Source organism: Pelobates fuscus, chromosome 13 (assembly GCF_036172605.1).
Source record: "Pelobates fuscus isolate aPelFus1 chromosome 13, aPelFus1.pri, whole genome shotgun sequence".
Taxonomy (NCBI): Eukaryota; Metazoa; Chordata; class Amphibia; order Anura; family Pelobatidae; genus Pelobates; species Pelobates fuscus.
Window position 1 is genome coordinate 86961779 of NC_086329.1, and position 72089 is coordinate 87033867.

General features: G+C 47.0%; 1 protein-coding gene across 3 annotated transcripts; it reads left to right on the top strand.

The window, feature by feature from the left end:
* Nucleotides 1-907: 907 nt before the first annotated feature.
* ZNF687 (zinc finger protein 687) lies at nt 908-48421 on the top strand. 3 transcript variants are annotated; one of them, XM_063439923.1, is made up of 9 exons: nt 908-1099; nt 29084-31359; nt 32259-32437; nt 32782-32958; nt 33091-33268; nt 34336-34671; nt 35710-35822; nt 39474-39612; nt 46597-48421. In XM_063439923.1, exons 2-9 carry the CDS (start codon nt 29104-29106, stop codon nt 47032-47034), a joined length of 3816 nt encoding a protein of 1271 aa, XP_063295993.1. In that variant the 5' UTR covers nt 908-1099; nt 29084-29103; the 3' UTR covers nt 47035-48421. The 3 variants fall into 3 exon arrangements, with proteins under 3 accessions (XP_063295993.1, XP_063295992.1, XP_063295994.1); XM_063439922.1 differs by lacking the exon at nt 908-1099 and adding an exon at nt 24816-25530; XM_063439924.1 differs by lacking the exon at nt 908-1099 and adding an exon at nt 28658-28820.
* The last annotated feature ends 23668 nt before the right edge of the window (nt 48422-72089 follow it).

Here is a 72089-nt window from a genome sequence, read left to right on the forward strand (position 1 = left end):
AATGGAGGTAATTTAGTTACTCCAATGGCCATTGGAGGGAATGCCCGCCTGCCAACGTCAAGGCAGACCCCCCTAAGCGGGTCCTACACTGACCCTTCACCTTGCTTCCTTGAGCTTCAGGCAAAGATATCTTGGAGTAACTAAATGACCTCCATTTGTCTAAATATACATAGGGATTAAAGAGAGAGCGCAGGTAACTTTTTTTCCTAAGGTTATTTTTAACCCTTCATTCGATGTATAAGACGACCCCCAATTTTAGACATTTTTTAAAGAAAAAAAACATTGTCTTATACACGGAACGGTATGTGCATACATATATATATATATATAGAGAGAGAGAGAGATATAGATTGGTGTCACATGGGGCATGCTGCATTGCAATATGTAGAATGTATTTATTCCAGGTAGAATGAATGTGATGTTTTACAGGGCAGCACTCTTCATGCACTGCACAGCAGCCAGAATCAGCTCTATATATCCAGATGGATCTTAGCAGCTTTGCTGTGCAGACACTGTAATGTAAACATGGGACCAAGCCATGACTACACACAGCTTAATTGGTAGCACTGTGTCTCCGCCGTAATCACCATGGAAACTCCATGGCTAAACTAGGCAACCTCTAATTACGTCATATTTGTTTTTGTGAGATTATTAATAAAGCTTGACCTATTCAAGATCACGTGATCAACGTGCAGAACCAATCAGAGTCCAGGAAAGGCGATTGACGCGACCAACGTCCTTTCTCGGTTGGTAAGACTAGCTTTACCAATGCGCTGCAAGAGAGGGCGGGTCTGAGGCAGACCGACGTGGCTGAGAACCAATGAGAAGATGGAAAGCAGAAGCTGGCGGTGGGACTAGTCTGGATTGACGGCAAGGGCAGCCAATCAGCACTCCGCGCCGCCTGAGGCGGGGCCCGGGAAAACAGCGGTTGCTGAGTCGGGTTTGGGAAAGCAGGAAGCCGCTTTTGGAGCCCGGCGGTGGCCTGCGAACGGGGCGCGGTGCTCGCCGGGTTCACTCGAACACACGGAACGGAGCGAGAACGGGAAACGTTCTCTGCCATCCTGGGAGATCGGAGCCAATCACTGGCGGGAAAGCGGAGGTAAGGGCGGGGCCAGAGCCCCGCGGGGGTGGGGTTTCCGGTGGGCGTGGCTGCAGTATGTGACCGGCTGTACCAGAGGGGAGGAGTCTATATAGCTGGAGTTATTTCAAGGGCGTGGCCCACAGGGATGGGAGTAACCGGGGGAGGAGCCTGCTGGGCTGGGAGTGATAAGGGGGAGGGTCTCCTGGGCTTGTAGTAATAATGAGAGGTGCTACTGGGCTGGCAGTAATAAGGGGGAGGGTCTCCTGGGCTGCCAGTAATAATGAGAGGTGCTCCTGGGCTGGCAGTAATAAGGGGGAGGGTCTCCTGGGCTTGTAGTAATAATGAGAGGTGCTCCTGGGCTGGCAGTAATAATGAGAGGTGCTCCTGGGCTGGGAGTAATAAGGGGGAGGGTCTCCTGGGCTGGCAGTAATAATGAGAGGTGCTCCTGGGCTGGCAGTAATAAGGGGGAGGGTCTCCTGGGCTGGCAGTAATAATGAGAGGTGCTCCTGGGCTGGTACTGTTAAACTGAGAAGCTTCCTGGGCTGGGAGTAACAGGGTGGAGGAGGCAGCAGGATGGGCAGTAAAAAGAGAAATGACTTTCTGGAAGTTGTTATGGTGCGAGGAGATTCCCAGGTGCCAACTTACCTCATTAGGTTAAACGGTTAAATATCTGGTGCCCGTCAGCTCTTCCCACGAGTATCCATTGTAGACTGAGGCTTGAATCATAACTACAGTATATATTTCTCTGACTCCATTTTGCAAGTGGGGAACTACTTATACTCTCAGCCTAGCAGCGTCTCTCAGTCCGAGGCTTCGTGATTGAAGCCTTTGACTACAATGTGAGTTCGTGGGATGAGGTAAAGGTGCTGGATTCAAGACTTTGGGGTTTAACTGTTAACTAATGATTTAACCTCTTGAAGTAAGCAGGCACCTGGAAACCTCCTCGCACCAACACAACGTCATACCAATTAAGTTGCTATGGTGCCCAAAGTGTCCCTTTTATCCCCTCTCCTCTATATGTCAGAGCTTCTTTTAAAACATTTTTATTTCTAAGTTTTAAGTGAAGATGGAATCTTAAAAACTCACATATATTGTTTGGGATTTTCACTGAAGTTCTAATGCAGTTAAAAGAAATACATTTTTATGTGTTAGATAATTAAGTGCCGTATATTTTATCAGCTGGCGCTTTCCGATTTAGTCATGACCTGTTAGTGTATGGCACCTTAGCATGAACGCAAAGAATGTATGAATGTAGAATCCTACCCACTTGCTGGCTGTAAATGAAACAATTCTGTACAGCGCTCACCACTTTAAGGGGAAAAAAGGTAATTTTTAAAGGCACCAGTAGTATTCAAAACAGATGGGTATGCAACAATTTATATACCACACTATATACAAAATTTCATTCAAATATACATATATAGATGTCTTCTATCTGTTTACATTTCTACTACTCCTTTCCCTTAAAGGGACACTAAAGTCACCAGAACAACTACGACTTGTTGTTTTTGTTCTGGTGAGTAAAATCATTCTCTTCAAGCTTTTTGCAGTAAACACTGTTTTTTTCATAGAAAAGGCAGTGTTTATATTACCGCTTAGTGATGACTCCACTGGCCACTCCTCAGATGGCTTTTAGAGGCGCTTCCTGGGGCAGTGCTGTACACTGTGTAGCACTGTCATTCATTGTCTCCACCCTCTGCATGGAGACACTGAACTTTATTCATAGAGATGCATTGATTCAATGCATCTCTATGAGGATATGCTGATTGACCAGGGCTTTGTTTGGCTTGTGCTGGCTATGCCCCTGATCTACCTACATTACAAGCTCAGACAATTGCCCATTCTATGGGAAAGTATTCTGATTTGCTCAAATCAACACTTCTAATAATGTCAGCCAAGCAGGCAGATCAGGGACAGAGCCAGCAGCAGCAGACTACAAGAAAAGTAAGGTTTTACCATATTTAGGGGAGCACGGGAGGGAGGAGGGGGGGAGGGGATAGATGGTGTTTTTAACACTATAGGGTTAGGAATGCATGCTTGTGTTCCTGACCCTATAGTGTTCCTTTTCAAAAACCAAAACCTTTAAAATACAATTAAACTTAGCATCATACCAGTGCTGACGAAAACTCCTTAAAGGACCACTATAGTGCCAGGAAAACATACTTGTTTTCCTGGCACTATAGTGCCCTGAGGGTGCCCCCACCCTCAGGGTCCCCCTCCCGCCCGGCTCTGGAAAGGGGAAATGGGGTAAAACTTACCTTTTTCCAGCGCTGGGCGGGGAGCTCTCTGCCTCTGATCCTCCTCCGTTCCGCCCCGTCGGCTGAATGCGCACGCGCGACAAGAGCTGCGCGCGCATTCAGCCGGTCGCATAGGAAAGCATTTACAATGCTTTCCTATGGACGCTTGCGTGCTCTCACTGTGATTTTCACAGTGAGAATCACGCAAGCGCCTCTAGCGGCTGTCAATGAGATAGCCACTAGAGGATTTGGGGGAAGGCTTAACCCATTTATAAACATAGCAGTTTCTTTGAAACTGCTATGTTTATAAAAAAAATGGGTTAACCCTTGCTGGACCTGGCACCCAGACCACTTCATTAAGCTGAAGTGGTCTGGGTGCCTAGAGTGGTCCTTTAATGGAGACCAAGCTACTGTATGAGATCATTATTTATCATATTATTTATTTTGTCAATCTATTTTGGAGCATGTCAAAAACTGACATCAGCGATTGGCAGAGTGTTCTAAGATAATCTGCCTCCAGCTCCATTTTCTACTAATTATGTCCAGGTAACCTGAGGGAAAGCCGTATTTCTTTGTCCAAAGGGTTTGACAAAAGACATGGTATAGCACAGTAACCTGTACCATGAGCTGTAGGAGTTATAATATGTTTGTATTGGCTGACTGCCATTAGTATCTTTCAAGGACAGGAAAATGTAGGATGGCATTAATCATCTGTTAATTCATCCGTTAATATGTCTGATAATGTGACTATTGCCAAGGCCTCCCATATATGTAATTTCCAAGAGGTTTGACATTTACATTTGTTGATGGGGGAGTGTTTGGTTTGCTGGCACTCATTAATATGTACATAGTATAACATATAAACTAGTACATCTTTTTATTTTTTTTTTAAATAGAAAAAACCTCACTCCTCTCAAATAACAATCCAGGGTGCTCAAACAGGACCTGAGTCTGGCAAAACTTTAACATACAAATAAATAGACAAAGATCATCCAGGCATTCAACTGGCTGATTTAATGAAGACTAAAAAAAAAAAACGGCAATGTTTCGACCTCCAAATGAGGTCTTTATCAAGCAAGTACATAGACAGTAAACAGCCGGGGGAAAGCTGTACAATGATTGTCACCATTATTCTTATTATTATTTGTGGTATATAGCTCCAACTTACTCCATAGCACGTTACAATATTGACAGTAAAGAAATAGAAAGTGATGCCAAGCTCTTTATCTGCTGACACTGTATCATACAGTATGTGGGGGTGACATTTGGGATGTTAATGGATATAAACAAAAGAGTCTATATATCCAGTTGTGTGTGAAGACACCAGTTTGTTGAATGTATGACACCACCCGCAGCATAGAGCAGGGTTTGACCAATTTTCTTTAGGAATCAGCTACAAATGTTAGGAGCCAGGTTGTTTTTTAATGTGAACAGTGCCGTTTCAGAGAATAAGGCCGTAACAGTGTGTGAAAAAAGTGAGTAAATACACCTGTCCCGTGCAATCATTTAGGAGCCGGTCACCCACACAGACACAGAAGCACACACACTCACTGACAGACTGATATACAGACACACACACTTAGACACTTACATAATCACTAAAAGACACACACTCTCACTGAAAGACAGACAGACAGACACATACACATTCTCTCACACACTCACACATTATTATACATTTTTATAATAATTTAAATCCCCTCAGCCTCCCTACCTTTGGGAGAGCTGGAGTAAATCCTTTCCCTGGGATTTAAATCCTTTCCCAGTGTGGCTGCTGACATTTTCAAACTATTCTTGCTCTGCACTCTCACGCGCTGTTTAATTATGCCAGGGTTGGAGTGATGCCATATCCGGCATCACTGCAGGGCACGCAAGGGAGCAGAGCAAGAGGAGCCGTAAGATTTTAGCACCCTCGCCGCCGGCTCCACTCCTGCCCAGCACTGAACAGGCTGAGAAATCCCGGGCACCAGGACAGAATTCCTAGTCGCCATGGTGACCTGGGATTTGTCGAGCCCTGACATAGAGCTGTGGTAGCAGCAAGACTGGGCTAATTGGAAGGCATCAGAAGTAGAAATGATAGATATATAGTCTAACTTACCTGGAAGAAATGGGGTAAAAGTGAAACTCCAGGCTGAAGATGACACCCCTGTTTTTTCCATACACTATAAAAATAATTTATTACATTTTAAAAAAACAAAGATCACTTTCTGTAGACTATGCAGAAATCAGAAAGTTGTCAAGAACCCTTGTCACTCTATAGTTTGAGTGCTGTGCATATCCTAAAAAATCCATAAAAGTGACATATTTGTCTGTAAATGAAGCCACTTGTGGTTACTGTACCCCAACTATCTTAGAAAGCTCTGAAAATACATAGGGTTTGAATGGTTGTACATGCCATACATGCACCCAAGGTTTAACTTCCTTTTAAAGGGTCACGCCAACCACCATCACCACTTCTGCTTTTAGAAGTGAACATGTGGTAGGAGTCTGTATGTGCAGTGTGTCTGTTTGAAACACTCGACATACAGAGATAATTGCACTTTTTTGCAGGGGGCTAGTTATACCACTGGCACACGTGACTTTGGCAGGCATATGCCAATTCTGTGCATTGTATACATCTGTTGTCAGCAAGCACTGCACGCTGGCAGCGGACGTAATTAGCTTCTGTGCTTCTCTTCTGGATGTAACCACTCTCCCTTCTCGACTGCAGTGCTCCCTGACTACCTATAAGCTAGGTTGTTTTGTTTCTTTAATTCATTTTCCCATGTCCCTCCCTCCTTCTCTGGCTCCCTTTCCCCTCCCCTTGCGGCTCAGAGCACATAAGTGCTCTGAGCCAGCTAAATGGTCCAATCAAAGACTTCTCTATGAGAAGCCTTTGATTGGATCTCGTGCGGCTGCCGTAACATCAGGAGGGGCGTGGAAAGCAACAATTTTAGGTAAGTAATACCTTTATTTTATACTTATTTCCGCTTTTATAATTCTTTATTTTTCCGTGCATGGATCAATTGAACAAGCATTCACGTCCTGCCCCAACAGCAGTAACATGCATAGAAATTGTATAACAGTATGACAGTTGTGGCATAGAAAATTGATGCACATTTTTGTATGAGGGTTATCAAGAACTGTACTAGGCTAGCAAACAGGAAGCAAATCAGTAAGTATAAAACAAAGCCTATGCAGCAAAGTTACGTGAGGTCATGTAGGTTAGTTCAGTAGTTAAACATTTAGTTAAACATATAGTTAAAATGCGTAGCCCCGAACCCGGACAAATTAGCTAGGTACTTTGCTGCTCGAGGTGAAGCTAGATCATTAACATTATTAAATGCGCATCCCCGCTTTCCTGACATTTAGCCCGTTAAAACGGTTGATATGCTAAACACCCCTTACATGCTGAAAGTCACAATATTTATATGCTGTAACATCAAGTGATAATATGGTGGGCCTACAGAAGGCAAGATTGTCCTGCCCCGAGTGTGGAAAGAGGCTTTGGGATATGAATGTTTGGGCAGGTTATGTTTAGCAGGGTAAAATGAAAAAATGCATGGCAACTGGCCTGGCGTGCTTGATAAACAGGCAATGTATATGTCGGTTTAATGTTAATTAAATGTGAGTGCCGTCAGGTAGGGTGCGGGGGAGTGTCATCTGGCCCAGCATCCTCTAGGGTATTAAGAGTCTTGGGTGACGATACGGGAGACTGGTGATGGACGTAGCTTGGATTGATATCCTGGTCACAGGAACTAAGTGCCGTGTTGTGGCTATGTATTGTAGGGTGGGACGTAGAGGGTCCTAAAGTTGTGGTCTTTTAGGTTGGTTCATTGCCAGGCTTGTCCGCCCTTCATTGAGTATCGTGTCCCTGTCCTAGGGGTGGGTAGGGAGGGCTGGGGGGGTGAGGTAAGTGGTGGAGGGGGGGGGGTGATGTTCCACCTGGTATGGCATGGTAGGGTATCTAAGCGTGGGCAGTACCCTGTACCAGTCATTGCTCCTGATTGTGGTATTTAAGCCGGCGGAGCAACTGGGTGGTCTGAGTTAAACTTGTGCTTCACTAAGTGAAAGATAACATAACATTAACAAAAAATAAAAATATGAAGGCATAACATGTTAAACACATATGATGAAGGTATCCCAACGGGTGTAATGGTCACTTATTGACAATATGGATCACAACTGTAGATAACTGAAATTGTTTATTAAATTGTTATAATTGAAATAAAGTAAAATTTAAGTTGAGCTGTCTCTTTAATTCCTTGTCAGAAAATTAAGCAGCAGCAGGATTTGCAGAGAAGATTAGGTTGAGGCAATTATTAGTCTGAACAGAGATGAGATTCCAATGTAGAATTGTTAAATGGCAGCAGAACAATTAGTTAGGTTGAAGCAAAAGAAGGTAAGCAGAGATGCAGGATAACAATACTCCTGTTTAGGCAGATGAGTTCTACTTAGCTTTGTAGGGGTGGTAATCCGGTTTGATGAGAGATGTTTCTCAGAGAGGATTAAAGTTGCTGCAGACAAAAGAGTATCCAAAGGCAAGTCCGTGGTCGAGGAGAGGAGAAGGCAGGAAAACGATAAACAGTCCGGGTCCGATACACAGTAGAGGTAATCACAGATACACTTAGCTTTGAAGTTTTCGCGGGAGGCTTTCAAATTGATCCAGCACTGATGTGTTGCCGCGGTCTCCCTTTGTATCCTGGGAGTGACCGCGTCAGAGGAGGGGGAGTGGCCGCGCTCCGTCTACCCGGAAGTCCCCGGAGTACGGATGCCGGAAGGTCTGACAACGGGTCTTCCCTCAACCGCTGTGCAGAGCTACACTCTGTGGTCCAGCTTGGTAGTATGAGTCCTGTTTGGGCTCCGGGTCGTCAAGTCCCTTGCGTGTCGGTGCCTCTCGGTACAAAGTATTCTATGTTATCTAGATCCCAGGATCTGCCAGGACCTTCGGTGACGTCCGCGGGTGTTCCTGCAGCAGGTAATGGCAGTCCCATCGCTTCCAGAAATGCTGTTGTGTCAACAGGCGTGCAGAGTGTACAGTTGCAAGAAAAAGTATGTGAACCCTTTGGAATGATATGTATTTCTGCACAAATTGGTCATAAAATTTGATCTGATCATCATCTAAGTCACAACAATAGACAATCACAGTCTGCTTAAACTAATAACACACAAAGAATGAAATGTTGCCATGTTTTTATTGAACACACCATGCAAACCTTCACAGTGCAGGTGGAAAAAGTATGTGAACCCCTAGATTAATGACCTCTCCAAGAGCTAATTGGAGTGAGATGTCAGCCAATTGGAGTCCAATCAATGAAATGAGATTGGAGGTGTTGGTTACAACTGCCCTGCCCTATAAAAACACACACCAGTTCTGGGTTTGCTTTTCACAAGAAGCATTGCCTGATGTGAATGATGCCTCGCACAAAAGAGCTCTCAGAAGACCTACGATTAAGAATTGTTGACTTGCATAAAGCTGTAAAGGGTTATAAAAGTATCTCCAAAAGCCTTGCTGTTCATCAGTCCACGGTAAGACAAATTGTCTATAAATGGAGAAAGTTCAGCACTGCTGCTACTCTCCCTAGTAGTGGCCGTCCTGTAAAGATGACTGCAAGAGCACAGCACAGACTGCTCAATGAGGTGAAGAAGAATCTTAGAGTGTCAGCTAAAGGCTTACAAAAGTCACTGGCAAATGCTAACATCCCTGTTAGCGAATCTACAATACGTAAAACACTAAACAAGAATGGATTTCATGGGAGGGTACCACAGAGGAAGCCATTGCTGTCCAAACAAAACATTGCTGCACATTTACAGTTTGCACAAGAGCACCTGGATGTTCCACAGCAGTACTGGCAAAATATTCTGTGGACAGATGAAACCAAAGTTGAGTTGTTTGGAAGAAACACACAACACTATGTGTGGCGAAAAAGAGGCACAGCACACCAACATCAAAACCTCATCCCAACTGTGAAGTATGGTGGTGGGGGCATCATGGTTTGGGGCTGCTTTGCTGCGTCAGGGCCTGGACGGATTGCTATCATCGAAAGAAAAATGAATTCCCAAGTTTATCAAGACATTTTGCAGGATAACTTAAGGCCATCTGTCTACCAGCTGAAGCTCAACAGAAGATGGGTGTTGCAACAGGACAATGACCCAAAGCATAGAAGTAAATCAACAACAGAATGGCTTAAACAAAAGAAAATACGCCTTCTGAAGTGGCCCAGTCAGAGTCCTGACCTCAACCCGATTGAGATGCAAACCAGACATCCCAAGAATATTGCTGAACTGAAACAGTTCTGTAAAGAGGAATGGTCAAGATTTACTCCTGACCGTTGTGTATGTCTGATCTGCAACTACAGGAAAGGTTTGGTTGAAGTTATTGCTGCCAAAGGAGGTTCAACCAGTTATTAAATCCAATGGTTCACATACTTTTTCCACCTGCACTGTGAATGTTTACATGGTGTGTTCAATAAAAACATGGCAACATTTCATTCTTTGTGTGTTATTAGTTTAAGCAGACTGTGATTGTCTATTGTTGTGACTTAGATGATGATCAGATCACATTTTATGACCAATTTGTGCAGAAATCCATATCATTCAAAAGGGTTCACATACTTTTTCTTGCAACTGTATGTGTAGCTCCATTACGTTTTGCCACTAGGGAGCCCGCCGGACCCCAGCGATATTGCACACCCGAGGACCGGAGGTGAGTGGTTACTGTCCCCAGCGATCTACGCCACTGAAGTGTTGCCTTGGAGAGGTCTTGGAAGAAGTGTAGCTGTGAGTCCTCAAACCGTATCGGCGTCTTTCCTCTAATTGCCGCCATGATGTGGGCTTTGTCGGTGGCTGAGGTGCAGCGGACTATAACACCCCGTGGTGTTGTGGTAGTTCTGGAGCCGGGGATGCGGTATATCCCCTCTATGGTGAGTCTTTTGTTCACCGCGGGCAGTATGATGGTGGCTAGCAGCCTCTGGGTATATTGAGGCAGCTCCTCCGCTGATATCACAGCAGGGACACCCCTTATCTTAATATTGTTGCGGCATTGTTGATCTTCCAGGTTAGTCAACGGTTGTGAGAGGTTGCACTGTTGGGTGTGTAGCTGCTGTATCCCGCCGTTCAGGCTTGACACTGCAGTTTGGGTGCTCTGGAGGTCTTCCTCCCTGGCCTTAATGTGGTCTGTGTTGGCCTGTATTTCTGTCTGGAGGAGTGCTCGGTCCGCCGCCATCATTTGGTGCAGGTCAGAGAGGAGCGCTTTGAGATCTCCTTTGGTCGTCGGGGCTGAGCTATCGGTAAGGTGAAGGCTCATCGGGTGCTCCGGTATGTGTGCGGGTGGTGTGTCCCGTTCAGCACTCCGTGGCGTTTCAGGCTGCGGGGTCTCCTTTGGCATGTTCTTAGGTGCCATTGGCCGTTGGAGCATGGCTCCTATGTCCCTGTCGGGCTTTTGTGATCTACTCCCCATGTGGAGGTTATGTGGTTGCGGAGTTCTCAGTAGGGGCTCCGGCTCACCTGTGTTTGGTGCTGCCAGGAGCCTATCTAGAAATGTTTCCAGGCCTCGTGTTTGTGAAGCGTGGTAGGCCCTAACTTTGCGTTTTGGCCTTGTGTGCCTTGGGGTGAACGTGAAGGACATCGGTCGACGCAGCCTGTCGCCCCGTTTGCGGTGCCGCGGTTTATTTCGAGCTTTGGCATGTCTGAATAGCGGTTTTCGTGGAAAGTTTGCACGGTAAGCGAGGAGCGATCAGGAATGGCGTCTGTGCGGCTCAAGCGTTAGCTCCGCCCCCTCCCCCCCACCCCGTGCTTTCCACGCCAAATGTCCTCTTTAAACTTGGTACTGACCGCCCGGTGGGCGGTCTTCAGGTGGGGGGTAATGTAACTACATATTGGGACTACATATTGGGACTATTACGCTCATATTTATATTTATTTTATTGTGTATTTATATGTGAGTAAATTTTATCTTTTATCTCTCATTTTATCCTTCAATTGTACTATTTCTGTATAGCGCGACCTATTACTTTGTTTTTTCCGGGGGGTAATGTAACGTTTACATCCTCTCCATATGCTTTGCACAACATATATCACCTTTCCAGGAATAGGAGAAGTGCTGCTCTTCGGTCCTGTGCCATAAGACCGGGCTTTTGCGACATGCCAGTGGACGCCAGCCACTGCAGATCCACACTGTTTTTTTTTTTTTTTTGTTTTTTTTTATTCAAATTTTCCTTTATTTTGTTGTGCATAAAAGATTACAACTTTGCCTGTATAGCCACAACAGCTTCAACAGGTGCGATGGTCACAGAGTTTTGAACAAAATTATGGCATGAAAACAACTTACGTATGTTTTAGTCATATAAACGTTTCCTAGTATAGTTAACAGGTTTAACTGTAGCCTTATATCATTAAAGAGACAGCAGCCTAAGGTCGAATGAGGTTGTAGCGAGTGTGAGCCGTGGGTAACAGTGCCCTGGTTGCGTATTTGTATATACATTAGTGAAGGCAGATATGTGCTTCAGGGATAATGTGTAGGTTTACATTTCCATGGTCAAGCATATTAAATGACTGTAGAACAGAGAATACCCTAAGCTCACAGCTCCAAATTTAGTCAGGTGGTGTCATTATGTATGCCAGATCTAGTTGTGGCGAAAATGTGAGTTCCAACTAAAACGAATGGGGGGCGGCCTGTGGGCAGCAGGGAGATGTGGGTCGAGGTGTCCCTCCAGTCGCTTTAGCTTGGCGCATGAGGGAGTGGGCTTGGAGGTCCTCGGTAGTAGGTCATTTTGTGGTGCGTGTCTGGGGGTCCGTCACTGGAGGTCTGTAGTGTGTGTTTGTCAGGGGTCCCCGACGGGGCCCCTGGGAGCCGCTTGGGGTGTGGTATGTGCTGGCCTCGTCTAGGTGAGGGAGTAGGTCATGTGTGTCTGGTATTCAGAGATGTCTTGGAGTCGTCGCTCCGGTAGGGGGTTACGGGCGGTATGGGGTAGTAGATAGGGTGAGCAGTGATGGTGGGGATTGGCAGGGGGTTGGAGTGGGCTGGGGTGTGAGAGGTGAGGCGTGGACCTCAGGGGTCCGCGCCCGGGTCCGCGTCCCAGCCCCCCCCCGCCCCCGGAGCCGGCAGATGCATGTTCGTCCGAACCTGTCTCTGGTGTTCCGTTGTTCCTGCTAGGTCCTGTCAGAGGGGGGGGCCTTTCGGCCGTTCCGGGGGGCTGCGTGTCGTCTCTGGTACTGGCTGGGGAGGCGAGCCATCGGAGCCAGTGGTACCATGTGTCAAGGTAGCGCTGCGTGCGTCCCGCCGCCGAGAGGATCAGCTCCTCAATCAGCCTAATATCCTCCACCCTGGCCAGCCATTCTCTCAGCGTCGGGGCCGTGGTTTTTTTCCAATGCTTCGGGATGAGACTACGTGCCGCATTTAGGAGGTGTGGTATCACTGATCTTTTAAATCCGGATATGGGGATTGATGTTAGTTGGAGCAAGTAGGTTTCCGGTACGAGTTGTATGTTCGCATCCGTCATGGTCACTATTACCGCGTGGATCGCCGTCCAAAAGGGTTTAATAAGTGGACAAGTCCACCAGATGTGGAAGAGGGATCCCAGTTCCTTTCCGCACCTCCAGCATTCGGGTTCGCAGGTGGTTGTCATTATGGATAGCTTCTCAGGTGTCCTGTACCAGTGTGATAGCATTTTATACCCGGTTTCCTGGAATTTGGTGGCTATGGATGCTTTGTGTATGAGCGTAAACACTGTGGTCCATTGTTCCGCTGGTAATGTGTATCCTAGGTCCCGTTCCCAGTATTTAGTGAAGTAGGGGAGAGGCGTGTCGGTGGATGGTGTGATCTGCATGCGGTAGAGGAACGATATTGCGTGTGGTGGGCTTGGAGGGTTCGTGCATACCGTCTCAAATGTAGTGAGTGCACGGGCTGCTGAGTCCAGTCCGGGTGTGGTCTTCAGAAACCTCGTTAGTTGGTGGTATTTGAAGTGGAGTGGCCAGGTGTGCGGGTTATTCGGGACCAGGTCTCCCAGAGGCGTGATTGAGCCCTGTTTGTACACGTCCTTCAATCTGCAGGGGGCCGGTAGTCCCAGCGCCGTAGTGTAGCGGGGGTCCTCCGCCAGGGGGAATCTTGGGTTGTGCGATACGGGACAGAGAGGTGAGAGCTCCGGAGCCATGTCTTTTTGCAGTGCCAGTTTCCTCCAGATGGACATGGTGACATTCAGTGTTGGGTGTTGTTTTGGCAGCTCACCTGACATTGCTCTCGGGAGCCATGGAAGGAGGGAGAGGGGTGTCCGCGAGAAGCTCGCCTCTATCGGGATCCACAGTTTGTCTTTCGGGTTATGTGTCCATTCTATCAGCCGTTGGAGGTGGATCGCCTGCCGGTATTTTGCCAGGTCCGGCAATCCTAGGCCCCCGTATAGTTTGGGTTTGGTGAGAGTGGCAAAGTTCAGTCTCGCACGTCTACGGTGCCACACGTATTCTGTCATTGTCCTTCGGATTTGTGCGAGAAAGGGTTTGGGGATATGTACTGGTAGGGTCTGTAAGAGGTACAGGAGACGAGGGAGAACATTCATCTTGAGGACGCTGATCCTTCCCAGCCATGTGATGTGGGGGAGGTGCCAGGAATCCAGGTCTTTCGTGATCCGGTCGAGGAGGGGTGGGAAGTTGATGCGGAAGGTGTCCGCGAGGTCCGCTGATAGCCATGTCCCCAGGTATTTGATCGCCTCTGTGCACCATCGGAAGGGGAAGTCAGTCTGTAGGCTGGTCACCAGCGTTTGAGGGCATCCCACATTGAGGATCTCAGATTTAGTGAAGTTGATTTTTAGGTTTGATAAAGTGCCGTATGTGTCGAATTGCTGCATCAGTTCCCTTAGGGAGCGCTGTGGTTCGGTGACCGTGAACAGGAGGTCGTCCGCATATGCGGAGACTTTGCTGACTCCCCAGCCGCCTCCGATCCCAGAGATGTCGGGTTGGGATCTCACGGCATTGAGGAACGGCTCCAGGCTGATGACAAAGAGCAGAGGTGACAATGGGCAGCCCTGTCTCGTGCCGTTTTTGATCTCAAACGGATCGGAGAGAAGTCCGTTTACTTGTACCCGGGCAGTCGGGTTGGTGTACAGGGCCGATATCCAGGCCATCATGTGCGGGCCCAATCCGAGGTGTTCTAGTGTGGACCGCAGGAAGGACCAGTCGACCCTGTCAAAAGCCTTCTCCGCGTCCGTTGAGATCAGGAGAGCAGGCGAAGGGCCCTGCTTTGCCGCGTGGATCAGGTTGAGCGCCTTGGTGGTATTGTCTCTGGCCTCCCGACCTTCCACGAATCCCACCTGGTCTGGATGGATTAGGTCTGGTAGTAGTGGTTGGATGCGGAGGGCCAGGATCTTGGCGAACAATTTGAGGTCAGTGTTTAGCAAGGAAATCGGTCGGTAGCTAGCACAGGAGGACGGGTCCTTCCCTTCCTTTGGTATTATCACGACATGGGCTCGAAGCGAGGCTGGGTCCATTGTGCCTCCGTTTTGTATGGAGTTGTAAAGGGTGAGCAAGTGTGGGGTAAGAACGTCTGCGAACATCTTGTAATATTTTGCCGTGTATCCGTCCGGTCCCGGACTCTTTCCCTGTTTTGCCTTTTTAATGGCTAAGCATACTTCTTCGCTCGTGATATCTTCCTCTAGGGCGGATATGGTTCCGGGCGGGAGCTTAGTTGTCATGTGTTGTGTAATATATGCTTTTTGTCGTGCTGCAAAGATCTCTTCTGATGTGGTGTTGCGTATGGGGTTTGCGGGCAAGTTATACAGTGAGGAGTAATACTGTCTGAATCCCTCCGCAATGGCTTTTGGTGTCAACAGGGATTGTCCCCTCAGGGAGATTCGTTGGACATGGCTCTTTAGTCTCCGTGCTCTCAGCGCTCTTGCGAGTAGTTTGCCGCTCTTGTTCCCGAATTCATAGAACGTTTTCTTCGCGAGTTGGAATTGGAATTGAATCTTCGATGTGAGTCGTGTGTTGAGATCCGCTTTGGCGTCTAGGAGTTGTTTGTAGGTAGCGTCGTCGAGGGTGCGTTTGTGTCGCGTTTCTAGTTGGGTTACTTGGTCGATGAGGTGTGAGATTTCTTGCGCGCGCTGTCTTTTCAGGCGGGTACCGTGTTTGATGAGAATTCCTCTGATCACGCATTTATGCGCTTCCCAGATGGTGGGCAGTGTGCAGTCAGGCGGCTTGTTGGTGAGGAAGTAGTGCTCCAGAGCGGTGCGCACCTCCGTTTGTATTATTGGGTCATCCAAGAGGGATTCGTTAAGTTTCCACGTCCATTGCGATTTGTAGGGCCTGGGGTTGTCGATGGTCAAGAGTATTGGTGCGTGATCCGACCAGGTCATGGGTGCTATGCGAGCAGATCTCAGTGTGTCCAGGTCTCTGTGTTGGACGAAGAAGTAGTCTATTCTCGAGTAGGAGTTGTGTGGTGTCGAGTAGTATGTGTAGTCTCTTTCTGTATCGTGGAGAATGCGCCAGCAGTCTGCGAGCTGATGGTCGGAGAGGAGGGACCTCATGCCCCGGAGGACATGGTCCGGTATCGTGGAGGTGCCTTTCGACGTGTCGATTCTGGGGTCCAGAGGGGCGTTGAAGTCCCCACCAACTATGACGGTGCCTTCTCCGAACGGTTCTAGGGTTCTTAGGGCAGAGGTTAGGAACTTCTTCTGTCCCTTGTTCGGGAGGTAGAGGTTCGCCAAGGTGATTTTCGATTCGCCTATTTTCCCTTTGATGAAAAGGTATCTGCCTTCCGCGTCCTTTATCTCCGCCTCCAGATGGAACTGAGTGTCCGCCGAGAGTAGGATGGCCACTCCCTTGGATTTGTTCAAGGGGTTGTGGGCGAAGTGTCCAGTGGGATAGTATCTGTCGGAGAACCTAGGGGCCTGGGGTGCGTGGAAGTGGGTTTCCTGGAAGAAGGCAACCGACACCCCCAGCGCCCTGATCTCCCGTAGGGCTCTGGCCCGCTTGCGTGGGGAGTTGAGGCCCCTTGCGTTGATCGTGTAGAGGTTGATGGTGCTGCTGTCCTTTCTGCCTGCGCCGGGGGCGCGGGGAGCGCGGGGGGGCGAACCCATGCCGCTGGGTCTCCCGCGGACCCGGGCTGGGTGGTGTTCAGGGAGAGGAAGGGAGGGAGCAGTGGAGTGGGGTGTGTGGGTTAGTGAGTGTGATTGGGTCGCTAAGGCGACAGTAGGTAGGGGTAATGTGCCGCTGGGAGGCGGAGGTCCGGGGACGTTGTCCCGTGTGTCCGCCTCACAGGTTTGTTGGCAGTGCACCCGTGGGGTTGGTGGCGTTGGGTGAGGGGTGGTCGCCCACTAGTGACTTCCCGGTGAGAGGTGAGTCACAGTCGGCCCTCATCCGTCTCCTGCTGCCCAGTAGCTCTGTGGTGGAAATTGATGTGGCACCCATGGAGGGTAGGATCATAGGAGGGAGCGGAAACGGTCTGTGTAGTGTGTGAGCAGGCGTCCGCTTCAGCCCCTTGATGGTTTGTCTCGTGCCTCAAGCGGCGTGAGAGTGGGGTGGGGCGAGGTGGGGACTTTCGGCTACATCAGTATAACATATATCCTTAGACAGTAGCATTCCCAGGAAGAATTTAAGTAACATTTTAAACAATACAAACAATTCAAACATTTCAGGCAGTTTATGCTAGGCGAACAGATTGAACAGATTAAGCACATCAAGCATGCCCATACAGAGTGATGTCGGGTGGTGAGATGGCCCTCCGTCGTCGGTCGGTTGGGGTGTGCGTCGTGGGGGGCGTGTCCTGTCAGAGAGTATCCAGTCGGGTATGAGGGGGAGGAGGGGAGGGGGAAACGTGTGCCTATTCGCCTCTTACCCTTTGGGTTTTTGCCTTGACATTATGTTAGCTTAGGCTGTCTCGTGTTGGTAGAGTTATGACTTACGTCGGTGCGTCTGCCTTTCGTGTGTGTCTTGTGGGTGTCTAGGTGTCTCTAGTGTGGTCGTCTTGAGCCCTTTGCTTTTGTACGTATAGCGTGTCCCTGTATGCTCCTGTGTGGTCTGCCTGCCCACCCTGGGGTCAGCTTAGTCGTTCGTTTGCACTGTGTGGTGTTGTTCCAGGCCTCTCGTCAGGCAGGGTCAGTTGTCTCGTATCGGTGAACAAACCTAGAGCTGTTGTTTGGGCAAATGTTACATTTTCAAAAAAGTACATAGGTTAAGACAGAGATAAAAAACATTGGCATTAGCAGTGTGACATTGAAACCATTGCGACTCAAGGTGTCGGTGTCCTGTCCCCCTAGTGTCAGTGTTCCTTAAAGTGTGTGCAAAAGTGTGGTGAGTGGGTGTGTGTTATGCTATTGTAGGTCTATGTAGCAAAGGGTGAATAGGTTGTTGTTGCTGTGTGTTGTGTCTCATGGGGGTATGTGTGTGATTAGTGGTGTGTTTGCAGTGTCCATGATCCCCTGTAATATACTTGCACCATTGGTCACATTCTCCCATCGCATTCTACGAGAGGGTGTTCAGAGCGATGTTAGAGCAGCAGTCCACGGAAGTCCAGGAATGCACCGGGTAGGGGCTCCGGCGTGAAAATGGGACTCAGTCTCCGGGTGTGGGGGGTGTGGGAAGAGCCAGTATTGGCAATGGTAGGGCAATGGGCCGTCTAGAGGTGCTCGGTGCAGTGAGTCAGACGCCCATGTTGCAGGGCCCAATTGGGCATTGGTGAGATCATCGGGGCAGTCCAGGTGGGGTGTTGGAGCAAGATGAAGTCCAGTGTCCAGAGGGTCATGCAGAGAATGCGTGGGGGGGGGGTTGGTCAGAATGAAAAAGTCTTGGAAGTGGGGTGGGGGGGGAACTTTGATGTCTAACGAAGGTGGGTAGATCGGATCCTTTGATGCGTAGCTCAATCCTTGATCTTGAGTGGTAGGGAGTAGGTAGTGTCCCCTTTATTCCTCAGGTGCTGCTTGCTGGGGGGGGGTGAAGTCGGTGTCAGGGCCTTGTGGTATGAAGCGGCCAACAGGTCTTCCTGCGGAGCGTTCATTGACCGGGCAATTAGTCCAGTCCGGGATGGGAGTTTGTGGGAGGCCGAGCGCCTCCTGAAAAGCCTGGGTGTCTTGCGGTGTGCGGATCGTGGCTTCAGTGTTGCCCCGGCGGGCCGTAAGGGCAAAGGGAAATTGCCAGCGATATCGGATTTGGGCTTCTTGTAGCATGGCGGTTATGGGTCGTAGTGCCCTCCGGGCCTGCAGGGTGAGGTGGGAGAGGTCGTTGTATAGCTCGACCACCTGTCCCTCGTGCCTCCAGGAGCGTTCTGCACGGGCTTTCCTCATGATGTCCTCCTTTAATTGGAAGTCAGGTATATGGCAAATTATATCCCTGGGGGGGGCGCCCGGGGGTGGTTTGGGCCTTAATGCCCTGTGAGCCCTGTCTATTGGTATGCGGGCTTCCCTGGGCCGGCCTAGGATACGATTGAAAAGTGGCACTAGGAGGGCCCTAGTGTCCTCTGGGGCCTCTGATTCCCTGCAGCCTCTTACCCTGATATTGTGCCGCCTGCCGCGGTTATCCAGGTCCTCCACGTGGAGCCGCAGGTCCTGTAGTTGCTTGGCTTGTGCTGTAGTGGCAGTTATTGCAGGACAATGCAGGTCTGGGCCTTGGGTTTCTAGATTTTGCACCCTCGCTTCCAGTGCCTTGAGGGAGGTGCCGAGGGCCGAAATTTCGGTGCGCAGGGTGGATCTAACCTCCTCAATGAGGGTCTGGAAATCCTCCTTTTTCGGCAGGGATGTAAAGAGGGCATACCAGTCCGGTGTTTGTGGGGCCGGCGTGCTTCCTCGCATGCTGGGGCCGTCTTCCGACATCGTGGAGCCTGGCGAGGAGGGCGCCATGTTGGAGTCCTCCTCCTGTGGGAGCAAGTCGCCCGGCGTGTGGAGGTAACTCCTAATCGAGGGGTGGGAGCTGTTCCCCTGGGTTCTCGGGGTGGAGGGGGTCATTTGGGACCGTCTGGTGCGTCCCATGGGTGCCAGTTTGTGCTGTGAAGTCGTGCTTTTGGGCAGGCAGGAGCGGAGCGCGAGGTTTAGGCGGCCATTCTCGTCCGGCGCCAAGCCACGCCTGCAGATCCACACTGTTATGTAGCCCCACGTCTGTTCACGATAGTAGTGACGTCGACGTGCGGATGACGTTACGCAGAGGACGTGCGCGCACGTTTTGGAGTCAAAGGCCAGATACGGCCAATCGGATTCACAAGAGGGATATTTAAACTCACTCATTTCTTCTAATCATTGCCCTGTCGTGGTTTCGCTGTCGCTGGTTATCCGAGAGTGTGTTTCTTTGATTATTGTCTTTGGCTACGTTCTGAATTCTTGTTTACCTAACTATTGGCTATCCCTTGCAACTGTGTTTCGTTCTGTATTCCTGACCTCGGCTAGTATTTCGACTATTCTCTGGTACGTTAAGTCCAGTCATTCTAAGGTCCGGTTAGACGTTATCCTTATTCCTAAGTGTGATACTAATACTGCGTGTTGGATCATTGTAATCCTGACAACAGTCACGTAGAATCATAATTTCTGATCATGACTAAATGGTGTGACTACAATAATTGAACGCATTGACAGAGGCGCCATAATCAATGCAAGGAGCTTGCAGGTGGTTATTATACTTGGAATCTTCTTCTAACTTCCCAACTAAGGGCCACATTTCCACTTTTCTTTAAAAAATTTAAACATAACTAATATGTATTCAGCAATCAAGCAGTACAGTAATACGTTTTCTAAAACAACAAACAACTGAAATACAGGCCCGGATTGCGAAAATATGGACCGGTATTGTAAATGACAAAACTATTTGCCCGCTAGCAGCCAGAAAGGAAATGGTTCAAAATAATGCCGCAATCTTGGAAGAGCAAGGGTTAAAGCAGCTCTGTCACCGTGTGGGGTCTTTGCATGAATTGTGAAGACCCTTGGTCTGCCATTTTCTCCCTGTCGATCCTCTTCAGCTCCTGGCACTTCAGGCGGAAGAAACCAATGTCAGTGTTGGACTCTCAGTCATGAGCCTGAGTACTACACCGATGTCCATGGAGGATCTAACGTGGCAGTGACGGCTAAGGGCTTGCTTTTTGTCAAGCATAAGAAAAATACTAGGACAAAATATTTTGTCTTAGTATATCTTTCGACTCGTTTGGAATTTCAATGAAGTTTTATCTTCATAAAATGCTTATATTAAATTGGGTGGAGGGGGTTGGTAAAGTTGCTTTAAGTTACATGGTGTCTGGCCGGTAATTGTTTGCCAGCCACCACATTACTGTAGATAATAAAACACGGGGGTTAATATGATCCCTATCTATTTTCAGCGAGGTTTAAAACCTCCCTTATGCCTCCACCTGCCATGCTGCATATTATTAATATTGCCATTTATATAGCGTGAACAGATTCCATAGTGCTTTACTATATTGTAAGTGGAGACCCTTAATACTGGGTTTAAGCTATAGAATAAAAACTTAGTGACATGTTAGTGTTCCCACGCCCACCATTGCCCCATACTCCTACCCAGGGGTTTCGGATGGAGGGTAGTAATATACTGGAGTTGCGGACACTATAGTCACCAAAACAACTTTAGCTTAATGAAGCAGTTTTGGTGTATAGATCATGACCCTCCAGTCTCACTGCTCAATTCTATGCAATTTCTAAGTTTTATAAATGATCTTGAAATAGGGATTGAAAGTCATGTTTCAGTGTTTACAAATGACTTAAAACTTTGTAAAGTAATACAATGTGAGCAGGATATTGCTTTGCTGCAGAGGGATTAAGATAGATTGGGGGACTGGGCACTCAAATGGCAGATGACATTTAATGTAGATAAATGATGCACTTCGAGGCAACAAATGCACAAGCAACTTACACCCTAACTGTAGTGAATAAGGAATAACAACACACTGGAATGATTTAGGAAATGTTATAGGCAATGTCAATCAGTAGTTGCTAATGCCAATAAGATATTGTCATGTGTAAATAGGGGCATTAATTCAGTCTCGGGATGAGAATATCATTTTGCCTCTTTATAAATCACTGGTAAGATCGCACCTTGAATATGCTGTGCTATTTTGGGCACCTGTTCTAAAGAAGGATATTATGGCACTAGAAAAAGTGCAGCGACGGGCTACAAAATTAATAAAAGGATGGAACAGTTTAGTTATGATGAAAGGTTGTCAAATTTAAATCTGTTTAGAAAACGTCTCCTCAGAGGGGATATGATAGCATTATAGATTTGGGGCCAATAGAGGGATATATAGTGTTCGGTATACAGGGCTGTATTCCGACACTGTAGTGTTCCTTTAATTCCTAAATGGCAGAGAATTGAGCATTGAGACTGCAGAGACATGATCTATACACCCAAACTGCTTTATTAAAGGGATTGAATAGTATAAGGAATACAAAGCTGTAATCCTTACATTATAGTTCCATCTGACCCCCCCAGCTCCCCCTTTCTGTACTCATCCGATTCCAGCGCCGTTCTCCTTCTGCTCACGCACATGCATTAGGCCAGGGATAGGCAACCTTCGGCTCTCCAGATGTTGTGGACTACATCCCCCATAATGCTCTTACACACATAATGCTGGCAAAGCATCATGGGAGGTGTAGTCCAAAACATCTGCAGAGCCGAAGGTTGCCTATGCCTGCATTAGGCCATTGAAGCAATGCTTTCCTATGGGGATTTTACTGATGCTGGACGTCCTCATGCAGGGCAGGGCATGAGGACGTCCAGCATCTGTTAGGCGACCAAAAGTCGCCTTGCAACCAATGAGCTGAAGTGGTATGGGTACCTATAGTGTCCCTTTCAGCTAAAGTTGCTTTGTGGGTGACTATAGTGTCCCATTAAACACACTCAGTTTGAAATGATTAAATACTCATGGTAGTTACGTTGGGATAAATTGATTTTGATCTTTTATTACTTGGAGGTATTTGCCCAAGAACCACATTTAGTCCCCTATCAGGCAAATGACTTCCTACACATGCCACAATAAATAAGTTTACATATATGCATACAGCTGTTTTGTTTCTACTTTGTTCCTAGAATTAATCATCCTTAATTGTGATAGTGAATCTATATTGAACTGGCATATAGCTGTCTTGACTGTGGTAGCACATTTAAAGGGAATCATTCTCCATGTTGTATTTCTATCTTCCCTTTACTCTAATGGTAATGCCCCTTAGAATTGCTCACATGGCTTGGGATCACTATGCTGCACCTGTGAACAGGAGGCTTGGCTGGGATAGCTCCACCCATATAACTGCTTATGGTAGAGAATCCTTACAATGGGTCTGGTCTGTAAACAGCTTGTGCTGCTGTGGTAGCACCGTATGGGGAGAGGGGAGACCTACATAATTAAAATAAGATTATTTATTAGTTATATTCAGAGGCAACAGCGGTTTATTAATGGAACAATCCAAGCACCATAACTACAGCCTGCTGAGGTTCAGCTCTCAGCCAATGAGTCCCTCTGTATGGCAGGACTTCACTCAATGGTGTTAACTGAAGCTCCTTTCAGGTGTGTCCCGTCAGGTGGCAACCGGGATCTGGTGGACCCCAGGTAAGTTGTCGCACTGTTTTCAAAAGGTTTGACTACTTAAGTGTGTCAGAGCACTCCGAGCACCATAATCAGACTATAGTGGTTATGGTGCTTGAAGTGTTCCTTAACCCCTTAACGACCAAACTTCTGGACTAAAAGGGAATCATGACATGTCACACATGGCATGTGTCCTTAAGGAGTTAAAGAATGTGCCTATGAAAAAGGTCTGGGGTGACAGAAACAATGAGATTATCTCCCCCCTCCTCTCCAGGCATATTGTTATTATTTATTTATATACGTAGCATTGTACAATATCACTCTCACCAATGCCCCATAAGTAAATGAAGACACATAGGGTGAAAATATTTATTAAGGTAAACATGTGCAATCTTGGGGTTCTGCAGTTATTCACAAAGCACTTGACCTCTGATTTTGTGAAGAATCGAGGACATTTTGATGGCATTATTTTCCATTAATGCACGCCTTGCTCTTCTGCATCCCATCTCTCTCCTTTTTGTTTACTCTCACGCTCTTTCCTTCTGTTGTTTACTCTCTCTCTCTCGAGACACATGCACATATAATTCAAAATTCAATGTCGTACATCATCTTCATATGGGTATATGAGAAAAGTCCACTTTAGGCAGTCATTCCAAGAATTCATGTTTACACAATTCTGCATGACATGCAAATGACAAACATCATGTATCAGACTTTACCCCCAGTTTCTGCTGGCACCCTTAGCAGCGGATGCTGTTTTAATTTATGGAAATATGATTTTTGGGGGGGAATTACTGTGCCCAAGATCCTATTTCAGAGATGTATGCATGTGTGAGTATATATAAACCAAAAATTGAAGACAGGAGCACTCTCTGGGAATTTCAATTATGTATTTTCAGAAAATCACCACCTCTACATCAACGTTTCGACCCTTCTGGGCCTTTATCAAGATCTTGATAAAGGCCCAGAAGGGTCGAAACGTTGATGTAGAGGTGGTGATTTTCTGAAAATACATATTTGAAATTCCCAGAGAGTGCTCCTGTCTTCAATTTTTGGTTTATATGTCTGCTGGGATGCACCCGGGTATAAGTCGTGGATTATTACTTTATTGAAGGTTGAGTGCCAGAGGTTGGATCTTTTTATATATATATATGATTGATGTATCTCTTTTGTGCGTAAGCTCTGTTGTTTGTTTTCTCAAGCTGTCTGTAGATCGGTGCTTGTATATAGTTGTTGGCTCAGATAACACCACCCTTAGAATTACACATGTGGCCGTATTGCTATTCTATGTTTGTAAACAGCTGGTGTAACTGAGATTTCAATGCAACATGTCAGTGGGGATTCTCTTTAATAAAGAATAAGGTGTTTCTGTGGCACTCGCTGTGCTAAAGAAACCAAACCATTTCAGAGAGGATGAGGAGGAGGAGGAGGAATGGCGTTATGTTTAATTGGTGTCTTACTGTTGTGACCCACCCGAGAAGGAGGATGGGGTTGGCTGTGACACCTGCATGTTTGGGAAGGGCAAGGCTAAGTCTTATTCTAATTATTCTGTCTCCCAGGGGGGAAGGGGGAACAGGTTGTAATTAGCCTCAGGAAGGACAGTAGGAATTTACAACTCCACCCTCCTGTGTCTGTATTAACCCTTTGAATGCTGAATTATCTTTTCTGAGCCTTGCAATACTGTATGTTGAGTATTGCTATGTGTCGCACTGACTACTGTCCAGGCATGTTTCATTGCATTGAATTGTATAAAATAAGCTTTTTAAACACACTCCATGTCCTCGAGCTGCAGTCAGATATACGTTCTGCTCTGCTGATTTTGCATTTACTTGATTCAGCTGCCAGAATCACGGTTGCCTAACTCTTTAGTCAGTTAGGTATGTGTGTTTGCCTTTTGCATCCAGCAGCTGTGGAGTTAAATCTTCAGTCCAGGCTTCACTTCCCATAATACACTGCAGAAACGAATGTTTTCCTGCAGGGCCGCCCTGACCCCGTGATGTCACTGTCACATGATGCTAGCTGCTGTTTAACCAGGCCTTTGCTTTTTGCTCCTTTGCATGAAACCTGAGCAGTTCCTGGTACAGGTCAGCATACTGCAAGGCTGACAAGGCCTTCTAAACTGGTTCACTACAGGCCCTGCAAGGCCTTCTGATTAGGCTCACTCTTCTTGTCCTGGGAAGTCTTACTGAAGTGGCTCACTGATCCTGTCCTGGAAAGGCTTCCTTTTCAGGCCTACTCACCCTCATCTGGCCTGGCCAGGCCTCTGATAGAAGCTAACTGACTGTATGGCTACCAAGGCCTCCTGAACGGTTTCACACGCCTTTGGCCTGGCAAGGCTTCATGATCTGGCTCAACCCCAGCCTGGCAGGAGTGTGTGATAAGGCCCCCTACCCCCTCCCAACGAGGAAAGGCTTCCTGAACAGAGTCTTTGACCCAGCTCTAGCCCTGCAGCTCCTGTAGAGAGAAGCCATCCTTCTGTAGAATGGAGACTTGGAATATATCTGTTTATTAACCGTTTGCTGATTGAGGAATATACCCTACCTGTATTGCAGTGCACTGCTGATCTCTGCAGAAGAAATGCCAATTGTTTGACTTCGAAATACCCCCTGATTGCCGTGTTCTTTGCCTCTGCTTCGATCCTTCTTGCTGTGTAATTCGGAGCTTCGTACAGGCCTGTGAATGTTGCTCTGTCTCTGCTGTTGGCTTCCTGTGCAGCCTAGTGCATTGTTTGTTCCCAAGTGGTAGGTTATATTAACTCTTCCAGTGCCAGACCCATGAATACTTAAGGCAGTCAGTGTGTTTTAGCATGGCAGTGTTCGCATTCTTTAGTGGCATTAAGTAAAGTGCAGTGGTGATTACCAGAGAACACGTACTATAAGAATTAATGTCCCGCTGTATTTTAAGAACATATTTTACACTATGGCTCGTGTAATGTTTCTGTCTTGGATATGAACGTGTAACTATATCGGTGGCAGAGGCTCACCCCTGTGTGGGGTAATTGCTGTATTGCATAATTGTGTGGTTAGGTGTTGGTGCAAATGACAGTGTGTTGCAGTACAATCGGTATCACCTTTCACAGCCTTATGTCTGGATATATTTCTGGTGCGATTCACCTCCCCCTTCTGCCAGACTGTTTTTCCGTGCTGCCGAATTAATTCCCAGTCCAGAAAGGATTGGTTTACAGTATTACTCTATAGGTGTAGTGTTTACCACCGTCCTATGGGAAGTTGATTTACTTATGTAATTTCCACTCTATCCAGCTGTTGATTTTGGAGGTAGTAAGTCAGTAATGCGGCCTTGTCTGTCAGCCCCACTTACCTGTACTGTATCTTCTAATGTTTTAGGCTAACCGTCTATTCTAGGCCTCTCCAGCTGTATTGCTTCAGATATCAATGAACTACATATATCCTATAAATATAAGCCAAATGTCATTAGAGCAGCTTTGTAATAGTGCTTCATTCATATGAGAGCAGTGTCAACCCAGCATCGCCCATAATGCCTCATGTCTTTACAGTGCATGGCAAAAAGTTGGGTGACTTAAAATCCCCTGGACAGTTGCCTAGGCTTAAGGCAGGGGTTGACAAATCTGCTTAGAATCTAGGAGCCTACTAAAAATGTTGGGAGCCAGGTTATTTAAACTAATAGTTTTATTTTGAACGACAGAAATTCAATTGTTAAAGGGACAATATATTCACCAGGCCCACTACTGCTTAGTGTAGTGGTTGTGGTGTCTATATATTGTCCCTGCACACTTTTCAATCTTAACACGGCCTTTTCAGAGAAATCGCAATGGGGAAAAATAGGTGAGTAAACACCATTTCCGCGAGATTGGGACATACACACTCACTGACACACTCAGTGATTTGACACACACTGACTGACTGGCACACACTCACTGGCAGAGATACTCTCATTCACAGACACACCCATTTTCTCATACACTCAAAAATATATATTTTTTTATTTAAGTCCACCAAGCCTCCCTACTTTTGGGAGAGCTGGAGTGGATCCTTTCGCAGTGAGCTGCTCTGTAATCTTCAAGCTTTTCTTTGTTTGCTCATTCGCGCGCTGTTTAGTGATGTCGAGGCCGGAGTGACGTCATATTCCGGCACCCAGCTCACTGCCACAAGGGAGCAGAGTAAGAATAGCAGGAAGATTACAGCTCCCTACATGCTTGCTGGGTCGGCCGGCTGGCCACCTCCATGATCCCTCGGTTGAACAGGCTGACAAACATCCAGACGCTAGGACAAAATTCCTATTCGCCATGGCAACCTAGTGCCTGCAATTTGTCTAGCCCTGGTTTAAGGAGACGCTGAAGATGCTTTGAACTGTGACTGCAATGATTTGTAGCCATGCTTTACCTTGAACAGAATGATGAGAGTTCTAGTCAACAGCATTTAGAGGTCATTTGCGTTAGTACCCTAACCCTAAAAAAGGTCTACCTTCTTAACCAAATCAAAATGGTGCAATTGATGATGTCTCTTGTGACTGACACTGTAATTCAGCCCCATTACAGTGTTACTCAAATATTGCCCTACATTTTTAAAACCCTGTTTTCACTGAACTATTTTGAATGGATAGTATTAGAGATTTAGCTCAGCAAGAGCTGGAGAACAATAACCTGCTTTAAAGGGACCCCATAGGCCAGTGGTGAGCAAATGGTAGGTACCGAGATTTTGTAGAACTGCAGCTTTCATGATGGTTTGACATTCTAAAGTCTAGCAAAGCATCATGGCAGCTGTAGTTCTATAACACATGGGATGTACTGTATGCAGTATAACCATTTCATCTTGTTAATTCGGTATAGACTCAGAGCCTGGAGACCCTTGGTGCAGTCCCTGCATTTAGTATTAAACTATTTTGGATTGGTTTAGCATTGAAAGAGGAGGGTCCCTGGTCATCCAAAGCCTGCTCCCCACAGGTGTTCTAGCTAAGGCAGAGATTACAATTTTCCTTTGCCATACACATACATACCAGCAGTGGAGTGCTGTGATAAACAGAGTGGTCAGCTGACACTCTCATGCTTCCTCATTAGTCCTAGTAGCACAGAGGAGCTGGGATGCCAGGACCCTTCTTTAGCATTAAACCATGCACAAAATGGAGGGACTGCAACCAGGGACTCCAATGAGATCGTGATTACAGTGCCTAGAGTGTCCTTATAAGTATACCACAACTGATGCACATCCACAGACATGCAACAGTAGAGCGGAGGCTCCAACCATCAGGAAGCTCTCATTCGGCAGTATGAGGTTAGAGGTTTGTATGGAATGTGGACTTCAGCCAATAGCAGTAGTTCCAGTCATCAGATCCGATGATTGGAGCTGATAAATAAGCTTTAACAGCCTATTGATAGCTCTGTTTAGCAGCCTTTTTATGTATACTATTCTCTTTTAAATTCAGAGGGGAAAAGAGACAGTGGCCCTGAATTTTACAAATATATGGATTTATAAACTATGTGAAAGGGTACATGGACCTTCCTTGCAACATAACGTGCGCAATGGGCAAGGGTTTCTGTATTGCTTGGAGTGTCCCTTTAATGTGTCCTTACGTGGGATTGGAACAGTAGCTCATATTGTACAACAACAGAAAGCAGCTCTGCACCATCTCCTGTATCATGTGACCCCCTGGTTTCATCCAGAGCTTTTGCTCCTTGACTTTTACAGGACAAAGTAAGATCTATCCCCCCTCAGCCAGGAATTCCTGCTTACCAGCCCTTTGTGCTCCTCTCTCACCGACAGGACACATAGTGACAGATGTTAGGGACAGCATAACAAGGCAGAGTTTGTAGATCTCATTGCACATGGGGGGGGGGCAGGCAAAGGGGAGGCCGCGGCTTTCTGCTTCATTCAGCACCAGCTCTGAATGACATCAACAATTCTGTATGAGCGGCCATGCGGGAGGGATCAGGCCTAGCTTGTAAGGGATGATGGATTTTTCAGTAAGCCAGGCAGAGCTCAGTATTAGGGCCTCATTCCCAAACCCATTCGCTGCTAGCCGGCTCCAGCAACTCATGGAGGTCCAGTTTACACAGGTAGTAAAACACAGATTAGGACGGCTGCTTTTTACAGCTATTTGTTTTTTCACTGAGCCGACAACACAGCATTCCTACGATTTCCTGTTAGAGGATTTACTGGGCCTCTAACAAACGATGAGAGGAAAAGGTCCTATAGTTTTGTTTTTAAGTTTATGCTTGAGTTAGAAAGACAGATATAAATGTAAGTACTTGGAATCTGAGTGAAAATGTGATTGTGTGATTATATGCTAACATGCCTGCACATGTATGTTCTCTCCTAGGTGACTGGGTGTAGTTCATCATGGGCGATATGAAAACCCCTGACTTTGACGATCTCCTGGCCGCATTTGACATTCCCGACATGGATGCGAATGAAGCCATTAACTCTGGGCCTGAGGAGGAGGAGGAGGGAGAGGAAGAAGAGAAGCCATCAGTAGGAGATGTAGTGAGCAGTGAACATGGTTTACCACATGCAGATATCACGGCTGTTAGTGTCATAGTAAAGAACACTGTGTGCCCAGAGCAAGTGGACCCACTGGATGTACACAGCAAGGAAATTACAGGCCTTGGAGCTCGGCTATTGCATAATGGGTTCAGTAGTCCAGACATCATCCGATCCTCTGCACCAAGGTCTGTAGAATCTGTCCCCACTGCTTCCAATGGAGGGGAGAGCTGGACCCCCCGGCCAAAAGGTGTTAAGCCTATAGAATTATTTACTGACTTTAGTACAGTGGACAATCCTATAGATAGCCACGCAGCGGACTTAATTGACAGACCACGAGAAATTAAGCCAAAGGACAGGCCAATATTTGAGTCGCCTGATCCTGTTCTGTGTCGCTCTCCTGTGGATCCTGTGTTGGAAAGCAGCCACAGTCTTACCAGGGTGGCCCCTCCAGCTTTTTCCATCAGTAAGATCACTGCAGATAATTCATCACTAGGACGGTGTTTGGCAGCTCCCCCAATCAAGGAGGAGCCTATAGATGAGAGGATGGAGAGTCCATGTCCTCAGTTGGATGTTGCTCCAAAGGACATTGGTTTGGAACATTTGAAATCAGTCACTGTTCACTACCCTAAAGACACCCCACCTGTCCCTACTTGGACAGGCCCAATTACAAAATCAGAGAGTGGCACTAACAACATCCCTGAAAAAAAGAGTCCTCAAAACTACTCAGAGGATGGATTTCTCAAAACTCCAGGGGACCCTGAACCAGCTGTGGATCTCCAAGGTGCCTCACCAGAGCTTAAAAGAAACCCAGTAACTACAGCGGTTGGAGTAAAGGAGGAGCCATGCTGGAGCCCAAGGAGTCTATCCAGTGATGTTGAGGATGAAGATGGCATCAGTTCTCCATCTTCAAACTCTTCCAGACCACTGAAAGTTCGCATCAAGACAGTAAAGACCCAGTCAGGAAGTATCACCAGAACAGTCACAAGGGTATCTTCTGATTCAGATACAGTATCTTCAATGCAAATTACAGAGGAAACCCCCCAAGAGCCAGTCTCTGAGCCCCCTCAGGAGAAAGGCGTAGATGCAAAAGAAGATGTCACGCAAACCCCTGTGAATGAGAAATCAGACTCTTCTGGTCCTGCCAAGGTGGAACCTTCACAGATTCTCAAAGTGCAGTTAGGAAATGGGGTAAAACTGAAAGGATCAGTGCTGCCAGTGTCCACCATTCAGAATGCAAGCAGTGTAATGCTAATGGCTGCTAGTGTAGCACAGCAGAAAGCAGTGGTCATGCCTTCTAAGGCTAGCAAAGTTATGACCAAGAACATCATTCACCTGGTGCAGCAGCCACTTCCAAACGCAGCGTCTCTGACTAATATCAGTGCTGGAAGCCAAGTGTCTTCCACCACCACAGTCACCACCACAGCAAGCCCCCAGCGTAATGCTACTGTGCTGATGGTACAGTCACAGAAGCCAACCCCTGCTGTAGCTGGGACAGTCATCTCCCGGACACAATCGAGCCTAGTAGAAACTTTTAACAAGATCCTTAACAGCAAGAACCTACTTCCAACTTACAAACCGAACCTCAGCCCGCCAGTCGAATCAAGCCTGAGCCTTCCAGTCTTTGGCTTCCGCTGCTTGGAGTGTGGGGACTCTTTTGCCTTGGAGAAAAGCTTGGCCAGACACTACGATAGGCGGAGCATGAGGATTGAGGTGACCTGTAACCATTGTACCAAGCGCCTTGTGTTCTTTAACAAGTGCAGTTTACTCCTCCATGCCCGCAAACACAAGGACAATGGACTAGTCATGCAATGCTCACACCTGGTAATGAGGCCTATAGCCTTGGAGCAGATGATCGGGCAACCCGATGTCACACCACTGGTTTCAGTTGCTGTCTTGACGCCAGGGAAGGCAGCTACCCCTGGCCCTGCTCCAGAATCTGCGGCAACAGCTAGTGCCAGCAGTGACTCCCCAAATCTCTCTGGGAACGGAAACTGTGACCAAGCAGTCTACTCCACTTTTAGATGTTTAGAGTGCAAGGAGCAGTGTAAGAATAAAGCTGGACTGGCTGTCCATTTCCAGCAGCCTGGCTCAACCACCGCATCCCGCAATACCGTAAGTATTTCTTAAATTAAACATGGTGGGTAATAGGTGATCTCTTGCCAATATATACATTGTATACACCCAATGTTCCAACGTCTGTTCAAGGAACCAATCTCAATGTAGGCAAAGTTGCACCTTTGCGGTAGTTATAGTGCTATTGACTGCCAAGATCTGCGCTATTGATGTGAATTCTGATGATGCTAATATATAGCACTTTTACTGTTTCTGAAGTCAGAGCAAACCTTGTCTGTGGCAAATTCACTTCCAGCTATAATAAATAACAAATAGTTGTTGTCTGGTGCAGGAATTTAGAATAGCTGGAAGCTAGGTAGTCTTGCGAGAATCCAGCAGGTAAGTTTAACAGGGTCTGAGCAAGTTAGGCATAATGCTGGCAGGTAGTTGGTATGTTCTAGCAGGCACAAAGCTGGCATGTTAGGGAAACAATGGTTTGATTAATGGACATGTGCTCGGGTTGGCATTCATACATTTGGAGGTTAGTGCGTGAACTTACTGACTGTGCGGCAATTGGTGTGTTTGGCAAAGAGCTTGAAGGTTTTGTTTTTAAAACTGTTGTGTTTTGCTAGTAGTTGTCAGTTTATCTGAAATCTGACATATTTAGCAGATAGAAGGATATTCCATTTGGCAGGATGCAAACCGGAAGATTGGTATGTTTGTCAAACTGCTGGCATATTTTTCAAAATCGGTATGTTTGTGAAAAAAATTGGTTGCTATAATAAGACACTGACATGTTCAGCAGGAAATAGACATGAGTTTTTAGATGCTAGCTGGCAGGAACCTGGCAGTCTCTAAGGGGGAGAATATAGTATATTTGGCAAGAAATTGGGATGCTGCCTTCGCTTCAACATGTCTGTTATGTCTAGCAAATAATATTTTTGGGCACTGTTTTACAGGTGTGCTCTCTTTGTCCCATGATGATGCCTAATCGGTGCAGCTTTGAAGCTCACCAGCGTATGCACAAGCAGAGCCCCCCTCATGTGTGCCCTGAATGTGGAGGCAACTTCCGTATTGAAAACTTCCAGACTCACCTGAAGGAAACCTGCCTTCACTTCTCTCGCAGGATTGGTTACAGGTATGGCCTGATATGCCTCTGTGTGTGTGTGTGTGTGTGTGTGTGTTCAGGGGTATAGCACAGCACTGGGTAAATACTGCTACTATCTAAATGATACATTGGTTTGGTAGTGTACAGACACTTGCTAATTGTGTATTTAAAACATTATAATGGATGATTAACACTGTGGGATTTATATACTGGAAAATGAAAACTGAATTTCCAGATTTAGGCCAAAAAATTATAATCTGCCAATTTTACCAACTGTACCAGCTATTTTATTTGCATACTATTTGCAGTTTGGTTTTGATTCTGCATGGTTCACTGCTTGATTAACCCATTTGTTAATGTATCCTATGCTGCAGGTGTCAGAGCTGTGCTGTTGTTTTTGGAGGGCTGAATTCCATCAAGTCCCATATCCAGACATCCCACTGTGAGGTTTTTCATAAGTGCCCAATATGCCCCATGGCATTCAAATCTGCACCCAGTGCTCATGCCCACATATATACCCAACATCCAGGATTCAGCAGTCAGCAAGCCAAGTGAGTGATGCATTTTACAGGGATTTGTGTTCAGTGGGGGGGTAGTAAGGGCAATGGGGACAGTGCCTGTAAGTAACCCTTGGCCAGACAATGAATTTAAGCATGTCTTCCTCCCCGTTTCTTTTTCACTAGGATGATCTATAAATGTGCAATGTGTGACACTGTCTTTACCCACAAACCTTTACTCTGCGCCCATCTGGACCATTCGCACTTTGACCAACAGCTAGCTAATCAGAGGGTCAGTGTGTTTAAGTGCCCAGAATGCCCTCTACTCTTTGCACAGAAGCGCACCATGCTGGAACATCTGAAGGTATGCTCATAGGATGCTAAGCTTGACGTTTAGATAGCTAATATTATCCTTTTTCCGACAGTTGAGGCGTACTTTGCCATGCTACAAAAGGAAGGCTTTAACGACGTTAGGGTGGCATAGCACACTCTAACAATTGGGTCCTCCCTGCTAGCATACTTATGGCTTGTTCACCGAATCCGATCGGGGGACTGCCTGACTGCCAATCCAAGTCATGTAATCGCATTGACCCTACTCCGTTGTCAGGCAGATCCCCCAACATATAATTGGTATAATCATATAATTATGTATAAATCATATATAAATATACACTTGGAATGGGAAAGAAAATTATTATATATACTTATGTATTTTCATTCTACGTATAAATGTATTCTTTTTACATAATTATGTGATTCTATTAATTATATATTGGAGTACCTGCCTAACAACCCAGGCAGAAAGTCCAGAGAATTTTATTTGCAACCACTACATTTGACCCTGTAACTTTCCAAAACACCATAATACCTGTATGTATGGGGTACTGTTGTACTCGTGAGACCTTGCTGGACACAAATTTGTGTCTTTTATTGCAATAAAAAAAAAACAGTATTATGACATTCACAGTTAAAATGCCATGCAGACAAATAACAGCCTTTCTTAATTTCTCACATTCTTTAGATGTTATTCATTTTAAATGATGTTCCATATATACATTTATTTGATGTGAAATGAAAGCCCTGTTTCTACTGAATAAAATGATACATAGTTAAAGTCCTGGTTTAGTCTTGGTCAAAACCTGAGCAATTGCCTCCTTCCTTAAGGGATTTTCATTTATTTATAGCACCAACATATTCCACAGCACTTTACAACATTTTAAAGGGGGAAATAAAATAAATGAGACAATTACAGGAACAATAGATTGATGAGTACTCTGCATGAAAGAGCTTACAATCTAGAAGTCTGCTTGGTGCCTGGGCTCCGTAGCAGGTTTCTTGCTTTGTGTCATTGTGAGAAACTATTTTCTGGCAGTGCAGGTTGCTGGGTTCTCCTTTTTTATTACATTGATTCTATTTTTTTTTATTTTGCAGACCACACACAATAGCCACATTAGAGAGGATCCCCCTCAGGCCCCTGAGTTACTTAGTCCCAAGCCAGAGCCAATGGAGGTCCCAGTGACAAAGCAGCCGGACACAGAGGCGGAACCAGAAGCGGAGCCAGAACCGGAGCCAGAACCAGAGATAGAAGAATCTTCATCCTCTGACATGCCTAGCTCACCTGAGGTGCGCAAGAAAACAAAGACAAAAGAAGCCCAAAAGGCAGAGGGACCACGACAGAGGAGTAACTGTTGGACTTGTGGCATCTGCCATTCGTGGTTCCCAGAGAGAGACGAATATGTAACTCATATGAAGAAGGAACATGGAAAGGTCAGCAGAGCATCATGCATATAAAGTGGGGATACATAGACTAGGGGAACTGATGTGATTACTGTGTATTATTAGTTGTTTGCAGAAGATGAGGTAATACCCTGAATATTAATATTTTAATTGGAGTACAGTTAATAAGACCACATTTTTATTTTTTTGACAATCTTTATTTTTGGTTGTGCATATAAGCATAAATGAGATTACAATGTAAATGGTTGCAAGTTTCAAGAACCACGACATGGCAGAACAGCATGGCATTCTTATGACGTGCACAGGTTTTTGTGTTGTTAAGGGTTAGAAATACATTAAAGTAAGGAATCAGGAACACAACAGTTGCTGCTTGCTCTAAAACATTCATAAGTACTCTGCAGGATGTAAGGCTGTATACAGCAGTACCCAGGACCTGTCTCTGCTGAGCTCTAGCGTGGCTAAATTAAGTGTGTGTTAGGTACCGAATGTCAAGCTCAGGTACAGGTGTGTCTGCATTGTTACTGGCACCATAGGCCCGGCTATGCATCGGTTTAGGCACAATGATCGTAAGTGTGTCCTTAGATGTCAGAGCCTGTCTAAAGCCCATATTGTGAGTCAACAGGTGTCACGGTGAGACACTCAAAAGCGAATAGTAAGTGGGGCTTGGTCTTCTGTTAATGGGTCCAGTGCCCACTGTCGACCCCTACAGCTTGGTCTTCTCTTGGTCTCACCATGGGTCCAGGGTGTCATGCCCCCTCCCCGTATGGCGTCAGTGTCGAGGGAGTGGTAAGTCATGTTTGGAGAGCACTGTGTCCACCCTTGCGGGGAAAGAGTGGGGGGGGTGTAGAAAGTAGTCTGCCAGATTACAGGGACAAACATATATAGCTGTAAACCTAGAACCTCCTGCAATGTTTGGTCACTCTCAGAGCTAATTATCTGCAGGAGCAAAATCAGGCTCTCTAACTGAAAGTGTTTAAAGAGCAGATCCCATGTAGGGAAAGTTGGTCTCTGTCAGTTATTTTATGTTTGATAATATATATATTTTTTTTCTTTTCCTGCTTACTTCAGTCTGTAAAGAAATTTCCATGCCGTCTTTGTGAACGATCATTTTGCTCAGCACCCAGTTTGCGCCGTCATGTCCGGGTCAATCACGAAGGCATTAAACGAGTTTATCCGTGCCGGTAAGTACACCACCCACTCACTCTGTGATTAAGTCAGTAGTCGTTGATTGACCTATTGTTATATTTTCTCGTTTTCCGACAGAAAAAGCATATATCAATTCAGTTTATCTAAAAAAGAAATGTTTTACCAGGAAGAATACACTGGTTTGTATTCACTAAACAAAGAGTTGTGGGGAATCTAAAATTTTATTGTGAAACTTGGGCCAGGTTCGGCCCAGTCTCTTTTCAATTCACCACTGACTGCTCAGGGTGTGTGGGTTAGTGTAGCTGTAGTAAGTATGCTACTGAACCTATATGGAGCTTAGGCAGCTTGTGGAACTGGATGGACCGCACTGTTAGGATGGCGTGTTGTGCTGGAGAGAGCATGCCACTTGTGTGGAGTCGGAGCATGGTGTCCCCTACTGGAGAGAATGTGCTGCTCAAGTTGTTTAGAACACGTTGGACTTTGTCTTGATTATTAGTTGAAGATAAGCCGTAGTCATGGCTTTGTTTTAAATATCACTGTCATCCAGTCTGGTTTGATTTGATTAAGTCCCACTATCTCACTTGAAGGCAACCAGTGCTGTCAGCACTGCAGATGTTGTGGACTACATGTAACCTGATGCTTTGCCAACATTATGGCAGTAAGAGCACTGTGTGACATGTAGTTCACAGCATGTATAGTGCTGAAGGTTGCCTAGCGATTCGCTGCACACATTATTATTATTATTATTTAAATCCGCCGTGTCACCTTCAGTAATCTTTATATGTTTTGCAAAGACCCTCGAAGGTGACATCCCTGCCAGCAATGCAGTGGAAGGTAGGTTAAGTGCCAGGGGCTTTCGTTAGCCCCTGGCACTTAATCTTTATCAGTGCTGTAGTCCCAACACTGCATCCTTTATAGATCAAGTCTTGCACTATGTGAGAGCCTGATTTCCACAAATATTGCTAGTGCCGGCTGTGGAAATTGACAAAAAGTGAAGCTTTAGCACAGACAACAAAGTAGTCCCTTTGTCTAATGATATCTTTTGCCAGCATATTATTACATTTTTATCTTCAGGAAATACTCAAAATATATGGTCTTGTAATAGCACCACTTTATTTAAGGAGTATAAATAATTGCTGGGAGCTGCTGACTGTTAACTTCTGCTTGTTCAAATGCATTATGTTAACGGAGCTTAACATACGACACTGGTGTCTCCCAGATTACCATGGGTGATATAGACCCCATGGTCTAAGTTAGTTCCTCTGATTCCAGTTCTATGCCCCATTTCTGCTTTTTTTTTGTAATTCTTTATTTTTGTGGGTATGCAAGTATGAAAATCGTGTTACAACATGTGCATAAAGGATAACATGTATTAAATACAGTCCAGGTAATTAACATATAACATAAATAGTTGCACAGGTGCTATGCCACCCAATTTTTATAAGGTAATCTCTGCTTACTTTATTCCCTCATGCTATAAACAGTGGAAACATGTATTAACTCGGAGGGGCTAGTGAACAGCGTTATGTGCCCTGCTTAGATGTGTTAGGGATGCGGATTTAGCCTAGGCACGTATATGGGAGGTGGGGGGGGGGGGGGGACGTAGGTGTGTCGGCCGCTGGCCTTTCAATAGTTTGGTGCGGGCCCCAGCGTAGCAGACTGGGTGTGTGGTATATTACCGCTCCTTTAGTGGGGAGCCTATAGGTAGAGGTGAGGGACCCTGCACTGGCTTGGGGGGGGGGGGTGAGGGGGGGGAGGAGGGTAGGTCTGCTTAGCCAACATCGCTGGTCATCTGCTTACAGAGCCAGTGTCGTTTAGTATGTTTGGAACCCTGAGACATTCAGAAACTGAGAACTTTAAATATATAAAAACAATAATTAAACAGAAACTAAACAATAGGTCACATTGCCTGTAAAAGGAGAGTAAAGTCCTGGCAAGTTTAATTTACTTGCAGTGTCCCGTGTGTAGTCCCATATTTAGGTCACCTGTTTGACAGGTGTATGGTGCACTTGCGTTTGCAATCACTTGTCCTGCGCTAGGGAGTCTGTTGCCCTCGACGTTGCTTCTCTGGGTACAAACTGAGTTATTTCGTCAACGTTCCATGCTGGACTGGGTCCCGTTGCTGCTGCCGGTATCGGGAGTCCCAGGGACTGGAGAAACTTGGGTGCTTCGGACCGGTGTATCAGGTGGACCGTCTTGTCCACCTGATATCCCTGCTTGTTTTGCTTGCTTGGGGATCAATAAGGTTGTTAGTAGCCTCCTGCAATAGTGTGGCAGCTCCTGGTTCACAACCGATTCAGGCACTCCCCTGATCCGTAGGTTTCTGGCTTTAGTTTTATCCTCCATTCCCGCTAATTGTGCGGTCAGCATTGCACATTGTTTTGGCAAGAGTCCCAAAGATGTGTCCGTAGCCGCCTGTGCCATCCTTGTGTCCCCGAGGGACTCCTCAATGGAGACCACGCGGCCCGAAAGCGTAGAGATTTCCCCTCGGACAAGCGCCATGTAGGCGTCGAACATTGCCTTGATGTTCAGCGTTAGTGCTTTTATATCGGCTTTCGTGGCGGGTGCTGCGTCACCTAGGTCTTTAGGCTGCGGGATTGTGGTATGTACCTTGTTGGGGACATGGTAGGAATCAGAGACGCTGTCGTCGTCTGAGGATTGTGGGGTATAGGCCTCCATCGGCGGCATCTTGCCGAGTTCTTGCCACTGAGACGGGCGCATAAAAGTGCCGATATCTTTTGACCCCGAGCCAGGATCTGCCCTGCTCTTTTTTGTTTTTTTCCCCATAGTGTAGGGCGCTCTGGATCTGATTGTCGGGTCCCAGAGGGTAATATTGTCGCTGTATTATCTTTTCTTTCGAATCTCACGTTCAGAGCTGCAGTGAAGCGCTCTTCTGCTTTTTATCTGGCCGGACTAGTACCAGTTTGATAGATCAACAGTGTTTGTTGCCATTACATTAGTATAAATGCATTAATATAATGTATTTACTTGGCTCACTCACCACCTCAAACCAAGTGTAAAGCATTTTTTTTTTTTTTTAGGAACAGCTTGTCTGTGGCATGTAGTGTTGCTGTGTGTTAATGCAGTGACGTATTGGTTTAAATGCTGGGGAGCGTCAGTATGTGGAAGGTCAGTGTGTGCAGAGATGTGTGTAAGAAATGTCCGTATGTAGCGGTGTACATGTTAGTGTGCTTGTGTGAATTATGGTCTATACGTGTGTAAATGCAGAGGTGCAAAGAGATCTGTTTGAGGCGTCATTTTGTGTGAAGTACTGCTTCAGCTAACTCAGATTATCATAGGTCCCATGTAGCTGGCATTATAAGTGTATAGAATCCTGGTATGTGAAAAATTATCAAAAGGAAACATCAGTACAGTTTCATGGACCCGATGATATAAAACATAACTTTTATTGGCAGGCTTCATGATCCAAAAAACACCAGAGCATTAGTAGCATTATGAAGGTAAAAAAGAAAGTACACATAAAATGATAAAAAATAGTTTACAAAAACTGATGCAGAAATCCTCCATATCTGCCTTGTGTTTTGTGTGATTAGCCACACTTATTCATAAGCACGTGTTGCCTTAATACACCAGCGAGAGCAATTTGTATAAACTATTGTTTAATAGATGACAGGCTTTTCACTCACCATATTGTCTGACTCTCTCCTCGTCTTACTACCCTCCAGATACTGTACTGAAGGGAAGCGTACATTCAGCAGCCGCCTCATTCTTGAAAAGCACATCCAGGTCAGACACGGGATCAAGGTCACAGACCAGACACGGAGTCAGGAAATCCTGGTGTCTCGCAACGGAGGTAGATTGCAGGTATGTTGCTCTACAGATCTTACACAGTCAAGCATTCCAAAATGTCTTTCAGATACTGCAACCTCTGTTACTGAATACGGTATATTACATATCTATAATTAGCCATACATAGTAAGTTTAAAGGTACCTTGTCTTGTGGCAAGTATTAACATGTTATCACTAATGTGTGACTTGAGCGCAATTAAAATGAATACTATAGCATTATGAATATAAACATGATTCCCTGATGCTATAGTTTAAATCTATTTGGGTTCCCCCATCCAGCCATGTGAGGGTTTGAAAGATGCAATTTACATGCTTTCCGGCTCTTGTTGCGTCACTTTCCACCCTGCTTCTCGCCTCTTTGGCTGAAATCAGTGTAGAGGATCTCAGCCAATCCAGTGTTTCCCCCATAGGGAAACATTGGGAGGCTAGAATGGGTGCGCAGCAAAACCCTGCTCTGCGCCAATCAAACGTTCTCTATAAAATCATCTGATTGTATAGTCAACTTTATTTTGGCTATTCAGGAGGAAGCTCCTATAGAAGCATGCTAACCCTGCAATGTTTTCAGTTGCGGGATTAGGAGTACAGGGACATGGCACCCAGACCTCTGCTTGGAGGTGATGTTGTCTGGGTGCCTATAAAGTCCATTTCACATTTTATGAAAGAAAAGCCTAAGTGGAAAAACTCTGTTCTGTTTTCTGTTCGGCTAATTTGGCCTAAAATGTTTAATTCACTTAGAGTTCTCAACACTCGTTTGTGTTGGCAAAATGCCAGCAAATCTAAGGAATAAAAGGTTTACACGAAATTTGATTAAATCCTCCAAATGTAAGTGGTCAAATAGTTTAACTATAACTGTGTGTGTGTGACTGTCTGCCTTTGTGCCTATGTGTGACTGTAACTGTGTGTGTGTGTGTGTGTGACCTTCTGCCTCTGTGTATGGCTGTATGTGTCTCTTAGAGAGTGTGCTTGTTTCATTGTGTGTCTGTCAGTGAACATGGGTGTTAGTTAAACAGTGTGTGAGACAATGACTGTCAGTGAGTGTGTATCAGTGAGGGCATGTTGTCTTTTAGTCTGCCTATCCACACTGTCATCCCCACGCCCTGCCCCTCACACTGTTACCTTCCAACACACTGCCCCCCACACGGTCACCTTCATACACACTGCACCCCTCTACTGTCACTTTCCTTCACACTGTCCTCCCCCTTTAGCCCACAGGTAAGAGGCAGGGAGGGGGTTAATTAAATTAATTAGATTTAATTTAAACGGCTCACCCCCAGCACTTATCCAACACTACATGCACTACAAACACTAGACACACTGCATCCACCACACAGACACTAGTTACACTACACAAACAAAGACACTGCATCCACTACACACATTGCATACAATACAAATGACATCCACGACATGGAAGAAGGGGGAGAAAGGACATGAAAGGGAGGACAACAGAGACATGAATTCTTCAATCCATGGGATAGATCCGAGCTGAACGGACAGTGCGGTTACATCTAAGGTGTGACACATTACCTACCTGGCTGAGACTGCAGTTTGCAGAGGGACTAAGGGAGTGTGTGTGTATATAAATACACATACATACATGTTTTTTAACTGCCCCCCCCCCCCTACTTTTGTCCCTGGCGCACCATGCGCCCCCCCTAAAAATGAATCCTAGAGACGCCACTGCCCCAGACAGAGTGCTTCGGACTAGCGATCACATGGGACGTAAAGCCCTGCTGGCACCAAGTTAGAAGTCAAACCGTTCGAAAACAGTTTGACTACTTACATTGTGGGGTGTTAGAGATGATCCTGGTATCCATATAAAATTAGTTACAGAGGACAGACAGCTGGCTAGCGTTTGCCACTTTGCTGTAGTCCAGAATCTTCCCTGTTTCCAGCAGTGTGTCTGGATAGTTCTCAATTTGCAATTGACCCATATTGGGCAAACCATAGCATAGTTGTTTTTTTTAAGTAGGAGGTGATTTACATTTAACTCCTCTGGTTTTAACTCCTCATAAGGTAGCTGGGATGTTAGATTGGCCTTCGTGACAGAAATATTTCACTTACTTATTAGAACCAAAAATGGAAATCCAGTTGCACCATGCCCAGAATTATAAATATGGAGATGCAGACTGTCTTTATATTACTGAAACCAAGGAGCTGTAATCATCTGCAAGTTGCCCTTCATCTATGGATTACACAATCTATACAGTCCATCAGAGCCATTGATAAACTCAATCTGGATATTAACCCACTGTTTTTTTTTTTTATTATTTACTATGGTTTGAGGTGGACACCAAACTGATAGCACCTGTGTGGTGGGTGTCTATCTGCTGGACCAAACCTAGAATAATATTAACTACCCACAAATGCCATTTATTTTCAATGCCAAACCAAATGCACTCCATTTAAAGAGAAACTATAGTTCTGGGAAAACAACGTTTTTTTCCTGGCAATATAGTCCCCTCTCCCTCACACCCCTTCATCAATTTCATGATTCCAACGCCAATGTCCCTCCGCATAGGTTCAGGCTCCTCCACCGTCAGCCAGCGGGTGGATCCAATGCGCCATGACCGCATTAGGACATCCCCATAAGAAAACATTGTATAACCCTTACCTATGGAGTTTTGACGCTGTATTTTCCTATTTAGAGCGTGAGGACATCCAGCGTCCGTTAGGTGACCAAAAGTCACAACAAGCTAGGAGTCCCTCTAGTGGTAGACAGTCAGTAGAGGTTGAGTTAACCCTAAAAGGTAATTATTGCAGTTTTTTAAAAACTGCAGTAATTACCATTTGCAGGGTTAGGGACCTGGGGCAGTGCACCCAGACGCTTTCAATGAGTTGAAGTTGTCTGGGTGCCTATAATGTTCCTTTAAAGTAAACACATTAGTCGGCATAAACATAAACAAGTGATTTAACATTTAACTGGCAAAGGATTGAGCAATGAGACTGCAGGGGCATGGTTTATACCATCAGGGCCGGACTGGCCTACCGGGATATTTCCCAGTAGGCCGCCTGCCCTGGGGCCACTTTGAGCCGTGGCTGCACCCATCCACAAGCCAAGAAAAAAAAATCTGTTCTGGTTCATCCTGTCGCAGCCGCACAGCGCGCCTCTGCCAATGCTCCAGCATCAACATGAGCCGGATGTTAGTAGCAACTTGCGCGGCGGCCGGCTACAGTGCGCAGCGTAGCGGTGGCATCTTGCCAGATCTGCAGAACGTTCTGCAAGACACAGCTGAGCCCAGACAAGACTGCCCTGTGACTGTCTGCATCTGCAAGTACAGTACAGGTAAGGGTATTGTCACTTTGTAAGTACCCTTGTCTTGACTAATTTCTTATTTTTTTATTTAATAACGCTTCTGTTTCAGATATTGTCTACTAAATAGTTGTCTATAGTGTTGAGGACAAGCACTCGTGAGACAAGCTGCATGGCATTCTAAATATAAAATTAAATGGACATATATATTTATGGACATATATATTTATGGACATATATATTTATGGACACTAGCTATAAGTAATTTAGTTATTGTATCTTAGCCCCTATTAACCCACTACACCCCCTGCCATTTTACCCTGTGATAACTCACTACACCGCCTGCCATATTAACCCCTATTAACCAACTACACCCCCTGCCATTTTACCCTGTAATAACCCACTACGCCCCCTACCATCTTAACCAACTACACCCCCTGCCATTTTACCCTGTATTGACCCATTACACCCCCTGCCATCATACCCCTTATTAACCCACTACACCTCCTGCGATCTTACCCCCTATTAACCCACGACAACCCCTGCCATCATACCCCGTATTAACCCTCTACACCCCCTGCCATCTTACCCCCTATTAACCCACTACACACCCTGCCATCTTACACACTATTAACCCACTACACCCCGTCATTTTACCATGTATTAACCCACTACACCCCCTGCCATCTCATCCCATATTAATCCGCTACACACTCTGCCATCCTGCCCCCTATTGACACACTACACACTCTATATACCCCCTGCACTCACACACACAACGCACATTCTATACACCTTTAAATACACACACACACACACACACTACATATCCTGCACTTACACACAAACACATTACACACACTCTATAACCCTTATACACACAGTACACAAACGCTATACCCCCTAAACATACACTACACTATCCACACTCTCACACTGTAGCGGAGAAGTAGTTTAATCCACAGGGTCTCCGCTGGTAGACAGGAAAACAGGTAATCCAAATAGGCAGGTACAGCATGCAACAATCCAGGTAGCGTTATACAATCCTTCCCTCCCAAGAACTAGACGACACATAGGCTGGGAGTTAACTGAGCTTTATTCACAGGCTTCCAGTATTTATGGGATTCCCCATGCAAGGGGTTTCCCTACAGACATTCCAGGGGTTGTACATTAGGGGACTACATGGGGAACTGAATAACCTGGGCATTTCTCCCATCAGGCACTGCTGCACGAGAGGGATACTCCCACTAGAATGTACAGTTAAGTGGATTATTCCCTCGTGCAGCAAAACTGACAATTTACATTAAAAATCATAACTTTAACATTATTCGGTATTTTTTGAATGAATGGACGTTCGACAGATAGCTGGGGTCTGAGCGCATCTTTCGTGAGAGTACCGCTCAGATCCCAGCTGAAATAGCCGAACGCCGTACCAAATACATTTTACACTTGAGTTCGCTTCAAACCACCGATTGAACCTAGGGAACCACATTACCGAAAGACCGGGCTCCTGAACGGTATGGAAGTCCAGCGGTATTCGTGCCGTCGAGTAGCCGATTTTAGGCGCTCGACGACCAAATACCGCTGGACGAACAAAGGATCCGCGTGGTCGGTAGTCGAACGACGGCCACCCTGAATCCTCTTAAAATACCGATTGCAACATTGTTGGTATCCTTAATGAGGGCCACATGACCTCCTGTGTGTGGTCTCCCTTCGATAGTTTGGTTGTTTCACGAACAGTGATGAAATTCATTGTTCGTGAAACAATTTGCAGGGAGGCTGGCGGCTTTTCTTGCCGCCAGCATACGAATACCCTTGTTTGTTTGAACCACATTACAAACACTTGGTTCTTAAAGGCATACACATGCAATACACATAATATATACACGAAGGACAATATACAGTGGCTGTGTTTGCCACACACACTCTATACCCTCTATAAATACACACTATACCCCCTGCACTCACACACTTCACCCTCTATAAATACACACTACACCCTCTATATCCCACACACACACACACACACTACTCTATATACGTATATACACACAATTAACACACACCCTTTTGGCCCCACCTCTCACAGTGGGCTGCTCTGCCATTAACTGCCCGGGCTGAATTTTCGTTCCAGTCCGGCCCTGTATACCATGGGTCGTCAACCTGGTCCCTACTGCCCACTAGTGGGCGATTCACACTTTCAGGTTGGCGGTGGTGGGGTCTCCGTAAAATTCCTGGTGAGCCGTGATGTGCGGGGGAGATCCTGTCATCTCCCCTGCCGGCCCATGCAGTGCTAGCCATGCTGTGAGCTCTCTCAAGGCAGTGGGGAGATCAAAGATCTCCCTCAGCGGCCCGCTGGCACTTAGTTCCAGCAGTGGGAGGGAAGGGCCTGGGAGGCTCTGTGTTCCTCCCACAAGCAGGCTGGTTCCTCCCGTGCTCATGGGAGGACAGGAGTGTCAACCTGCAGCCAGCAGAGATGCAGGCTCAAGTGAAGGTGCCACCACTGGACCACCACAAAGCTAAGAAGAAGGGAGGGGGAAACAGTAAGCTGGATTTGCACATCTCAGCCACCTACACACAACATAGACGCTATGAACCAATCACATACAGAAATACACACTGTCCCCTCACACAAAAAATATAACCGAAAATAGAAAAGGGGTGGGGGGTGGAGATAGATTTTATTAAAATTAAAGTATTTGTTTTTAGTAAAAAAAAAAAAATAGTTACTCAGCACCGGTGGGCGGTAGCTATTAAAAGGTTAACTACTCCTGGGCTATACCCTAACCTACTTCATTAAAAAGACACTCCAGACCCGTAACATCCACTAGAGGTGAAGTTAACCATGCAAGGCAATTATTGCAGTTTATCAAAAACGGCAATAATTACAATTAAAGGCACTTCCTGCAGTGCGCCTCTCCCTTCCACCCCCCATCCCATGTTGCTAAATAGGTTAAAACCTCTTCAGTGACTTACCTGAATCCGGCGCCGAAGTCCCTCGGCGCTGAGTCAGGCTCCGCCCACACTTCTGGCAATGGCCGGGCGCACGTGCCTTAGATCTCCCTATAGGAAAGCATTATTCAATACTTTCTTATGGGGATGCCGGTGACGCTGGAGGTCCTCGTGCATAGCGTGAGGATGTCCAGCATCGTTTAAAACACTTTGCGGGGTTTAAGAACCTGGAAGTCCCTCTAGTGGCTGTCTGATAGACAGCCACTAGAGGAGGACTTAACCCTGCAAGGTAATTATAAAAACTGCAATAATTACACTTGCAGGGTTAACGGTGATGGGAGTTGGCACCCAGACCACTCTCATGGACAGAAGTCGTCTGGGTGCCTGGAGTGTCCCTTTTAGGGGCTTGAGACAGTGCACCCAGACAACTTAAATGAGCTGAAGTGGTCGGAGTGCCTATAGTGTCCATTTAACCAACACAGGTTGAAAAAGCAAAATACTACACCTTCTTCTCTACCCACATAGAGCTGATTATATTGACTTGATTAGATCATGCTCTCAATGTGATAACGTTTTGTGTTATCGCTAAGTGATAGATAAAAACAGTGTTTTGCAAGGGCATTTTGTTGCTTAATGGGGCTACTTTCTGATTTGGATTGTCGTTAAAAAGTCTAAGGTGTAAATGGGGGGTTGTGTAAATTAATTAATAAGACAGATTGAGTGGTGCTTATAGGCAGTGTACCACAATTCCCTGGGCAGAAGGCTTTAATACTTATCTTGTTCTGGTTTCATAGGCCTCATCCAGAAAACGGAAGATTTCTTCAGATGAATCTGGCAGCGATGAGCCCAAAAAACCCAAACCAGCACCGCAAAAACATAAGCGATCCTTTCAATGCAGAGCATGCGGATATAAGACTAGCAGCCTGGCTGACTTCCGACAACATATACCCCAGCACTGCACCGACGAGAGCTCCCATCAGTGTCGGGAGTGTGGGGTCTGCTTTACATCTCAAGGCTCTCTCAAACGTCACCGCGTTATGACACACAAAATGAAGGGTGCACCGGCAGAGGACCCTGAGCCTCCACCTAAGGCTGGAGAGTCCTCAGAGGGTAGGCTGACCTGCCAGGTGTGCAACAAGGCTTTTGACAGCCAGCTGAATCTGAACACTCATTTCCGGACGCATGGCATGGCTTTCATTAAACAGCGGCAGAGCGGTGGCACTGACAACTGAGTTAGGTTTATTCATCGCTTCTTCCATCCTTAAGAAGGGGTTAGAGTTACACTTTATTTCCATGTCCGAGCAGTCCACATCACACGGAGCCAGTTCTGAAGCTTTGTGTTTACACTGCTAGTATGAGCAGAACTAGACTATGGATTTTCGGAACATTTTATGCGTTTCTACCCTGGTAGGAGACTGTCCGTTTCATTATATCTTCAAATCGAACGCCCAGAGGTGCCTTATTACAGTTAAAGTAAAAAACCCCATTCCTTCCCTGCCAATTTAAAATATTATGGCCTTTTAGTGTGCTGGGACTAAACAGAAAACAGACTTTTTGGTGGATTAAAAAAAAAAAAAAAAAAAAAAGTCTGCACCTGTTCTGCAGTGTGGTGCATGTTGCACAGGCCTAGAATGTACACCACTTCAGTCTGATCAGCAGCCTTTTATCGAATAAGGAGAAAACACTGTCAAGTAAGAAGATTTTAATAACAGGTTACAATTTCCACTGGACAAAAAAAAAAAAAATGGTTTGTAAAACATTGCAGTAGATTTCCATACTGCAATCACTACATACACTTTATAAATATGTAAATTACATTATAAATATATATTTTTCTGCAAAGGATTTTTTTGACAAGTAGACCAGGTTCACCTTTTTCTTTATACGTTTGGTTTTGTACAGGGGTAAAACAAAGCTGTGAAGAAGTTCTTAATTTATGAACCGATCTGTAAGACCTCCCCATAATGCCTATTTACCTGCACCAACAATGGCGAAAAAGGTCACTTACCCCTAATAGGGCAGATACTACTTTTTCCAGCTTCCATCAGTCCAAGGTATTTGTAAATCAGAGATGTGAAGACAGCTGTAGGACATGGCTCAATCTTTGAGAAATACCATTACACAGGCTTTATTTGTGTGCATAGTTAGATACTGAACGTGTATAAACTCACCCTGCAGGCTTCTGTGGATAAGGGCACTAGCCAACACATGGCCTAAAAACAGGGGGACGGTGAACAAAAATAAAAGGTTATTTGGTTTATCTACTGGACCAGCAAGAGCATTATGTGAATTGCTGTCCGTCTAACAGGTGACACCTACATAACGTTATTTCTTAGCTGGGCACTGCACCTTTTTACCTTTGCCAAAGTGGTAGAGAATGCGTTAAATTTTCTTTTTTATACTCCATGAATCTGGAGTCACCTGGAGGCTCCTCGTGTTCAAAGCACACCAGTGTACATAACCCTACTATGCATCCATCAGAGTTCAATGCCCAGGCAGGATATCAGAGACTGTTTGAAGTAGCATAGATCATAGCAGAGAGACTGCACGTCATCCTACAGCTGGCTCGGGCTAGTAAAGTGATCCTGATTTCCCTGTCTTCTCTCTCTCTCTCTCTCTCTCTCTCTCTCTCTCTCTCTCTGAGGTATCCTTGTTTTATTATGTCTGTAAATGTATTTTTAAATTTGATTTTTTTTATTATGTTTTGGTTATTTTATTTACTGGATACAACTCAGCCAATCATGTGTAAAGTTAATAAATGCCTGCATAGTACATTTTTCTTATGCATTCATTGATTACTAGAACAGGATGATGTTCTGAAACAACTAAAATAAGTAAACCATACTCATATTTACAGTACTATTTCTAGCATCTACTTACCTATGCCTCCAAGATACAATCATAGTCTTCCTTCTTAAACAATTAAAAGGAACCCTGAGCACCATAATCACTACAGCACACCAAACCCTGCTTTGCAAGTTAGTTATCAACTGAAGCTCTCAGCCAATGAGCTAAGCCCTGCACCACCAGGTGTCTAGCTCACTGTGAGATATGCATTGAATGGTATGCCTCCTGACAGATCTTGGGTAAGAAGTCAAACACTTCTAGTAATGGTTTGACTACTTAACAGGGCACTCCTGGCACCATAACCACTACAGCTCACTGTAGTGGTTATGGTGCTTGGAGTATTCCTTTATACAAATCCTTGATTATGTAAACATGAAGATGCTTAAAGGGAAACTCCAGTGCCAGGAAAACGATCCGTTTTCCTGGCACTGGAGGGTCCCTCTCCCTCCCAATCCCCAGTTGCTGAAGGGGTGAAAACCCCTTCAGTGACTTACCAGAGGCAGCGACAGGTCCCACGTCGCTGCTTCCTCCTCCCCCGCCGCTCCTCCTGCTTACGTCGGCCGGTGGGCGAGACTGATCTCGCCCACCGGCCGAGGAGACCTAATGCGCATGCGCGGCAATGCCGCGCATTAGCGCACCCCATAGGAAAGCATTGAAAATGAATTTCAATGCTTCCCTATGGGGAATAGAGCGACGCTGGAGGTCCTCACACAGCTTTGGTGGATAATGGCTGTCCATTATCCACCAAAGTGGGATTTGTTGGGAAATCAAAGCACATTTAAAATGTTAGGCGCAAATCGTTCAGGCTGAACTAAAAACATTGCCGACTTGGTGAATTTTTCCAGTTCAGTTCCTGGAAATTAAAAAAATGTTTAAGTTGATTACCTTGTCAGTTAATATGCACTAAGGCGGCACTGCGTTGTATCTGTAGATTTCCTCAGCCTCACTTTCTTAGACACTGGGTCGATCCTGACACAGGGAATTAGCTCTGAATATGGAGGATCTCGTGGGATTCTCCATAGACCTCATTGCTGGACTCTAGCATGGGCGCAAGTGCAGCACTGACGTTGGCTCCTGGCGCTGAAGCGGATCCACCGAAGGAAGATGGCAGCTCTCGCGAGGGACAGGTTCAGGTAGATAAAACTCACCTTTGCTGAATTCTGCAAACCACCAGACAATGAGAGCACTGCTCTAAGTGGGGGTACAGCATCAAGTGGTGAAAAGGAGATCTCAACTTCTTCTGCGGAATAAATACAGATTAGATGAGCACAACCTGTGATAAATCAAATAATGGACCAAACAAACCCTTTCCTGACCACACCACCCAATGATTAACCCCTGGACAATTCAGCCCCGTACCTGTACCAGGTGCTAAAATATGGAGGACGCTCCAGCTACATCCACTCTTTAAGATCACAGCCCCATATCCCAGCTATAGAGAATGAATAGGAGTCAGTCCACTCTCTAAACAGCAAGTAGGTACAATAGGTCTGCAAATAATACCAAGGAATAGCACATCAACAGGGTTATTCATGAAACTGAGTATTGTCAGAAATACATAGTGAATTTAAATTTGAAGGACACAATGAGCTAAACTAGATGCATAGCTGAAGTGTTCCACTTTGGCTAGTTTGGTCCTAAATTTGAAGTTCATATTGGATTCCTTACATTTCTCACTTAAAGGATCACTATAGGGTCAGGTACACAAACATGTATTCCTGACCCTATAGTGGTAAAACCACCATCTAGCCCCTCATGCCTCCATAAATATAGCAACATCTTGCTGTATTCAAGCCTGATGCTGTAGATTTGCATGCTGTTTGCCTCAGAAAAACAAGCTGTCTGCTGACATCATCCAAAGTGGTGGTCTGATCCAATCACAATGCTTCCCCATAGGATTGGTTGAAACTGACAAAGAGGCAGATGAGGGGCAGAGCCAGCATGATTCAAACACAGCCCTGGCCAATCAGCATCTCCTCAGAGATGAACTGAATCAATGAATCTCTATGAGGAAAGTTCAGTGTTTGTATGCAGAGGGAGGAGATACTGAATGTTTGGATGCATTTTAGGCAGCCATGACCCAGGAAGGATCTCTAACAGACATCTAAGGAGTGGCCAATGAAGTTATCACTAGGCTGTAATGTAAACACTGCATTTTCTATGAAAAGACAGTGTTTACAGCAAAAAGCCTGAAGGTAAAGATTCTACTCACTGCAACAAATTCAATAAGCTGTAGTTGTTTTGGTGACTATAGTGTCCCTTTAAGTAAATAGCCCTGTAAATTGCAAATTATCTGGAATTCATCGGGGGATTTTAAAACTTAAGGCAAAAATAGCCGAGCAGATTTTCAATTTGGCAATTTTTGCCTACAGTTTGCAGTTCCTTAATTATTTCCCGATAATTCCCAAGTTATTTCATATTTTTTCTGGAAAAATAATTCTACCTCGAACTCTTCAGCCAATGAAAAGGGGAGCCTTTTACTATGTCTAACACCTAGACTGCTGGAGTCGAGATTATAGATGTATTAGTCCACAGATATTTAAAATAATTTTGGGATGAAAAATGGGCAGCTTAGGTTAATAAATTAACCAGACTTGTGCAAAATGTATTTGAGCTGGTTTGAGTCACATTTGATTTGCTCAGTATTTACCTGTGGAGTTTAACTCACTGACTCAGACTCCACACACAGATAGATTGGTTCATTTGGATGTGGATTGAAATAGGTTTGATTCGGATGAACCGGCTGAAACACATTTTGCACAAGTGTAATGTTATGTTACTTTCTACATATGACATTGCAGCATTGTTCGTTTGGCTATGAGGAAGCAAACCCCTACCCTGTAATTACTACATGACCGGCCTCAGAATCTACCTGCAAATATTACTTTAACTTTTAACCCTGAATTGCTATGTTTACATATAAGGGCACGTGTAATATGTTATGCCCTCTAGCCATTTCAGCAATCATACAGTCAATATCCACCTCCCTTGGCACCCATACAGTTAACACGAATACTTAATTTTCCCACTCGGGCAAACCAACTTAACATTAAAACCTTCTGTCATGCAAACAGTTAATAACCTTAACATCCAGCATTCAAACAGTTAACATTAGAACCCTCTGGAACAACAAATTGCGAATATTCTGTTCTGGCACGCAAACGGTTAAGCAAGTGTTTTCCCTACTGGCACACAAACGGTTAAAGATTTCACCCACCCCTCTGGCACAGCAAACAATAAAAAACCTAGTATCTTTCTCCCCCCTCTGGCACAGAAAGAGTTGATAAAACACTCCAGTCAGACCATGACACTAAAAGAAAGTAAAAGTTTCTTACCTGAAACACACATGGGGAGATGCTGTCCGAAACACTACAGGTAAAAAAAAAAATATGATGGAATCCAAGAGAAATGCCCCCCTCCTCAACACCACATACCCACCCACCCCAGGATGCATTTAATTTATAGATCTGGTCTCCACCCACCTCCAATCAGAAATCAATAACACATGGGATAGCATTGCATTAACCCTTTCCAAGCCGCCCGGATAATCATTAACTCTTTGCTGGCCGCTCCAATCAATCATTAACTCTTCCCAGGCAGCCCGGGATAGTCAATCATTAACCCTTCCCTGGCCACATTATCCAATAGTTAACCTTTTTCTTGCTGCACTGGAAATCATTAACCGTTTCCTGCCTTAATAGATCAATAATTGCCCTTCTACCCAAATATTAACTCTTTCCTGGCAGCACCTGCCAATCAGTAAAAAAAATGTCAGGATTTGCCCCTTCCATTCTCCAATCAATATCACCTGGAAGTGCTATCTCTGCATATAGCTTTGGCTGCAAGACTTGGTGACTCGTTGATTAGTCCTGAATAAAAACGAATGATTGCTTTTTGGGGCAAAAGCTGTAAGAAAGAGTCTGGTGTTAGAAATAACAGCAATTATGGGTAGAGAGGCCTGCAGTTATCTAGGTGAGAAAAAAGTGAATGGGAGAGATCAGATAGGTGAAAGTGATCAATGGTGAACAATGGCTTGTGCTGGGTCTGCCCCTGATCTGCTTCCTTGACTGTCTCAGCCAATCCAATTGCCTATGAGAAAGCACTGGGATTGGCTTTTGAGCAACACTTCTTATGATGTCAGCAAATCAGAGACAGAGCCAGCAGCTGCAGTCTGGAATAAAAGTAGGATTTTACTATATTTAGGGGGACAATCCAGGGGCTAGTTTAACACTATATAGAGTCATGAATACATGTTTGTGATCCTGACCCAATAGTGTTCCTTTAATAGGAAGCTGTGAGCACCAAAATAACTTTAGCTCAATTAAGCAGTTTTGGTGTATAGATCATGCCACTGCAGTCTCACTTCTCCAAACTCTGCCATTAAGAAGGTAAATCACCTTTGTTTATACAGCCCTAGTCACACCTTCTCTGGCTGTGACTAACACAGTCTCCTTAAATACTTCATGATAAAATTCTACATTTTTAGCTTACTTATTTTTTTTAAAACCTCCTGCTCTATTAATTGCATTCAGGAACCTTGTGTGTAAAATTAAAGTTAATTTAACAAAGCAGGAGGTAAGAGCTTCTAAAGTAAACACACTGTTCTGTGATACCTGATTGTGAGTGAGTCACAACAAGGGGAGGTGTGACTAGGGCTGCATAAACAACATGATTTAACTCCTAAATGGCAAAGAATTGAGCAGTGAGACTGCAGAGGCATGATCTATACACCAAAACCGCTTCATTAAACTAACATTGTATTGGTGCTCAGAGTCTTCCTTTACAGAGTTAACAAGCTCATTGTAGAAGAAAAAACAAACAAAATAAAAACAGCAATATTAATCATCACCACAGAGTTTAATTGCAATGATGAAACATGTTGATTACATATTTGAAATTTAGATGGCTTACATTTTTTTTTCTTTTTAGAAACGACTTAGGCACCCTAACTACCTCAACCAAATAAGTGGTTTTGGTGCCTGGAGTCCATAGGGGCCTGGACCTAATCGCTGCCAAATGGTTTACTTATCATTTAGTAGGGATTCACAGTCTCTAATAGCTTTAGCAAGGCTCGGTGACGGTCCCTGGTATCCCTATTTCTTCATTAAATGCTGGGATTCAGGAGCAAGAATCTCTAATAGTGATCATTTACGCTGGCTACATATTCACTTAAATCAATTGAAGTGGTTATGGTTCCTACAGTGTTATAAAATTATAAGGGGGGAAAGGATATAATATCATATAGGTTTAATTACTAAACCAGTTATTGTGGAGAGAATTTGCAAGGTTCAGACAAGCTTTTTGCAGATAATCCCAGAAATAATTAAATTTCCGCTATTATGCCCTAAACTGTGAATTTTCATCGTCACTTGGTGGTATAGTAAATAACTCCACAACGCATTATGTATAAAATCACTGGCTGAAAACTCAAAAATAGTATACTGCATACATGTTCTGCTCCAGTCATCTCTAGAGTTAGAACTTGCCAAACCTTTACCCATTTATCAAACGCGAGTCCACTGTTCTGTGTTCTGGATCTACCTTTATAATTGACAAGATATAATGTGTGTGAATCAAACAAGTCTGAGGTTAGTAACGGGGATGGTTCTCTCGTTTCACACATTCAGGAGCTGGACCTGTTGATTTTCACACATTTCTACATAGTTCGCTGGCCAAGGAAACAGCTTGGTTCAAATCTGACTGCCAACAGCCCAAAAAAATCTAAGGGCAAATGCTTCAATATAGTGAGGGGGGGTGCACTGAAGTGGTTATGGTGATTGGAGCGTTTAACAGCTGTTAAACAGAGCAATCTGTTAAAAATACAAACATACATTTCTAATGCTAGTTTTCTCTTGCATGTTTACTGATTAAATGTCCCCCTTGTTAACCTAGCTTTAAAAAAAAAAAAACGTACCAATCACACAATGTGCCAATCTTTCTACAATCGTCCCTCTTCCATCATTACACAATAGAGCAGCATTGGGGGACAGTCGCACTGTACTAATCATCATCTCGTTAGAGATGTATTATACCAAAGCATGGGCGTAAAGACCCCGAACGATTTCAGGAGCATAATAGAAAGAACCTCTGGTACCTGTTTAGGAGTCCTTCGGGACAAATTTAACAATGCCTTTTCACAGTGTTTGCAAATGAGACACTACAGGCACTGAGTAAACCAAAACCTATACAATTGTATTTGTTCGGATGGTTAAAGTGTCCCTTTAAGATATATGTATTCCAGGTGCATTACTTACATTTTTTTCGGGCACTGAATCATTTAGAGAAATAAAGATCCTGAAATGTTAGTTTGCGCTCTACACAATCAGGCTGGGGGCAAGAATATATACTTTGCCTCATTCCATAGTATTAAACAAAAAACATACCCACGACCCCATGTCAATGCTAAGTTCTCTCTTCTGCACAATTCTGCTTCCATGTCACACTCCCTCACTGTAGGGGGATGGATGTCAGGGAGAGCAGGTTTTAGGGCAGCAGAGAGGGAGGGAGGGGGCCAGACTGGTGACAGACGCAATCTATGCACAGAATTGACATTAGCAGCCTGGGACGCTCATTCTGGGCTGGCTAACAACACTGCCAGAGGGGGAGTTAAACTTCCGGCAGCAAAAGGAATTCTCACTGTATGCACAGCATTTCTTACTTGAAATACTGCACAGTTAGACATCACGTACCATGATCACTTCAAATCACTGAAGTGGTCACGGTGCCTGGAGTAACCCTGTGCTTCGTAGCTTCAATTAGTAACAAAGACCATCATCATTAATGAGTAACGTGTGTCGGGGTGACACCAGATGCTAATGTTAGTAAGCGAACGGGACTTCGGGGTCCACATCTTACGTTTGTATTCCAGAGAGTATTTTAAAAACACACACTAACACACACACACACACACAGTAAAGGGTCATCAATTTACTGTATTCTTTATAGCAGCTGATGCATTTATTTTTTAAAGCTGTACAGTAGGTGAGTATTGGGGTGCAGATAGATGTGCAGTAGGTGGGCATTTGGGTGCAGCAAGATGTACAGTGGGGGGTTTTGGGGTGCAGATAGATGCACAGTAGGTGGGTTTTGGGGTGCAGATAGATGCGCAGTAGGTGGGTTTTGGGGTGCAGATAGATGCGCAGTAGGTGGGTGTTGGGATGCAGACAGATGCGCAGTGGGGGAGGTTTTGGGTGCAGATAAATGTGCAGTAGGTAGGTATTGGGGTGCTGGTAGATGCGCAGTAGGTGGGTATTGGGGTGCTGATAGATGAGCAGTAGGTGGGTATTGGGGTGCAGATAGATGAGCAGTAGGTGGGTATTGGGGTGCAGATAGATGCGCAGTAGGTGGGTATTGGGGTGCAGATAGATGAGCAGTAGGTGGGTATTGGGGTGCAGATAAATGCGCAGTAGGTGGGTATTGGGTTGCAGATAGATGTGCAGTAGGTGGGTATTGGGGTGCAGATAGATGTGCAGTAGGTGGGTATTGGGGTGCAGATAGATGCGCAGTAGGTGGGTATTGGGGTGCAGATAGATGCGCAGTAGGTGGGTGTTGGGATGCAGACAGATGCACAGAAGGTGGGTGTTGGGATGCAGATAGATGCGCAGTAGGTGGGTATTGGGGTGTAGATAGATGCGCAGTAGGTGGGTATTGGGGTGCAGACAGATGCGCAGTGGGGGAGGTTTTGGGTGCAGATAAATGTGCAGTAGGTGGGTATTGGGGTGCTGATAGATGCACAGAAGGTGGGTGTTGGGATGCAGATAGATGCACAGAAGGTGGGTGTTGGGATGCAGATAGATGCGCAGTAGGTGGGTATTGGGGTGCTGATAGATGCGCAGTAGGTGGGTATTGGGGTGCAGATAGATGCGCAGTAGGTGGGTATTGGGTTGCAGATAGATGCGCAGTAGGTGGGTATTGGGGTGCAGATAGATGCACAGTAGGTGGGTATTGGGGTGCAGGTAGATGCGCAGTAGGTGGGTGTTGGGATGCAGACAGATGCACAGAAGGTGGGTGTTGGGATGCAGATAGATGCGCAGTAGGTGGGTATTGGGGTGTAGATAGATGCGCAGTAGGTGGGTATTGGGGTGCAGACAGATGCGCAGTAGGTGGGTTTTGGGGTGCAGATAGATGCGCAGTAGGTGGGTATTGGGGTGCAGACAGATGCGCAGTGGGGGAGGTTTTGGGTGCAGATAAATGTGCAGTAGGTGGGTATTGGGGTGCTGATAGATGCACAGAAGGTGGGTGTTGGGATGCAGATAGATGCACAGAAGGTGGGTGTTGGGATGCAGATAGATGCGCAGTAGGTGGGTATTGGGGTGCAGATAGATGCACAGAAGGTGGGTGTTGGGATGCAGATAGATGCACAGAAGGTGGGTGTTGGGATGCAGATAGATGCGCAGTAGGTGGGTATTGGGGTGCTGATAGATGCGCAGTAGGTGGGTATTGGGGTGCAGATAGATGCGCAGTAGGTGGGTATTGGGGTGCAGGTAGATGTGCAGTAGGTGGGTATTGGGGTGCAGATAGATGAGCAGTAGGTGGGTATTGGGGTGCAGATAGATGAGCAGTAGGTGGGTATTGGGGTGCAGATAGATGTGCAGTAGGTGTGTATTGGGGTGCAGATAGATGCGCAGTAGGTGGGTATTGGGGTGCAAATAGATGTGCAGTAGGTGGGTATTGGGGTGAAGGTCGATGTGCAGTAGGTAAGTATTGGGGTGTAGATACATGTGCAGTAGGTGGGTATAGGGGTGCAGATAGATGTACAGTAGGTGGGTATTGGGGTGCAGATAGATGCGCAGTAGGTGGGTATTGGGGTGCAGATAGATGAGCAGTAGGTGGGTATTGGGGTGCAGATAGATGCGCAGTAGGTGGGTATTGGGGTGCAGATAGATGCGCAGTAGGTGGGTATTGGGGTGCAGATCGATGTGCAGTAGGTGGATATTGGGGTGCAGATAGATGCGCAGTAGGTGGGCATTGGGGTGCAGATAGATGTGCAGTAGGTGGGTATTGGGGTGTAGGTAGATGCGCAGTAGGTGGGTATTGGGGTGCAGGTAGATGCGCAGTAGGTGGGTATTGGGATGCAGACAGATGCACAGAAGGTGGGTGTTGGGATGCAGACAGATGCACAGAAGGTGGGTGTTGGGATGCAGATAGATGCACAGAAGGTGGGTGTTGGGATGCAGATAGATGCGCAGTAGGTGGGTATTGGGGTGTAGATAGATGCGCAGTGGGTGGGTATTGGGGTGCAGATAGATGTGCAGTAGGTAAGTATTGGGGTGCAGATAAATGTGCAGTAGGTGGGTATTGGGGTGCAAATAGATGTGCAGTAGGTGGGTATTGGGGTGAAGGTCGATGTGCAGTAGGTAAGTATTGGGGTGTAGATACATGTGCAGTAGGTGGGTATAGGGGTGCAGATAGATGTACAGTAGGTGGGTATTGGGGTGCAGATAGATGCGCAGTAGGTGGGTATTGGGGTGCAGATAGATGAGCAGTAGGTGGGTATTGGGGTGCAGATAGATGCGCAGTAGGTGGGTATTGGGGTGCAGATAGATGCGCAGTAGGTGGGTATTGGGGTGTAGATAGATGCGCAGTAGGTGGGTATTGGGGTGCAGGTAGATGCGCAGTAGGTAAGTATTGGGATGCAGATAGATGCGCAGTAGGCACGTATTGGGGTGCAGATAAATGTGCAGTAGGTGGGTATTGGGGTGCAGATAGATGCGCAGTAGGTGGGTATTGGGGTGCAGATAGATGCGCAGTAGGTGGGTATTGGGGTGCAGATAGATGCGCAGTAGGTGGGTATTGGGGTGCAGATAGATGCGCAGTAGGTGGGTATTGGGGTGCAGATAGATGTGCAGTAGGTGGTTATTGGGGTGCAGATAGATGTGCAGGAGGTGGGTATTGGGGTGCAGATAGATGCGCAGGAGGTGGGTATTGGGGTGCAGATAGATGCACATTAGGTGGGTATTGGGGTTCAAATAGATGTGCAGTAGGTGGGTATTGGGGTGCAGGTAGATGTGCAGTAGGTGGGTATTGGGGTGCAGATAGATGAGCAGTAGGTGGGTATTGGGATGCAGATAGATGCGCAGTAGGTGGGTATTGGGGTGTAGATAGATGCGCAGTAGGTGGGTATTGGGGTGCAGATAGATGCGCAGTAGGTAAGTATTGGGGTGCAGATAAATGTGCAGTAGGTGGGTATTGGGGTGCAAATAGATGTGCAGTAGGTGGGTATTGGGGTGAAGGTCGATGTGCAGTAGGTAAGTATTGGGGTGTAGATACATGTGCAGTAGGTGGGTATAGGGGTGCAGATAGATGCGCAGTAGGTGGGTATTGGGGTGCAGATAGATGAGCAGTAGGTGGGTATTGGGGTGCAGATAGATGAGCAGTAGGTGGGTATTGGGGTGCAGATAGATGCGCAGTAGGTGGGTATTGGGGTGCAGATAGATGCGCAGTAGGTAAGTATTGGGGTGCAGATAGATGCGCAGTAGGCAAGTATTGGGGTGCAGATAAATGTGCAGTAGGTGGGTATTGGGGTGCAGATAGATGCGCAGTAGGTGGGTATTGGGGTGCAGATAGATGCGCAGTAGGTGGGTATTGGGGTGCAGATAGATGCGCAGGAGGTGGGTATTGGGGTGCAGATAGATGCACATTAGGTGGGTATTGGGGTGCAAATAGATGTGCATTAGGTGGGTATTAAGGTGCAGGTAGATGTGCAGTAGGTGGGTATTGGGGTGCAGATAGATGAGCAGTAGGTGGGTATTGGGGTGCAGATAGATGCGCAGTAGGTGGGTATTGGGGTGCAGATAGATGAGCAGTAGGTGGGTATTGGGGTGCAGATAGATGTGCAGTAGGTGGGTATTGGGGTGCAGATAGATGCGCAGTAGGTAAGTATTTGGGTGCAGATAAATGTGCAGTAGGTGGGTATTGGGGTGAAGGTCGATGTGCAGTAGGTAAGTATTGGGGTGTAGATACATGTGCAGTAGGTGGGTATTGGGGTGCAGATAGATGTACAGGAGGTGGGCATTGGGGTGCAGATAGATGCCCAGTAGGTGGGTATTGGGGTGCAGATAGATGAGCAGTAGGTGGGTATTGGGGTGCAGATAGATGTGCAGTAGGTGGGTTTTGGGGTGCAGATAGATGAGCAGTAGGTGGGTATTGGGGTGCAGATAGATGAGCAGTAGGTGGGTATTGGGGTGCAGATAGATGTGCAGTAGGTGGGTATTGGGGTGTAGATAGATGCGCAGTAGGCAAGTAATGGGGTGCAGATCGATGTGCAGTAGGTGGATATTGGGGTGTAGGTAGATGCGCAGTAGGTGGGTATTTGGGTGCAGATAGATGTGCAGTAGGTGGGCATTTGGGTGCAGCAAGATGTACAGTGGGGGGTTTTGGGGTGCAGATAGATGCACAGTAGGTGGGTTTTGGGGTGCAGATAGATGCGCAGTAGGTGGGTTTTGGGGTGCAGATAGATGCGCAGTAGGTGGGTATTGGGGTGCAGGTAGATGCGCAGTAGGTAAGTATTGGGGTGCAGATAGATGTGCAGTAGGTGGATATTGGGGTGCAGATAGATGCGCAGTAGGTGGGTGTTGGGATGCAGACAGATGCGCAGTGGGGGAGGTTTTGGGTGCAGATAAATGTGCAGTAGGTAGGTATTGGGGTGCTGATAGATGCGCAGTAGGTGGGTATTGGGGTGCAGATAGATGCGCAGTAGGTGGGTATTGGGGTGCAGATAGATGCGCAGTAGGTGGTATTGGGGTGCAGATAGATGCGCAGTAGGTGGGTATTGGGGTGCAGGTAGATGCGCAGTAGGTGGGTATTGGGGTGCAGGTAGATGCGCAGTAGGTGGGTATTGGGGTGCAGATAGATGAGCAGTAGGTGGGTATTGGGGTGCAGATAGATGAGCAGTAGGTGGGTATTGGGGTGCAGATAGATGCGCAGTAGGTGGGTATTGGGGTGTAGATAGATGCGCAGTAGGTGGGTATTGGGGTGCAGACAGATGCGCAGTGGGGGAGGTTTTGGGTGCAGATAAATGTGCAGTAGGTGGGTATTGGGGTGCTGATAGATGCACAGAAGGTGGGTGTTGGGATGCAGATAGATGCACAGAAGGTGGGTGTTGGGATGCAGATAGATGCGCAGTAGGTGGGTATTGGGGTGCTGATAGATGCGCAGTAGGTGGGTATTGGGGTGCAGATAGATGCACAGAAGGTGGGTGTTGGGATGCAGATAGATGCGCAGTAGGTGGGTATTGGGATGCAGATAGATGCACAGAAGGTGGGTGTTGGGATGCAGATAGATGCGCAGTAGGTGGGTATTGGGGTGCTGATAGATGCGCAGTAGGTGGGTATTGGGGTGCAGATAGATGCGCAGTAGGTTGGTATTGGGTTGCAGATAGATGCGCAGTAGGTGGGTATTGGGGTGCAGATAGATGCGCAGTAGGTGGGTATTGGGGTGCAGGTAGATGCGCAGTAGGTGGGTGTTGGGATGCAGACAGATGCACAGAAGGTGGGTGTTGGGATGCAGATAGATGCGCAGTAGGTGGGTATTGGGGTGTAGATAGATGCGCAGTAGGTGGGTATTGGGGTGCAGACAGATGCGCAGTAGGTGGGTTTTGGGGTGCAGATAGATGCGCAGTAGGTGGGTATTGGGGTGCAGACAGATGCGCAGTGGGGGAGGTTTTGGGTGCAGATAAATGTGCAGTAGGTGGGTATTGGGGTGCTGATAGATGCACAGAAGGTGGGTGTTGGGATGCAGATAGATGCACAGAAGGTGGGTGTTGGGATGCAGATAGATGCGCAGTAGGTGGGTATTGGGGTGCAGATAGATGCACAGAAGGTGGGTGTTGGGATGCAGATAGATGCACAGAAGGTGGGTGTTGGGATGCAGATAGATGCGCAGTAGGTGGGTATTGGGGTGCTGATAGATGCGCAGTAGGTGGGTATTGGGGTGCAGATAGATGCGCAGTAGGTGGGTATTGGGGTGCAGGTAGATGTGCAGTAGGTGGGTATTGGGGTGCAGATAGATGAGCAGTAGGTGGGTATTGGGGTGCAGATAGATGAGCAGTAGGTGGGTATTGGGGTGCAGATAGATGTGCAGTAGGTGGGTATTGGGGTGCAGATAGATGCGCAGTAGGTGGGTATTGGGGTGCAAATAGATGTGCAGTAGGTGGGTATTGGGGTGAAGGTCGATGTGCAGTAGGTAAGTATTGGGGTGTAGATACATGTGCAGTAGGTGGGTATTGGGGTGCAGATAGATGTACAGGAGGTGGGCATTGGGGTGCAGATAGATGCCCAGTAGGTGGGTATTGGGGTGCAGATAGATGAGCAGTAGGTGGGTATTGTGGTGCAGATAGATGTGCAGTAGGTGGGTATTGGGGTGTAGATAGATGCGCAGTAGGCAAGTATTGGGGTGCAGATCGATGTGCAGTAGGTGGATATTGGGGTGCAGATAGATGCGCAGTAGGTGGGCATTGGGGTGCAGATAGATGTGCAGTAGGTAAGTATTGGGGTGCAGATAGATGCGCAGTAGGTGGGTATTGGGGTGTAGATAGATGCGCAGTAGGCAAGTATTGGGGTGCAGATCGATGTGCAGTAGGTGGATATTGGGGTGCAGATAGATGCGCAGTAGGTGGGCATTGGGGTGCAGATAGATGTGCAGTAGGTGGGTATTGGGGTGTAGGTAGATGCGCAGTAGGCGGGTATTGGGGTGCAGGTAGATGCGCAGTAGGTGGGTATTGGGATGCAGACAGATGCACAGAAGGTGGGTGTTGGGATGCAGACAGATGCACAGAAGGTGGGTGTTGGGATGCAGATAGATGCACAGAAGGTGGGTGTTGGGATGCAGATAGATGCGCAGTAGGTGGGTATTGGGGTGTAGATAGATGCGCAGTAGGTGGGTATTGGGGTGCAGATAGATGTGCAGTAGGTAAGTATTGGGGTGCAGATAAATGTGCAGTAGGTGGGTATTGGGGTGCAAATAGATGTGCAGTAGGTGGGTATTGGGGTGAAGGTCGATGTGCAGTAGGTAAGTATTGGGGTGTAGATACATGTGCAGTAGGTGGGTATAGGGGTGCAGATAGATGTACAGTAGGTGGGTATTGGGGTGCTGATAGATGCGCAGTAGGTGGGTATTGGGGTGCAGATAGATGCGCAGTAGGTGGGTATTGGGGTGCAGGTAGATGTGCAGTAGGTGGGTATTGGGGTGCAGATAGATGAGCAGTAGGTGGGTATTGGGGTGCAGATAGATGAGCAGTAGGTGGGTATTGGGGTGCAGATAGATGTGCAGTAGGTGGGTATTGGGGTGCAGATAGATGCGCAGTAGGTGGGTATTGGGGTGCAAATAGATGTGCAGTAGGTGGGTATTGGGGTGAAGGTCGATGTGCAGTAGGTAAGTATTGGGGTGTAGATACATGTGCAGTAGGTGGGTATTGGGGTGCAGATAGATGTACAGGAGGTGGGCATTGGGGTGCAGATAGATGCGCAGTAGGCAAGTATTGGGGTGCAGATCGATGTGCAGTAGGTGGATATTGGGGTGCAGATAGATGCGCAGTAGGTGGGCATTGGGGTGCAGATAGATGTGCAGTAGGTGGGTATTGGGGTGCAAATAGATGTGCAGTAGGTGGGTATTGGGGAGAAGGTAGATGCGCAGTAGGCGGGTATTGGGGTGCAGGTAGATGCGCAGTAGGTGGGTATTGGGATGCAGACAGATGCACAGAAGGTGGGTGTTGGGATGCAGACAGATGCACAGAAGGTGGGTGTTGGGATGCAGATAGATTCACAGAAGGTGGGTGTTGGGATGCAGATAGATGCGCAGTAGGTGGGTATTGGGGTGTAGATAGATGCGCAGTAGGTGGGTATTGGGGTGCAGATAGATGTGCAGTAGGTAAGTATTGGGGTGCAGATAAATGTGCAGTAGGTGGGTATTGGGGTGCAAATAGATGTGCAGTAGTTGGGTATTGGGGTGAAGGTCGATGTGCAGTAGGTAAGTATTGGGGTGTAGATACATGTGCAGTAGGTGGGTATAGGGGTGCAGATAGATGTACAGTAGGTGGGTATTGGGGTGCAGATAGATGCGCAGTAGGTGGGTATTGGGGTGCAGATAGATGAGCAGTAGTTGGGTATTGGGGTGCAGATAGATGCGCAGTAGGTGGGTATTGGGTTGCAGATAGATGCGCAGTAGGTGGGTATTGGGGTGCAGATAGATGCGCAGTAGGTGGGTATTGGGGTGCAGGTAGATGCGCAGTAGGTGGGTGTTGGGATGCAGACAGATGCACAGAAGGTGGGTGTTGGGATGCAGATAGATGCGCAGTAGGTGGGTATTGGGGTGTAGATAGATGCGCAGTAGGTGGGTATTGGGGTGCAGACAGATGCGCAGTAGGTGGGTTTTGGGGTGCAGATAGATGCGCAGTAGGTGGGTATTGGGGTGCAGACAGATGCGCAGTGGGGGAGGTTTTGGGTGCAGATAAATGTGCAGTAGGTGGGTATTGGGGTGCTGATAGATGCACAGAAGGTGGGTGTTGGGATGCAGATAGATGCACAGAAGGTGGGTGTTGGGATGCAGATAGATGCGCAGTAGGTGGGTATTGGGGTGCTGATAGATGCGCAGTAGGTGGGTATTGGGGTGCAGATAGATGCGCAGTAGGTGGGTATTGGGTTGCAGATAGATGCGCAGTAGGTGGGTATTGGGGTGCAGATAGATGCGCAGTAGGTGGGTATTGGGGTGCAGGTAGATGCGCAGTAGGTGGGTGTTGGGATGCAGACAGATGCACAGAAGGTGGGTGTTGGGATGCAGATAGATGCGCAGTAGGTGGGTATTGGGGTGTAGATAGATGCGCAGTAGGTGGGTATTGGGGTGCAGACAGATGCGCAGTAGGTGGGTTTTGGGGTGCAGATAGATGCGCAGTAGGTGGGTATTGGGGTGCAGACAGATGCGCAGTGGGGGAGGTTTTGGGTGCAGATAAATGTGCAGTAGGTGGGTATTGGGGTGCTGATAGATGCACAGAAGGTGGGTGTTGGGATGCAGATAGATGCACAGAAGGTGGGTGTTGGGATGCAGATAGATGCGCAGTAGGTGGGTATTGGGGTGCAGATAGATGCACAGAAGGTGGGTGTTGGGATGCAGATAGATGCACAGAAGGTGGGTGTTGGGATGCAGATAGATGCGCAGTAGGTGGGTATTGGGGTGCTGATAGATGCGCAGTAGGTGGGTATTGGGGTGCAGATAGATGCGCAGTAGGTGGGTATTGGGGTGCAGGTAGATGTGCAGTAGGTGGGTATTGGGGTGCAGATAGATGAGCAGTAGGTGGGTATTGGGGTGCAGATAGATGAGCAGTAGGTGGGTATTGGGGTGCAGATAGATGTGCAGTAGGTGGGTATTGGGGTGCAGATAGATGCGCAGTAGGTGGGTATTGGGGTGCAAATAGATGTGCAGTAGGTGGGTATTGGGGTGAAGGTCGATGTGCAGTAGGTAAGTATTGGGGTGTAGATACATGTGCAGTAGGTGGGTATTGGGGTGCAGATAGATGTACAGGAGGTGGGCATTGGGGTGCAGATAGATGCCCAGTAGGTGGGTATTGGGGTGCAGATAGATGAGCAGTAGGTGGGTATTGGGGTGCAGATAGATGTGCAGTAGGTGGGTATTGGGGTGTAGATAGATGCGCAGTAGGCAAGTATTGGGGTGCAGATCGATGTGCAGTAGGTGGATATTGGGGTGCAGATAGATGCGCAGTAGGTGGGCATTGGGGTGCAGATAGATGTGCAGTAGGTAAGTATTGGGGTGCAGATAGATGCGCAGTAGGTGGGTATTGGGGTGTAGATAGATGCGCAGTAGGCAAGTATTGGGGTGCAGATCGATGTGCAGTAGGTGGATATTGGGGTGCAGATAGATGCGCAGTAGGTGGGCATTGGGGTGCAGATAGATGTGCAGTAGGTGGGTATTGGGGTGTAGGTAGATGCGCAGTAGGTGGGTATTGGGATGCAGACAGATGCACAGAAGGTGGGTGTTGGGATGCAGACAGATGCACAGAAGGTGGGTGTTGGGATGCAGATAGATGCACAGAAGGTGGGTGTTGGGATGCAGATAGATGCGCAGTAGGTGGGTATTGGGGTGTAGATAGATGCGCAGTAGGTGGGTATTGGGGTGCAGATAGATGTGCAGTAGGTAAGTATTGGGGTGCAGATAAATGTGCAGTAGGTGGGTATTGGGGTGCAAATAGATGTGCAGTAGGTGGGTATTGGGGTGAAGGTCGATGTGCAGTAGGTAAGTATTGGGGTGTAGATACATGTGCAGTAGGTGGGTATAGGGGTGCAGATAGATGTACAGTAGGTGGGTATTGGGGTGCAGATAGATGCGCAGTAGGTGGGTATTGGGGTGCAGATAGATGAGCAGTAGGTGGGTATTGGGGTGCAGATAGATGCGCAGTAGGTGGGTATTGGGGTGCAGATAGATGCGCAGTAGGTGGGTATTGGGGTGCAGATAGATGCGCAGTAGGTGGGTATTGGGTTGCAGATAGATGCGCAGTAGGTGGGTATTGGGGTGCAGATAGATGCGCAGTAGGTGGGTATTGGGGTGCAGGTAGATGCGCAGTAGGTGGGTGTTGGGATGCAGACAGATGCACAGAAGGTGGGTGTTGGGATGCAGATAGATGCGCAGTAGGTGGGTATTGGGGTGTAGATAGATGCGCAGTAGGTGGGTATTGGGGTGCAGACAGATGCGCAGTAGGTGGGTTTTGGGGTGCAGATAGATGCGCAGTAGGTGGGTATTGGGGTGCAGACAGATGCGCAGTGGGGGAGGTTTTGGGTGCAGATAAATGTGCAGTAGGTGGGTATTGGGGTGCTGATAGATGCACAGAAGGTGGGTGTTGGGATGCAGATAGATGCACAGAAGGTGGGTGTTGGGATGCAGATAGATGCGCAGTAGGTGGGTATTGGGGTGCAGATAGATGCACAGAAGGTGGGTGTTGGGATGCAGATAGATGCACAGAAGGTGGGTGTTGGGATGCAGATAGATGCGCAGTAGGTGGGTATTGGGGTGCTGATAGATGCGCAGTAGGTGGGTATTGGGGTGCAGATAGATGCGCAGTAGGTGGGTATTGGGGTGCAGGTAGATGTGCAGTAGGTGGGTATTGGGGTGCAGATAGATGAGCAGTAGGTGGGTATTGGGGTGCAGATAGATGAGCAGTAGGTGGGTATTGGGGTGCAGATAGATGTGCAGTAGGTGGGTATTGGGGTGCAGATAGATGCGCAGTAGGTGGGTATTGGGGTGCAAATAGATGTGCAGTAGGTGGGTATTGGGGTGAAGGTCGATGTGCAGTAGGTAAGTATTGGGGTGTAGATACATGTGCAGTAGGTGGGTATTGGGGTGCAGATAGATGTACAGGAGGTGGGCATTGGGGTGCAGATAGATGCCCAGTAGGTGGGTATTGGGGTGCAGATAGATGAGCAGTAGGTGGGTATTGGGGTGCAGATAGATGTGCAGTAGGTGGGTATTGGGGTGTAGATAGATGCGCAGTAGGCAAGTATTGGGGTGCAGATCGATGTGCAGTAGGTGGATATTGGGGTGCAGATAGATGCGCAGTAGGTGGGCATTGGGGTGCAGATAGATGTGCAGTAGGTAAGTATTGGGGTGCAGATAGATGCGCAGTAGGTGGGTATTGGGGTGTAGATAGATGCGCAGTAGGCAAGTATTGGGGTGCAGATCGATGTGCAGTAGGTGGATATTGGGGTGCAGATAGATGCGCAGTAGGTGGGCATTGGGGTGCAGATAGATGTGCAGTAGGTGGGTATTGGGGTGTAGGTAGATGCGCAGTAGGTGGGTATTGGGGTGCAGGTAGATGCGCAGTAGGTGGGTATTGGGATGCAGACAGATGCACAGAAGGTGGGTGTTGGGATGCAGACAGATGCACAGAAGGTGGGTGTTGGGATGCAGATAGATGCACAGAAGGTGGGTGTTGGGATGCAGATAGATGCGCAGTAGGTGGGTATTGGGGTGTAGATAGATGCGCAGTAGGTGGGTATTGGGGTGTAGATAGATGCGCAGTAGGTGGGTATTGGGGTGCAGATAGATGTGCAGTAGGTAAGTATTGGGGTGCAGATAAATGTGCAGTAGGTGGGTATTGGGGTGCAAATAGATGTGCAGTAGGTGGGTATTGGGGTGAAGGTCGATGTGCAGTAGGTAAGTATTGGGGTGTAGATACATGTGCAGTAGGTGGGTATAGGGGTGCAGATAGATGTACAGTAGGTGGGTATTGGGGTGCAGATAGATGCGCAGTAGGTGGGTATTGGGGTGCAGATAGATGAGCAGTAGGTGGGTATTGGGGTGCAGATAGATGCGCAGTAGGTGGGTATTGGGGTGCAGATAGATGCGCAGTAGGTGGGTATTGGGGTGCAGATAGATGCGCAGTAGGTGGGTATTGGGTTGCAGATAGATGCGCAGTAGGTGGGTATTGGGGTGCAGATAGATGCGCAGTAGGTGGGTATTGGGGTGCAGGTAGATGCGCAGTAGGTGGGTGTTGGGATGCAGACAGATGCACAGAAGGTGGGTGTTGGGATGCAGATAGATGCGCAGTAGGTGGGTATTGGGGTGTAGATAGATGCGCAGTAGGTGGGTATTGGGGTGAAGACAGATGCGCAGTAGGTGGGTTTTGGGGTGCAGATAGATGCGCAGTAGGTGGGTATTGGGGTGTAGATAGATGCGCAGTAGGTGGGTATTGGGGTGCAGACAGATGCGCAGTGGGGGAGGTTTTGGGTGCAGATAAATGTGCAGTAGGTGGGTATTGGGGTGCTGATAGATGCACAGAAGGTGGGTGTTGGGATGCAGATAGATGCACAGAAGGTGGGTGTTGGGATGCAGATAGATGCGCAGTAGGTGGGTATTGGGGTGCAGATAGATGCATAGAAGGTGGGTGTTGGGATGCAGATAGATGCACAGAAGGTGGGTGTTGGGATGCAGATAGATGCGCAGTAGGTGGGTATTGGGGTGCTGATAGATGCGCAGTAGGTGGGTATTGGGGTGCAGATAGATGCGCAGTAGGTGGGTATTGGGGTGCAGGTAGATGTGCAGTAGGTGGGTATTGGGGTGCAGATAGATGAGCAGTAGGTGGGTATTGGGGTGCAGATAGATGAGCAGTAGGTGGGTATTGGGGTGCAGATAGATGTGCAGTAGGTGGGTATTGGGGTGCAGATAGATGCGCAGTAGGTGGGTATTGGGGTGCAAATAGATGTGCAGTAGGTGGGTATTGGGGTGAAGGTCGATGTGCAGTAGGTAAGTATTGGGGTGTAGATACATGTGCAGTAGGTGGGTATTGGGGTGCAGATAGATGTACAGGAGGTGGGCATTGGGGTGCAGATAGATGCCCAGTAGGTGGGTATTGGGGTGCAGATAGATGAGCAGTAGGTGGGTATTGGGGTGCAGATAGATGTGCAGTAGGTGGGTATTGGGGTGTAGATAGATGCGCAGTAGGCAAGTATTGGGGTGCAGATCGATGTGCAGTAGGTGGATATTGGGGTGCAGATAGATGCGCAGTAGGTGGGCATTGGGGTGCAGATAGATGTGCAGTAGGTAAGTATTGGGGTGCAGATAGATGCGCAGTAGGTGGGTATTGGGGTGTAGATAGATGCGCAGTAGGCAAGTATTGGGGTGCAGATCGATGTGCAGTAGGTGGATATTGGGGTGCAGATAGATGCGCAGTAGGTGGGCATTGGGGTGCAGATAGATGTGCAGTAGGTGGGTATTGGGGTGTAGGTAGATGCGCAGTAGGTGGGTATTGGGGTGCAGGTAGATGCGCAGTAGGTGGGTATTGGGATGCAGACAGATGCACAGAAGGTGGGTGTTGGGATGCAGACAGATGCACAGAAGGTGGGTGTTGGGATGCAGATAGATGCACAGAAGGTGGGTGTTGGGATGCAGATAGATGCGCAGTAGGTGGGTATTGGGGTGTAGATAGATGCGCAGTAGGTGGGTATTGGGGTGCAGATAGATGTGCAGTAGGTAAGTATTGGGGTGCAGATAAATGTGCAGTAGGTGGGTATTGGGGTGCAAATAGATGTGCAGTAGGTGGGTATTGGGGTGAAGGTCGATGTGCAGTAGGTAAGTATTGGGGTGTAGATACATGTGCAGTAGGTGGGTATAGGGGTGCAGATAGATGTACAGTAGGTGGGTATTGGGGTGCAGATAGATGCGCAGTAGGTGGGTATTGGGGTGCAGATAGATGAGCAGTAGTTGGGTATTGGGGTGCAGATAGATGCGCAGTAGGTGGGTATTGGGTTGCAGATAGATGCGCAGTAGGTGGGTATTGGGGTGCAGATAGATGCGCAGTAGGTGGGTATTGGGGTGCAGGTAGATGCGCAGTAGGTGGGTGTTGGGATGCAGACAGATGCACAGAAGGTGGGTGTTGGGATGCAGATAGATGCGCAGTAGGTGGGTATTGGGGTGTAGATAGATGCGCAGTAGGTGGGTATTGGGGTGCAGACAGATGCGCAGTAGGTGGGTTTTGGGGTGCAGATAGATGCGCAGTAGGTGGGTATTGGGGTGCAGACAGATGCGCAGTGGGGGAGGTTTTGGGTGCAGATAAATGTGCAGTAGGTGGGTATTGGGGTGCTGATAGATGCACAGAAGGTGGGTGTTGGGATGCAGATAGATGCACAGAAGGTGGGTGTTGGGATGCAGATAGATGCGCAGTAGGTGGGTATTGGGGTGCTGATAGATGCGCAGTAGGTGGGTATTGGGGTGCAGATAGATGCGCAGTAGGTGGGTATTGGGTTGCAGATAGATGCGCAGTAGGTGGGTATTGGGGTGCAGATAGATGCGCAGTAGGTGGGTATTGGGGTGCAGGTAGATGCGCAGTAGGTGGGTGTTGGGATGCAGACAGATGCACAGAAGGTGGGTGTTGGGATGCAGACAGATGCGCAGTAGGTGGGTATTGGGGTGTAGATAGATGCGCAGTAGGTGGGTATTGGGGTGCAGACAGATGCGCAGTAGGTGGGTTTTGGGGTGCAGATAGATGCGCAGTAGGTGGGTATTGGGGTGCAGACAGATGCGCAGTGGGGGAGGTTTTGGGTGCAGATAAATGTGCAGTAGGTGGGTATTGGGGTGCTGATAGATGCACAGAAGGTGGGTGTTGGGATGCAGATAGATGCACAGAAGGTGGGTGTTGGGATGCAGATAGATGCGCAGTAGGTGGGTATTGGGGTGCAGATAGATGCACAGAAGGTGGGTGTTGGGATGCAGATAGATGCACAGAAGGTGGGTGTTGGGATGCAGATAGATGCGCAGTAGGTGGGTATTGGGGTGCTGATAGATGCGCAGTAGGTGGGTATTGGGGTGCAGATAGATGCGCAGTAGGTGGGTATTGGGGTGCAGGTAGATGTGCAGTAGGTGGGTATTGGGGTGCAGATAGATGAGCAGTAGGTGGGTATTGGGGTGCAGATAGATGAGCAGTAGGTGGGTATTGGGGTGCAGATAGATGTGCAGTAGGTGGGTATTGGGGTGCAGATAGATGCGCAGTAGGTGGGTATTGGGGTGCAAATAGATGTGCAGTAGGTGGGTATTGGGGTGAAGGTCGATGTGCAGTAGGTAAGTATTGGGGTGTAGATACATGTGCAGTAGGTGGGTATTGGGGTGCAGATAGATGTACAGGAGGTGGGCATTGGGGTGCAGATAGATGCCCAGTAGGTGGGTATTGGGGTGCAGATAGATGAGCAGTAGGTGGGTATTGGGGTGCAGATAGATGTGCAGTAGGTGGGTATTGGGGTGTAGATAGATGCGCAGTAGGCAAGTATTGGGGTGCAGATCGATGTGCAGTAGGTGGATATTGGGGTGCAGATAGATGCGCAGTAGGTGGGCATTGGGGTGCAGATAGATGTGCAGTAGGTAAGTATTGGGGTGCAGATAGATGCGCAGTAGGTGGGTATTGGGGTGTAGATAGATGCGCAGTAGGCAAGTATTGGGGTGCAGATCGATGTGCAGTAGGTGGATATTGGGGTGCAGATAGATGCACAGTAGGTGGGCATTGGGGTGCAGATAGATGTGCAGTAGGTGGGTATTGGGGTGTAGGTAGATGCGCAGTAGGTGGGTATTGGGGTGCAGGTAGATGCGCAGTAGGTGGGTATTGGGATGCAGACAGATGCACAGAAGGTGGGTGTTGGGATGCAGACAGATGCACAGAAGGTGGGTGTTGGGATGCAGATAGATGCACAGAAGGTGGGTGTTGGGATGCAGATAGATGCGCAGTAGGTGGGTATTGGGGTGTAGATAGATGCGCAGTAGGTGGGTATTGGGGTGCAGATAGATGTGCAGTAGGTAAGTATTGGGGTGCAGATAAATGTGCAGTAGGTGGGTATTGGGGTGCAAATAGATGTGCAGTAGGTGGGTATTGGGGTGAAGGTCGATGTGCAGTAGGTAAGTATTGGGGTGTAGATACATGTGCAGTAGGTGGGTATAGGGGTGCAGATAGATGTAC

Excerpts from the sequence above, each read along its gene's own strand:
- ZNF687 (XM_063439923.1), top strand. The coding sequence starts at position 29,104 with ATGGGCGATATGAAAACCCCTGACTTTGACGATCTCCTGGCCGCATTT. Across the intron at positions 33,269-34,335 it reads CCATGCTGGAACATCTGAAG|ACCACACACAATAGCCACAT; the intron begins GTATGCTCATAG and ends TTTATTTTGCAG. Across the intron at positions 35,823-39,473 it reads AAACGAGTTTATCCGTGCCG|ATACTGTACTGAAGGGAAGC; the intron begins GTAAGTACACCA and ends ACTACCCTCCAG.